At 43.2% G+C, this 65,413-nt stretch overlaps 4 protein-coding genes across 8 annotated transcripts; 3 read left to right on the top strand and 1 right to left on the bottom strand.

Annotated features, from left to right (window-relative positions):
- Positions 1-3,339: 3,339 nt before the first annotated feature.
- rnf8 (ring finger protein 8, E3 ubiquitin protein ligase) lies at positions 3,340-10,515 on the bottom strand. Of its 2 annotated transcripts, none has more exons than XM_048986182.1 (8): positions 10,381-10,515; positions 9,140-9,268; positions 8,526-9,056; positions 7,636-7,695; positions 7,489-7,569; positions 7,304-7,408; positions 6,860-7,064; positions 3,340-4,747 (listed from the first exon to the last, which is right to left on the bottom strand). In XM_048986182.1, the coding sequence occupies exons 2-8, from the start codon at positions 9,263-9,265 to the stop codon at positions 3,873-3,875; spliced, it is 1,983 nt and encodes a 660-aa protein (XP_048842139.1). In that variant the 5' UTR covers positions 9,266-9,268; positions 10,381-10,515; the 3' UTR covers positions 3,340-3,872. The 2 variants fall into 2 exon arrangements, with proteins under 2 accessions (XP_048842139.1, XP_048842138.1); XM_048986181.1 differs by having other exon boundaries at positions 10,268-10,497.
- Positions 10,516-35,717: 25,202 nt separating this feature from the next.
- Positions 35,718-38,508, top strand: thbd (thrombomodulin). The gene has a single exon (XM_048985925.1). It carries the CDS (start codon positions 36,375-36,377, stop codon positions 37,965-37,967), a length of 1,593 nt encoding a protein of 530 aa, XP_048841882.1. The 5' UTR covers positions 35,718-36,374; the 3' UTR covers positions 37,968-38,508.
- A 3,579-nt stretch (positions 38,509-42,087) lies between these two features.
- Positions 42,088-49,960, top strand: susd4 (sushi domain containing 4). Of its 4 annotated transcripts, XM_048985927.1 has the most exons (9): positions 42,088-42,768; positions 42,943-43,109; positions 43,518-43,721; positions 44,649-44,822; positions 45,270-45,458; positions 47,025-47,216; positions 47,303-47,444; positions 47,519-47,913; positions 48,077-49,960. In XM_048985927.1, the coding sequence occupies exons 2-9, from the start codon at positions 42,977-42,979 to the stop codon at positions 48,112-48,114; spliced, it is 1,467 nt and encodes a 488-aa protein (XP_048841884.1). In that variant the 5' UTR covers positions 42,088-42,768; positions 42,943-42,976; the 3' UTR covers positions 48,115-49,960. The 4 variants fall into 4 exon arrangements, with proteins under 4 accessions (XP_048841884.1, XP_048841883.1, XP_048841885.1 ...); XM_048985926.1 differs by having other exon boundaries at positions 42,088-43,109; XM_048985928.1 differs by lacking the exon at positions 42,943-43,109 and having other exon boundaries at positions 42,089-42,524.
- Positions 49,961-54,082: 4,122 nt separating this feature from the next.
- On the top strand, positions 54,083-60,347 carry LOC125714906 (toll-like receptor 5). The gene is made up of 2 exons (XM_048985981.1): positions 54,083-54,226; positions 56,713-60,347. The coding sequence occupies exon 2, from the start codon at positions 56,720-56,722 to the stop codon at positions 59,324-59,326; it is 2,607 nt and encodes an 868-aa protein (XP_048841938.1). The 5' UTR covers positions 54,083-54,226; positions 56,713-56,719; the 3' UTR covers positions 59,327-60,347.
- Positions 60,348-65,413: the final 5,066 nt, after the last annotated feature.

Genomic DNA, 65,413 nt, shown 5'->3' on the forward strand with positions numbered 1-65,413 from the left:
ATGTTTCACAGGACATTTCCACAAAATGAGAAGCATATATAAAACCTGCCTCTATTAACAACTCTAACGTAGGTATTGGGGTGTCAATCGACAGGTTGAAATTACGTGATGCTAAATATACTGGTCTTCGTTCAGTGGTTATACAAGCAAATGCAATTTAATTAGCTTTAATTGGAGCCGTGATAAATACAGAAGAGACTCTTGAGACCAGAGCAAAACGTGAACTGGTGGAGGCCAGCAGAATGGGTCTAGTGATACGATATTTTTTAATGATACGTCAAATCTAAGAGCATCCTGATTCAGGGCGGAGGCCCAGGGCGATGTGTCTCTGTCTCCCCCATGTGGCCATATCGGTCAACCCCACGTGGAATTGCCCTTCACGAGAGTACGGAATCCGCCGATGCAGTGTGGTTTTGCCTTCTGACCCTCCCTCTGTTCCAGCCCATCTGACCACATCTCACCATACCGAGAGACCAATCATTATGTTGATATCGAGTTTTCTTTTCTCTGTTTCTAGCACTGCTGCTCGCTCGGACTATGTTCATACAAGCGTTCTACGATTACCAGTGACGCCAAAGTATAAGAAAATGCCACTTCGTTTAAAATATATACCCTATCACGTAAATATATTGAAATATAGCCTGGTTGAATCATGACAGATGCATAAAAATCAGCTTTTTATTATATTTAGAGATTTCGTGTGTTTTACAGGACTCATTTTTCCGGCAGGTAGTAAAATTGTAATTATCTGATGTGGTCACAAAATTGTTAAATGTATACATAATGGAGGACAATGTATCTGAAGTGAGTTAATACTTCATCAATGTGGCATGCCAAGCGATTTGTTTAATTGTGCACGTCCGTTATCTACACTTTTTAATGCTGAAGGTTCCTATAATCTAAGCGAATTAACTGTCCCTCGGGTTATTTGGATCTGATCTAACTTTACTATTCCCTTTTATGCAATCTTCCTTTCATTTTCAGAAATGTACTGCCATCATATCAAAGTGGAAAAGTAGTGTTTTAGAAGTTATGAAAGTCTTCATTAATGTAGCCTATGTACTGAATGTTTACACTGCGCGGTGTTTTACTGCTTGTGGGACTCCGTGGAATCTACACACCAAACCTCTATATTTGTGCTTTCTTCAGCATGCTGTTCGATACAGAATAATTGGCTTCGCGGCTTCTGTTTTCTACATACAGCCTTCTCTAAGCAACACTTAAAGATCATGTCAATGTTTAATGAATCACCCCGAATGAATGCATCGGATACAAACTCTAGCCAGACAAACTGAATTCCAATTAGATCACATGGTACCTGGTAAATCTAATTAAGGGTCCTGTTAAGAATTTATTAGCCTTATATGCTGTTATAATGCTCACACAGAGCATTTAGAATAATTATGTTGCTTATAGCAATTTGTGACCAAATGCTATGAACCATATAGCCCGGTACTACCAATACGCTATTATTCAGCTGACCATTAGAGCCAATGACACCTGATCGTATTCTGTATGAACAGGGTAAATAAAAGTGACAGAAATCATATTGGTATAATCAATGGTCTCAGTGTTTTCTTAAGAAACACTGCTGGCCACTAGCACCCCCCTCTAAAAGAAAAGCAGCCAGAATTTCAGATCTGTGTATTTTATGAGAGCATTTTTGAGGTCAGACACCTTCAGTCTTGAATTTTAATGCATGAGTCATCTTGAGACTGGTGTACTGGTGGACTGCATTAATTCAAGGTGGGCTAATCCCCATAGCCTATGTTTCATATGGGGGGGGGGGGGAGGCTGATGGAATCAGCATAGAGAGAAGCCAAGGCCTCATGTTACAGCAATGTGTGTAAGTGGGGGAAACAATGTCAAACAAGCAATTTATTCAAATAAATTCATTATCCACCTCTAGCTGTTTATCCAGTATAGCATGGTTGGCGGTGGTGGGGATGGAGCCTGTTCCAGGCAGCAGAAGGTAAGAAAACATTTCTCCCCGGACATTATAGCATCCCATCACAGAGCACACGCATGTGTGCACACACACATACAAGACTGCAAGAGGAAACCCACACATGTAAACTCCATGTAAAGCCTCCATCCAGAAGGTGTGTGGAACGCGTCACCATTCTGTTATGTAATACTTGATTTTTAGAACAGTAAATAATCTTGGGGGCTTAGAGTCAAAACTTAAGATGGGAGTCAGGATGTAAACATTAGACTTGAGAGAACCAATAGACCTGGGAAAGGTATGGAGACAGTCAGACTGCGATCCTCAGCGCAATAAAGTGTTCTCAAGTAACAAGCTGTATTCACTCCGCAACTGCAGGCTACACATGCCTAAACAAACTAGGCAGATTAAACTCTTCGTTTTGCATGGCACAACATAAAAAAATCGACTAATTTTAAAAGTATTTTTTATTTAAATTAACGACCCAATAATCGCTGTGAACCTTCATGCTGTTCACAATGCAGCCTGAATGCAAAGTTAATAAGTAATGGGTTATATTTTTAGTTTCACGTGGGATTTTGAAAGAGCACAAATCGCATTTTATATTTACGATCTCGTGGCATAAAGCAGCAAAAAGCAGCAGATGAGCCTCAACGCAGGACCACTGGGCACGCGCCAAGACGAGCGAAACAGCCAAGGTTGCCTGGTAACCGATCTGGGCCGTGATCTGGCACGTGAACAAGACGACGCGCGCTTGTACGCTAAGGTTTATAAAAAGCACCATCTCTTTTCTTTGTGAAAACAAGAACACGCTGATATATCAGCATGTTTGAAATGCTAATGCAAAATATTGCCTGAAATCGTTGCATTTTTACTTAGAAATTATTTAATTATCCGCTCTGCAGCTTTTGAATAAAACAACTTAACCATAATCATATGAACAACGATTTTTGTAGTACACTTTGAACCTGGCCAGGACAATTTACATAAAAAAAAAATAATTTCCTTAAGCGCTGCATTCTTGCTGTGTGCTGACTAATCCGTCTCCTATAATCATGCATGTGTCACTAATGTTAATATATAACTGTTGGATGAGTTTTAATCACAGAAACAAACCAGTTAACGCATAGGAAGAACCGAACAATTTAGCCAAGAAGGAGCCTTTTCGTTTTAAAGCAGTTTGTAAAAGCTTAAGTAGCACAATGTCCCTCCTGACAAGGATTAACTGGTCATCCTATTTTAAACCACGAGGTATATCACACGGTCCCCTACTGCGTAGAAGATGAATACAGAGAAATTTGACTTATGGGATGGCAACTACGCACCTCAGAGGTTCCTACCTGATTCAGTCACATCGAGCCTCATAAAAATAAAAACCCTTTCAGAAACAAGACTGTTCAGTATAAAAATATTTATTGCATATTTGAATACTTCAAATACTTTTTACTAATACTTGAATACTTTCAATACTTCAAAGTTTCACAGATGTTAAAATGATCTAGTGTTGGAAATCTCTTACTCCTTAACACTGACACAATAGTACCACCTTGTGTCACGTAAAGGCACTAACTGTCCAGCGCTACGAAAATACTGTTTTCGGCTTCCTACACTTAGTTTCCAGTGAAACTTCCAACAATAATCACACAAACACAGCTTTGACATTAAGGTTTTATGAAATTTTCTAATTTTGCCCAAATTCTGTACCTACATTTTACATAAGAGCAATACAACTGCAATGCAGCACAAATAGTGCCTGAGGTAACATTTTAGTGCTTCAGAGGGAAGGTGATCAATGTAAATTGCATGACAGCACAGAATAAAGTAAAATTTTGGCTAAATTTGCAATACACCTAACCCCCCACGCCCCAGCACTCAAAAGGAGGAAAAAAAAAAATCAAAAGAATAACAGTCTAACGCAGGTGGTACCCTACATGATGTCACTGAAGGCAAGAGAGACGTCGCTCCAGCTGGAGCTTTCTGGGGAGGTCACAGGGGACACGAGGCTGCTCTCCAAAGACAGAACGGGGGACCCGCGGCTGCTCCCCGACGAGTGCACAGGGGACACTTGGCTGCTCCCCGACGACTGCACAGGGGACACGTGGCTGCTCCCCGAAGAGGGCACAGGGGACACGCGGCTGCTCCCCGAAGAGGGCACAGGGGACACGCGGCTGCTCCCCGACGAGGGCACAGGGGACACGCGGCTGCTCCCCGACGAGGGCACAGGGGACACGTGGCTGCTCCCCGACGAGGGCACAGGGGACACGTGGCTGCTCCCCGACGAGGGCACAGGGGACACGTGGCTGCTCCCCGAATAGGGCACAGGGGACACGTGGCTGCTCCCCGACGAGGGCACAGGGGACACGTGGCTGCTCCCCGACGAGGGCACAGGGGACACGTGGCTGCTCCCCAATGAGGGCACAGGGGACACGTGGCTGCTCCCCGATGAGGGCACAGGGGACAAGCGACTGCTCCCTGACGAGGGCACAGGGGACAAGCGGCTGCTCCCTGACGAGGGCACAGGGGACACATGGCTGCTCCCTGACGAGGGCACAGGGGAAACACGGTTGCTCCCTGACGAGGGGACCAATGATACAAGGCTGTCATCATCCACAGAGAGGACTGGGGACACTCGGCTGCTCTCTGGAGAGGCGATCAGGGACACAATGCTGTCATTGTCCAGAGAGGAGTCTGGGGACATGATGATGCTGTTGCTCTCTGAGGATGAGAGATCACTGCTGTTGACTATTAGGAAGCTGCTGCTGGGGCTGGTTTCAGGGGTAATGGGTGCTGCTACATCCAGGGCTAACAGTGAGGCAAGGACAGAAAGAGAAGGACGGACGGGGGAGACGGACAGACAGACACAGACGGACGGGGAGACATGGTTATTTTGGCCAATGTTCAATCTCTATCTTGCACAGGCTCTTTCAGAAATCTAAACTTGATGAATAGTCCTTAGACTGTCAGTTTAATTATAACTGAAGCCCTTTCAATACAAAACCAAAGATTTCCTAGATACCCAGTGTGTACTTGACACCAGACCAACGCGCACACAAGCACAAACACAGACACACACACACAAACAGTACGTCTAGTCAGGCTGCCCCCGTCATCCTACAGCAAACTTCACAGATGTCTATTCCAGATGGACAGTCAATGCTTCTCATGCAGAGCCCAGTCCCTTTTTCCTCGCTCACTATAATCTAAGGTACTGCTACACGATGTCACATCGCAAGTACATGGCATATGCACTATAATCACCAGGGCTTCAGATGACAGGTGTTAACATTTGTCCAGACTCTGGCTTTTCGGTACCATACAGACGTTTACTTACACCCACAATTTGGTAAGCAGATTACTAGTATGGATAAAATATTAATGAAACGCATATTGCGATGGCCAAAAGTTAGCAATCTGTATGTCTGTCGTGTCCCTAATTCTGTCGGACTTTAAATCGCAAAGAAGTACCTCCACACCTTTTTTCATAACAATATCTTCTTTTAAAAGATGCTGTGGCTGCTGATCTGTCCCTTTCTTCAGCGTCACTTCAGTGCTTATCGCTTCCACGATTTACCAAAACAGCCGCATGTAACGGGCTCCGCTAACCAGATTTAATAAGCATGTGCCGAATTAGGGCTGAACGATTTGGGGAAAATATCTAACTGATGTTTCTGACAGATATTGCGATTACGATTTGTGATATAATTTTTTATATGTAAAGCTTCAGTTCAATATTTAGTGTATAACAGATTTAAAACACGACAGAGCACTGCAACGAGATATTACTTTGATGGTAACTGGTCTATATTCTAATCCATTTTATTTTAAATGAAAAGTAAAATGCACTGTTTTTGACTGAAGCGTTTTGTGATTCCGTTTGCGTTGTTACTCCAGGTTAGGTCAGGTCAGGTTGGGGAGCATGCTCTGATGCAGCACGTCACCACACGCGCCATACAGCGAAACCCCTGGGGATCTTGGCTGGTGACCCCCAGGCAGACACACAGTCCAGTCCCACAGTCTGGAAATGGTCATCATCTGCCGCAGCCAGGTGTTACGTGGGCGTCCCCGTGTCCTGGTCCAGCTGCTTGGGTCCGATGGGCGGCCGCAGCAGAGCTACTCCGGAGGAGAGCAGAAGGCTATCGCTCCTGTTTATTCTGAGCTGTTTTACGGTGGCTTGAGTGCCAATCCCTCTGCATCCGGCCCTGCAAACAGTACTCCCACTTGCAGGGGAAAATTTTGGGGACTGGTGGCGGGATTCTCTACATAACTGCTGCTAAATCCCTCTATTCTCTACATAACTGCTGCTAAATCCCTCTATTTCCCTTTTATTGTGAATAGTTTTTTCCCTTTCCCCCCTCCCTACTCGTATCCTTATCTGTATGTTGGCTCTTACCTTAGTACGTGTATTTTAAATTCCTCCTCTTATATTGTATTTTTTTATTGTATTTTTATAACTTGTAATATGCTGGTGTACTGCTGCTGGAAACTAGAATTTCCCAGAGGAACCTTCCCGAGGGATTAATAAAGTTCTATCTATCTATCTATCTGACTGTTTCAAACTGCGATTTTGATTTCAAATCAATAAATTGTTCAGCCGCATGGTGAATTTATACAGATTATTAACTTTCAGGCATCACAATACACATCTCATTAATATTTGAGGTGTATTACTAATCTGCCTGCCATTATGGCCAATTGTGGGTGTAATTAAACATCCATATAGTACCGAAAAGCTGGTGTCCGGACAAATATTTACACCCATCATCTAAAGCCCTGGTTATTGTTGCGCATGCAGCCTATAATCGCAATTATATCACAATGTGAGACTGTGCAGCGCTACACTACAGGCATTCAGAAGTTCCGCCCCTCTCGGCACGAGTACAGGAGAAGAGCAGTGAGTCGGCACACACCTCTCACCTTCCCGCTGCCTGAGGAGGGCCTGCCGGTGCTGCCTCACTTCGGTGCCCAGCTTCTCCAACATGCGGTCAATGCAGTTGTCTAGCACCAGGGAGCGGGTCTGTGACACAATGGCCTGTCGGCAGATGGGACACTCATTCCGGCGCTTGCGCCACTCGCTGATGCAGTGGAGGCAGAAGCTATGGGCGCAGTTCAGCGTTACAGCCTGTTCCAAAAAAAAAAAAAACTGTCACGTCACAAAGCCTTCTTCAAAGTCAGCGACATGCCCCAGTTGGTTTTTCATGACTGGGACTTTACACAAACAGGTCAGATTACAGATCCTGCACAAAAGCAGAACAGCCAGACCCTCCAGGGTGTTAGTATTACCAGTAAGTTTGATGTGTCTGCCGATTGGATTCCCAAGAGGCCTGCTGCTGTAAGACCCTCATAGAAGTGAGGAGTTACCTCAATAAAAAGCTCAGAGCAGATGATACACTGAAGCTCGCTCTCCAGAACCTCCGTCATCTGAGATACCACTTCTTGTTTCTGAGCCCAGGCCTTCTCCTTCTCCTGCAAGACAAGGACGTCAGGGTTGCACCGTTTATGACATCTCATGGGAAACGCTGCGTACCGGGTATTCGCTGCTGTACCTCAAGCTCCTTATCTTTAGCCTGAAGGATCTCCTCAAAGCCCTGACGAGAGAGCTTCAGCTCCTCAATGAGCTTCCTGCGCTGTTAAAGTGACAAAGGGGTTTACATCAGCCTTGTCCGACCAAAGCCCCAGAGCCCTTTTCCTACCTCTAGCAGCGTGTTCTCCAATTGCTTCTTCAGACTCTCCCGTTGTTGTTTTTTCTCCATCTTAAAGAGAGATCAACACGTCATGAAGTAATGTATGTGCAATTCAACAGACCTAAGAATCTGACAGTTACACAATTATCAGGAAACATATTTAATTGCACAGATAACAGAAAACTGTCAGTCGGGGGTGTACTGTTTGCTTAGCGTGTTAATTTTCATTGCCTGTGATCAGAAGGTCGCTGGTTTGAGCCTCAATAATCACATCTTGTAGCTTCAAACTCAACTGTATATACAGTTCTGGAAAAAATGCCAGACCACCAACTGTCTGGGTTCTCATCAGCCGCCTTGATTTCCCTGCCTTCCCTCTGCCATTTTCCCCTTGATTAAATTGAACTTTCCCCTAGGCATCGCTATCTCCACTGCCCGTTAATAACAGACTGAAAATGCAAGGTCTGTAATACAGACTGTCCACGGGCTATGAAAACCCAACTTACAGCCAACTTGCACTTAGGAATGCACATCTAAAAAGGATATTCTACTAAAACTTAGGCTTAAATACAATGATTCGTAATAGCGAATGCACACACGACTTCGTGATGCTCAAGAAAACATGAGCGCAGTCGCACGCACATTCAGACACGCAAAAATCCGTAATTTGGAAATTCTTAATTCTTTAAACATTTTCTTTGACCGCCTAAGACTTTTTCACAATACTGTACATCCAGCACTGCTCCCATGGCATGACAGACCCACTTTACTGCTCTCACCGCCAAGCACTTCTCCTCCTCATAGAAGGACTTCTCCAGCATCTTTACCCTATGCACCTGTGCCTCCTGCAGGCTTTTCAGTTGCAAGCGCAGCGCGCTTTGTTGCTGCAGCAGCTTCCTTACCTCCTCCTGCTGGCCGGGGCTCTCCGCCTGCAAGCTGGCCACCTGTCGCTCCAGCTCCAGCAGTTGGTTCCTCATCATCTGCATGTTCTGGTTGTGCTGCTGTACACAGGCTATCCCCGAGCTTCCGTCAGAGAGCACACATGACACCCCGGTAGTGGGGGACATCCGGCTGGGCCCTGCAGCCTCCAGGGACCTGGGACTTGCTGGCAGGTCACTCGGTATGGGGCACGACCTGTCCAGGAATTTATCTGTGCTGGAGCACCGGTAGAGCTTGGATTGTGACTCGGCGGGAGCAGCGGTCTCCTCCACAGAAAACTTTCGTTTAGCCTTCCTAGATTTGGAGCCCACACTGTGCTCCTCGGTCAACAAGAAGGGCTCAAGAGTCCGCAAGAAGTCCCGCACCAGCACGTACTCAAACTCCACCCGCATGCCGTCAACAGGAACGCCAAGCTTGACTGAGTCCCCAACATTGAGGATCACTGCCTTCTCAGTTGGGATCCGTTCCTCATTCACCCACACACCATTGACGCTCTGAGATGAAAATTAAAGACGAAATCAAGTCATGATTTTTCACATAGCATTCACGCCATCATACAAAGCTAGCACAGACTTACCGTTTTATCAGTCACTGTCCACTGGCCACCACTGTTCTGCTTAAGCAGGCAGTGCTTCCTGGATATCATTAAAGGACATGTCGAGGAAAATATCTGGTAGGTGACGTTCAGACCACGTCCAAGCATAACCTGTAAACACAATAGATGACTTGAAGTAAACTTGACTGTGTCTAATCTGTCATGGTCCAGTCTAGACTTTAACAATGGGACAGATTCATTCATTCTTAGGTCCTCCCATGGATTTTCCTCCCATGCTGGGCAAGCAAAGGTTCAGCAGTAAATCGCAATTTTAATAAGCACCATGACAAACTTTGTTCAGAAACTTTCAGTGAATTTTAGTCTATAGTTGACATTACTAAAGATCCTCCAGTGACACTTGCCACAGCCACTTATCTGATTTTGATAACTGCTCACACAATGACCTGCAGATCATGCCAGGAAACACAGCTCATGGAGTTGGGTATTCCAGTCCAATACAGAGAGCTCATGCACACTGGCACCTTGGTACTGGAGTCCAGGGAAACATGTAAATTCCATCCACTACAATCCAAGAGGTGGGAATTGAACCAATGACTCAAGAGGTACCAGGCAGAATAGAATATTTCTTCAGAACTAAAATAAATTGCGACTCAAACCTAAAGAATCTGTACAGTTTTGTACATGAAGAATCTTTGCAATATTTGTTACCAAGGATTTCCATAAGCCAAATGGACACTTCACTGATCATTGTTTAATGTACAAGTCTCACCTATTATAGCAACAAAACCTGCTGAAATCATATGTGCGCACACACACATACATACATACATACATACATACATTACATACATACACGAACCAACCAGAGGCAATCTATCTGTACACAGAAGCAGGTAGAGCAGCATGCAGTCTTATGGCAGAGACATGTGGTACGTCAGGATAACATAAAACCGCAACACCAGTACTGAATTCACACTAAAGCAGATATCCAGCCACCGCGTCCCACATCAGTCACATTAGGTATACTAAAATGATAAAATGGGCTTATGCGTCTGCGTCTGAGTGGTGACTGCTAACCGGCTACACAACTTGGAAGAACAGCCAATTAAAGTACCCTTCACTAGATAAAGTTATCAAGTTAGCGGCTACCTCTGTATCTTCCGGCAGCCGGAGCCACTCGGTATTCTTTCCGACTCGCTTCAAACACCATATTTCTTTGTCTATGGAGCTACTGCTCTCGGCAGCAGGGGGCCTCGACACACCTTCCTGCTCCATTACGTCCACAACATGTTTCAACACACTGACAGAAAAAGACCAAACTCGGCGACGTCCATCTTCTACTTGTAGTTCGTTACAGCAACACAACGGAAATGACGCAGAGGAATGGCGTCACCACCTCCCATGATGCATCGCCCCTGAACGTTAATTCATTAATAACCGTAACGCATAATCCAAGGGAACGTTATGTGATAGTATATGTGAATGTATTCTCAAAGTTGTCAGAACGTTGTGTGACGTTAATGGAACGTTATTTCTACGTTTTACATTTTAACATAGAATCTGACTATGTCAGCCTGAACATACCGCAATTAATGTTGAAAATTGTTGTTTAATAGAACATTTTCTGGAAGTGCTACATATATACCTATATATTGCACAAAAAGCGCCAGTGTTACCCGCTGCTCTACCAAGTTATTTTATTAGTTTTAGTTGTGGTAGCAGTTGTAATGAGTAGTAGGCTCAGTGATGTCAACGGCATTAATAGTTGATCATTTGTTGTTTTAAAGACTCAGCATATTCTAGTACAGTAGGGAAATTTTATGACTGATTTCATTGTCACATGCTTGGCATTGGTGGAATTTTCTTTTGTTCAGCCTAGTTTCTATCTCTGATTGTGTGTTTTGTTTATTCACCAACTTTAATATTTATATTTGCCCTAAACTAGGGGCTCAACAGAGGCATCGTAGCAGATTCAGAGGGCTCTGATTCATAGTGCATACTTGTTGTGTAAAACTTTCACCGAAATTGGAAATTAATTAACTACCACTAGATGGCAATATTATAAAAGACATTTCTGTTTTCAGAATTCTGGGGAGTGTAGATGTAATTTAACTGTCTGAAAGTATAATGGGTTCAGGTTATTTTATCTCTACAATTATAATTACAGCAACAAAACTCTTTGAGTTATCTTAACAATAAAATCGTAATGTAAATAAACAGCCAATTTGGAAAGACTGTCCCACGGGAAATGTTCTCAATCCCTAGGTACCTATAAAGTTTAATAATAGTGTTATTTTTAATAGCTAATCTACCTTCTGGATCAGAATTCACATTAGTGGCTGTGTGGTCTTTATCCCACCACAATGATATAGGCTTACTTATACACTTTCAAAGCCAGCCTGACTTGTTGACTATTTTGATCAGAGTAATACTGTGAGAAAATGGAATTCAGGTACAGATGAAGAATCTAAAGAACTAATTACAAATTAGGTTTGTTGTGTATGTGTTTGTAAAATTCGACAATTTAAATGTTCATTTATAAATCGTAACATCCAAAACTGATTTAATGTCAGTGTGGGGGCTAAATTTCATACTCATTAAATTAACTTCTGTTTTCATTGGGTCTTCGTTAATAGTCATATTTAAAATTGCATGTGTTGTTATGCAGTTGTTTCTATAACACTGTGTGACAAACAATTAAATACAGATTAACTTTTACTTTACTTCCACCTCCGTAACATTTCTGTTCCGTTCTTTTATGAAATTGGTGGAAACGAGGGCTGGTTCTCAAAAGGCACCAAGCCAGGACCAGCACCAGGTCCGTGCTGGTGGAAACGACATAGCAGCGTATAATGGAAAACGTTATGTAGAGCAGGGCAGCACAAAATGTGTACACTTGGGTTATATGGGCTAATATAAAACCAAATCAAAGGACGCCACAGTTTTTACAACCCAAATATGCTATCAGTGCCCACAGCTATAGCCTACTTACTTCATTTCAACTTTACAGATGTTTTCAGAATTGGTTATATACCAATTACCACAACATTAATTTAAATGATAATTTTGATACAAGAACAAACATTCTGCCTTTCTGTTCAGAAAACTTGCCATTGCTTCATATATAACCTTAGCCACTATGTTTAATACACGCTTTATGAACATAGTATAACAGTTTCTTGTATCTTTTCTGTTGAATCAGAATTTAATCTAAATATTTCCTTTTACCTCAAGTTGACGCCAGATGTGTTGAAAACAAACCCATTTTTTTCTAAATAACAACTGTTCATTTTAAAAACGACGTTTGGGAAAACTGAAGCTAAAATGATTTCCTACCATGCCGTTTACTTTTTTTTGTGTTTTTTTGGAAGAGATCACTACCAGTTTGTGGGAAATAGGCTGCAAGGATCACAAGACAGGGGACTGATACGTTTCTGTATTAATCTGGGAAGCAGTTTACACATTTTTAACCCTAATTCAGCCTTTCCGCCTTTTCTTTCCTCTTCCGCACAGTGGCTGTCCCCAGATTATTCAATACCACTGACACCGGCCCAGAAGCCGCCCGCCACTGGGTTTGCCATGAAAATCCAGATGCATGTATCATATTCTCCTCATCTATAACATGTAAGATTCTGTGGCTAAATTAGGCCTATTTACTGAGTACTGTAAGTTGTGTGGTATACAGTAAATCTGTTCCGTTTTTCCAAGTCATCAATGAAAGCAATTTTTAAAAAAGTCGAACTTTTAATGGCATCAGGATACAGGATGTCAGATACATATTCATTGCCCTGTTTTCCCATAATCTGGAATGGGAGTAGTTATGCATTACAATTAACATCCCTCTCCATTAGAACAGGATGTTTGTGTCATCTCAGGAAGGGTGAAGGGGCGAAAACAAAATAGCTAACAACTGTTAGCTCACATCAATATTCAGTCCTGCTTTCCAGTAAGTAACGGAAGCGGTTTACCAAAAACTACAGCATGCTTCAGAGTTAAAAATAAATTAACAAAATGATATAATGAGCAACAGCTAGCATGTCTTTATTAAATTTTATCTGCAATCCATTTTCTGTCCTAAAGTGATGGTAGAGCTCTCTGTGAAGTCAGTATTTTCACAACAAACCTGTTTCACAAGTTTTTGGCAGGCAGTAAAATCCCACATAGACATTCTGGAAACATCTGATGGTCCTTGGATGTACCACAGGAAAAAATAGGATTTTGATCCACATTATTCATTTGAATCAGATATCTTTGCTAAACAAAAAAAAAACAAATTCCTAACTTTTGCTAAGAGTATGGCAGATCATTTTCAATAACAATTTGTAAATAGCAGCATTCATACATAATTAATTTGAACCCTTAGCTTTTTACCTATCTGTCTTCCCACTGCTTATCAGGCTGAGGAAACCTATATCCTTGGTAGGGTTAGGACTCAAGACTGGAGTATTCCCATCCATCACAGGTCAGGCACACACACATGTGCACACACACACACACACACACACACACACACATACACACATTAGGTATTATTATGACCCAACTTGAGGAACATTAATACTGAAATAAAATGCTTGCGGGAAAGGAAGATAAGCACAATTGCTGTGATCAATGAACTCTGCACAGCACTCACAGTAGCAGTGTACAGGCCAGCCATGATGTCCAGCAACTTTGGGGGATCCTGCAAAGTCTCAGGGTGTCCCACAGTGCAGCTCAATCAACTTGTGTCAAACACTTTATGAGAATCGACAAAGGCTGCAAAAAAAAACTCTGCCGATATTCGCGTTTGAGCTTGATGAGAATCATCAGTGCCAGGATGCGGGGATCGATGGTAGACTTCTTAGGCGCAAAACCAAACAACTCTGGTCGCTGGTAGGCAAGCAAGTGGTCATAGATCCTGTTAAAGATGCCCGTAGCAAGGACCTTACCTGGCACTCAGAGCAGTGTTATCCCCTGTAGTTGCCACAATCCAGGCAACTTCCCATCCCTTTTCAGGTAGGGACAAGAAGTCCAGTTTTCCAGTCCGTTGGGATGATGTCTGTCTCCAAAATGGAAGCAAAGATTGCTTGCAATGCCTGGAGGACAGCCTGACCACCAGCATGTGCACCTTCTATACCACAGATCCTTGCAGCCATACCTACCTCCAGCTGGTTTACCACTCATGCAGTCTCAGTGAGATTGGGTGGTTCAGAGCTAATTAAAGTAAGATAGAATTTGTTCATCCGCAGCCAGATCCACCCTTGTACATTGCTAGAAACTGGTTGTCTAGCCACACTAGGCTAGAGGTGGGTTACCTCCTCTGTATTTTGTATTGTATTAAATTAGTTGAATTAAACATTAAACTTTTTAACTTTTATTCTTTCATCCTGGGGACTTTATTATTACTGTGGAAAAAGCACTCCTGACAGATTTGGACAAAACATTCAGTTATGTATCCTCAGCATAGCAGTGATACCATGGCTCATGTCTCCTGATAATCTGTTCAAGCGAGAGCGGATAAATGCTAAACAATAACGGCCCTAAGACTGATCCTTGTGGAACGCCCTGCAAGACTGGAGCAGAACATAATTTAAAAAAGAACGTTTATGACCAAATTGGTCAGTAAACAAATCTGAAACCATGCCAGAGAAACCAAGGAGGTTGTTCATTCTGTGCATTAAAATCTACACTTATTGTATCTGTAGCCATTTTTAATGGCATTTAATTTCCTTGAATCATACCAGCAGAGGGTCAGTGTTAAGGCTAGAATTATGTCTCAGACTCCATAAACCAACATTTAAACTGGTGCAACCAGAAGGAGAATAAAGAACCTTAATAAATCTGGGCTTCTGGCAACAGCTCATGTAACCTTGGCCATGTTTCCTGAGTTTCTTCCAGGATTGTCCTCCTCCAAAGTAAATATAGCAGTGGTACATTCCTCTGCAGTCTTTCCAGGGGATCTCTCCAGTGCAGGGTTCCCTCATAACACGCGGGACAGTCAGGGACGGATTACGGACCGGGCCAGCGGGGCCGCTGCCCAGGGGCCCTTGGGGTGCAGGGGGCCCGTGGGGCCCCTAGCCCAAAACAATTTGCAATGCTTATCAACAATGTATTTTCGTTTGTCTATTTTAGAGGGCCTACATTGTTTGATCCTCTGTCTACAAGGGCCCCTGACCCTATAGGGAGGGTGTTTGGCTGCCAAGGGCCCTTGAATTGTGGTGGTTGTGGTGGTGGTGGTGGTGGGTGGAGGGGGGGGGGCCCTCACGAACGTTTTGCCCAGGGGCCCACACAACCCATAATCCGTCTGCCAGGTCCCTAAGTGAAGTCAGGGTTTTGTGGTCTGTCACCACCCCCCCCCCACCCCCCCATTTATATGTTCAGATTTATTTTTACGACGGGGGATTTAGTTCTCATTGCTGAGATTGTATTCCACTCTGGACGTTGGTAATGAGGTAAAACACTCACCGTGTTCTGGAGGCTATGCAGTCACTCTCCCCTGCAGTCAAGCAAGAGCAGATTCTCTGTGTGGCACTGAAATCTTTCTTTCACAGCGGCTGTTTGAAGTGCTTTGTGATGCAATCAATTCGAAGATAAGAAAAGTGAATAAAATAGTCAAATTCTGTCAAATATAGACAGAAAAGAAAAATAAAAGCTGCATAAAAGTAGTTTTATCATTGATTAATCTCTGGCAGGTAACAGGCACAATCAAAAGACAGTATAATATCTATGTAATGAGCATTAATATGGCGTCTTGGGTAGACTTGGCCATAGAAACACTTCTTTAAACTGGGGGGAATTAGAGATCTGATGATGCATGTATGAAGCATACGGGAGTTCTGAATGTGACCCCCAGTTGCAGTAACATGTGAACCTCCTGAGACCTCCTCCTATCCCAGAATTCCAGCTGGCTGCCGTACCTCCTTTGTTGGTAGGATAAATCACCTGCATGTGTCCTCACTGGCACAATTCTTGAAAGTTTGTTCTTTCTCATAAAACCCATTCGGTTATTCGGCACACAGAGTCTGAACCAAATTCTGTCTTTTTTTTCCCCCTTGAGGGTCAATGCAACATGCTGTTCTTAATAACAGCTGTTATTTATCAGAGCCTCAGAGGAGCTCTCTGCCTCGCGTCTCACGGCTGCGGAGTGAGGAGTTTCCCCTTTTCTCTCTGTACAGCCGTCTCTGTTTATACCAAGATTCACACAGTTTGTGTCAAGTAGGAGTAGATTAGCAGTTTCTGTTTGATCCAGTAAGAAAAATACTTTTATACTCGCAGATACTACCTTATGTTTCCTGTTCAAGTTGCCTTGCACTAAACATGTGCTTGGGGTTTGCTGGTTACATGTTCCTTCATGATATGACTTTTCATAACCATTCTGAAATAACATCCCATGCAGAGACCCCCTACCTTGTCCCCTACGCTGCCTGGGATGGGATCCAGACTCACCACGGTCCCGTACTGGATAAACTGTTAAGGACGATGGATGGATTGATGCCCCTTTTGGAGAAATCCTTGGCTGCGTTCCTGGGATTGCTAAGAGAAAATGCGATATGTCCCCCGCCCCGGTGAACCCAAACACAATCATGAGGCGTGTTAAACTGCTAAGGACATTCTTTTGAGTGTAAAGTCTCGGAATGAAACCACTGTGATTTATACAATAGTTTACTGTGCTGTTCTGACCACAGCTGAACTAGCGGATGAAATAGTATGTTCTGGTGGTTTTAATGGGTCACTTATTTTCCTGTACGAAGGTGTGTGCAGCAGGATTCAATGGTGTGCAGATGAAATAGCTGCAAATCACAGAAATGCGTTGAGAATCAACATCTGGGTCGAATTAGTCGGCTTTGCTGAGAATTAACACTTTCGACGTTTAGCGTTCCTGTGTAACTCTTTTTTAATCAAAGCCCAGAAAGCAACCCAGCAATGAAAATTCAATAAAGGAAATTGCGGAACAAAGAAGAATAAATTAAGAACAGAGGAAGACTTCCCTTCGAGAGAGAGAGAGTGTTTGGGGACATTCTCGAGGTTTTGGTTTTATTAGAGAGCTTAAACATTATCTGGTGCCCTGTACCCATTAGCTCCTCGAATATAAAAGACTCACACACTGTGGAAGCATCCCAATTATCACTCAACATCGATGTGTTCAATTATCACTTAACATACACTAGTGCCCTAACCACATAAAATACTCAGACCCTTAGCAGTAATAAAAACTAGCATAAACAGCATTAAAACTAACATAAACAGCATTTTGATACACAGTACTGTGCAGAAATCTCAGTCAGTCAAAGAAAATGATGTGTGAATGATGTTGATGTAAATCTATGCTATTATGTCTGTCAAAGTGTGTTAGCTTAGCCATTTCAAAACCTCTCATGAAATCACCCCAGTATTTGCAGCAACAAAGAATTACACTCACCCATGCATTTTTTGACTAGCACACCTTGTTCTGGCTAATCAATATCTCACGGAGTTATTTAACTAATTAAATGAAGTGAGCTGATGGTGTAATATAACGAAGAGATGGAATGACTGTGGTTCCCTGCAGAGAGGTTAGGGAACCAATGCAGTAGTCATCTAGCATGCTAGCAGGATATCAGTAACTTTTTGGAGAACAAAAGACATTTTTGTTAGTTTTTGGTGTATTACTCTTAATTTGCATATGTTATGATATTCAATTCTGTTATTTTTTTCTTTTCTACTCAGATAAAAAGCTTTCCTGTGGCTGCCTCATAGTTCTGCAAAGTACTGTATGTCGTTCTAGGTTTACCACAGCATAACACCAACAGGGCAGATAATTATAGCTGAAATAAATATTTTATGTGCTTTATGCACACAGGGAGCTGGGAGGAAGCAAAAACAGGGGCTGTCTGGGGGTCCCCGAGGTCCAGGATGGGAAGTACTGGCTTAACATAATGGTACGATCCATCTCTTTTTCCATAACGTGTTAGTCAAACATATTAAACCTCTGTATAATCTTGCCAGAATGCTTCAGGATAGTTAGTAAATATTTCACAAAGTGTTCCTTCTTTAAATTGTCAAAGAAAGGAAAGTAAAACTCAAGATGAATTTAATTTCCGCTCCACATGATCAATATTTCCGAAGGGCTTATTTATCCGAGTATTTAATGGAACTCTGTCGTAGCGACAGGATTATTCACGGCAGTTAGTAAATTCCAACTGTCGCAGTCTAAGTGTTTAAAATTGGGGAATATGAACTTAAATCTCGAGAATTATTTTTGAATCGCATTGTCAATATAAATACATTTCATGAAAAAAGAAGAGTTTGTTTGCCTGTGGATGATAATTATACACCCGCTATTCCAGTGCTAGGTTTTGGTGAGCATTGAACCTGGAGTCTCTGAGGAAGCGCCGGGCATTTGGCAGAGGACATCCTGCCCGGAATGCCAGCCCATCGCAGGCCTCATGCTGACATGCAATGCCACACTTTATGGAGATTCAGACATGCCAGTTCTTTGGGCGGTGGGAGGAAACTTGCAGGAAATTCATGCAAACTCAGATCCAGGGGTGGAAATTGACCCCAAAAGCATCTCGCATTTCCACAAACGCAGATCCTGGAGACCCAAGCGGTTTGCCCTCACGTTCAAGCTGTGACAATGTGTGGGTCTGTCAACACGTCAGTTTGAGTCCTGTCATCGCCGCCTGGTACAGGAATACCCACCTGGGCCTCCCCCGCAGTTTTTTTAGATTTCCTCAGCCGGGGTCTAATTCCTGAATTCTTGTTGAGGCATTTACAGGATCAGAGCACAGCCATTATTTTACAGGCCCTCCCATTCACTTCTGCGATGCATTTTCACATTGCCTTTGCAACAACCGGCATGGCCGTGTATGGAACCTTCATATACATGTAAGGCCGGGCGTTACATCTGACATCCTGCCATAGAAAAGAATCCTCAAGAGACTATTTAGTTAGTATTAGGCTACATGGATCATTTTCCATTCATCATCACCTTGCAGCTCCTTATCCATATTGAATTTCCATTAAAAGGGCCGGTACTATTTTCCTGGACCTATACAAATGAAAACTCTTCCTTCCTTTCACATTCTTGAAGTACTTATCGCCTATTATTAAGTGATGAATTGTAACCATAGCTATCCAATCGCTCATAGTTACTGTAAATGCTCTATTGTTACCGTTTAAATTTTTGTTAAGAGGATATGTAAGCAGTGATTAACATTTCCAGAAATCTATTGATAATATTTATAACTAAGAATACGCCTCTTAAAATTCCTGTAAGAAAGGAAGTTGTGGATTATAAGTATGTATCCCAAAATAACAAACAATAAATGGTTGTTTACGGTAAAAAAAAGCACATGACAGCTAATTTTAATCTAGTTTAATCATTTTGAATCATTGCTTCACCTGGCAGAGAAGAATAAAGATGCAGACCAGTGGGACATAGACAATTAATAATTTTGCTTCTTATATGTGAAGGTGGCTTCAGCGGCTGAATCTGAGGATGAAAATAACATGAAGAAAATTAACTTCCTTCAGTTTCAGCAGCTCTGCGTGTGATGATGATAAACTGCAGTCCTGACGTCAGCCAGACAGGCTTGAGCAGAAGCAGATGTTTGTGCCGTTGTGCAAGCATGTGCACCCGCCTCTTAAATCCTATTTGAGTGTGGTCCAGGGACATACGGGGAATACTGCGAGGCGGTAGTACCAAAAGCAAAAATGATTTTCTCCTGTTCGATCAAACATTTCCTTATTGGGTCAGAATAATCCAATTTCTAAAGTAGGAGAAGAGGATGTGTTCGTGTTGCAGTAACAGATTTTTGCCCTTCACACTCTGGTTAGTTGATTCGACAGTGAACAGCAAGACAAATCCATAGCTGCACAGGATGACATCATAGGGGATCCCTGCGCATTCCTCGGAGGAATCCCATATCCAGCAAGGAGCCTTCGGGTCATTTACCATGAGCCCATTGGCTCTGAGCTCTAATTGGCTCTGTTCGGATCGGCTTGTTTTGCTGTAGACCTTGACAAGGAAGTTATCTGTTCTGACGAGCATGTGTATTGTATACATGGTTATTAAATAAGGCCCTTTGCAGCTCTTAGTAACTGGTGAAGGATGTTTCTACCCTGGACTTGACTCAAATAATGAGAAATTCAAAGAAAAAAACAAGGTATTTTACAATCAGCCTTTATAAATAATATTTAGTTTTCCAGATTGAACCGAACATATTAAAATGTTTAAATAGAAAATGAGGAATTCAACGTTGTTCTGCATATTCTTTGAAGACTTTAAATATAAAAATAAATTAAAAACTCTATGTGAGAAGGGTTCTTTATTTAGAGACAGGTAAGAAAACAGGATGTGGAGTTTATCTCCAGGAAACAGGAGTCTGTAGTGTAGTGTCAGGATTTATAAGACACAAATCTGGCATCACTAGAAAGTGCTGCAAAAAGGCACTAGCAGCAGTAAAGTTCACGCATAACAGGGTCCACCGCCTTCCCTTTGTCTGGTTCCCTCTGCCTTATTTTTCTTTTACAGAGATGTGGTTTATGTCTCTGCATAACAAATGTCAGTAGCTTTAGCACAACTGGTCCAACACAGACTAAACATCTATGAAACTATGTACACAGAGTGTAAGGATGCATTTCATACACAATGAGGGCCTTAATAAGATCATGAAGATCCAACCGCTTTTCCTGATAAGGGACATGACTGGCTCACCTCATACTGGTGAGTGATTATTTTAGGGCACGACTCCAACCCTACTCACCAGCCAGACATTCTGTTGCAAGGCATACAGAAACCAGTGACACAGAGGGACTGGTCCAGATGACTGGTGTCTGGACACAAGCTGCTCATTGGTTTGTAATTCCTTCGATGCTCGTGTGTCACATGGTGTGTGAAATGTGGGAATCTCTGCATCACTTCTAAATGAAGAAAGACTCACACAGCACAGCAACATGAACTAAAGTCTCCTTAAAAAACATTTTATCGGTATCATTAGTTTAGGAAGCATTACATTTATTAATTTGGCGGGCACTTTTGTCCAAACTGAAGTACGTGTGAGGCCGATAGGACATCAAAAAGATGCAGCTGTAAAGAGATCGACTTACAAGTGCTGTCAGGCTGAGCTTCCAACAAGCGATCAGGACCAAGTCCAAGATAGCAAAGAGAACAAGAGCCTTATAAACACTGTTTCAGACCTACAGTAACATCAGAAGGGGGATCACAAATAAATATCATCCGAGTGAGAAGAACAGGGCGTCCATTAGTGCCAAGCTGAGGACTGGACAGAGAACGAGTCCATCACAGGAAGCACACGAGAGGCAGTGTGGCGACACCAGTTCACAAAGACTGTACGTCTTTGAAGAGCAGGTCCACAGAACATGGTGAGAACGTGCAAACTCCATACACACAGAGTGAAGGGGATATTCAACCCCCCAGCACTGGAGGGGTGAGGTGGCAACACTGCCCAGTGAGCCATCCTATAAATGCACATGACCATACAAATACTTACGGACAAAAACTGCATGTTTGCTACTTGGAACAAGAAGTGTAGCATCACATTCTGCCTGAAAACAGGCAGAAACAGTATTTTATTCACAAATGATTCAATTTTCTTATTTCATTCTAATTTTATTTACATACCTTTCGTGGATCTGTGTATAACTTGGCTTAAAGGTAAACTACATTTTTCATGAAAGCACAAATAACTAAAAACGTTGATCGCAAACAGCTGCTGAAGCATCAGATGTCTGCCTCGGCTGCGCAGGCGCCGTCAGTCTGCTGAAGCATCAGATGTCTGCCTCGGCTGCGCAGGCGCCGTCAGTCTGCTGAAGCATCAGATGTCTGCCTCGGCTGCGCAGGCGCCGTCAGTCTGCCATGCTCAGTAAAACTGTGTGTCATTTGCTGTGGCAATATTATCTCTAGGATTATGCTAGAACATGTTTGTTTTGTTTTGCCCTGCCAAGTGCATCGTTCTTTCGCAGTCATATTTCCCAAAATCAAAATACATCAAGAAGAAAGTTATGCACTGTCTTGATTTATGCCACGTGACTTCCCTGGCCGTGGATGGCAGCTAATTTATGAAAGAAAATAAGAACATTTCTTGATTATAATGGAAACACATATACAAGGATTCTATGTGCTATAAGCATCCCTGATGAAAAAAAGAGGTGATGCTGCTTTTAGCTGAGTTCAGTTGGTCTAAGGTGATCTAAGATGGACTTAGATGGTAATTTCCCAACCCTTAATGCTCTGGGTGGGTCACCACCTGGTCATGCTGGTGTGGCCAGCCTATTAAGCTTGTGATGCTGGTATGACCAGTTAAACCAGCTACAAGCCCATTTCCAAAAAAGTTGGGACAAAATGTAAATAAAAGCAGAATGCAATGATTTGCAAATCATATAAATCCATGATTAATTGAAAGCAGAACAAAAACAATGTATCAGGTGTTGAAATTGAGGAATGTAATTGTTTTATAACTGCAACGTTTCAAAACAATTGGGGCAGGGGCAACAAAAGGCTGGAAAATTTGTGCGATGCTAAAACAAAATACCTGGTTGAATATCTAACAACTAAATAGGTTAACTGGCAACAGGTCAGTAAGATGACTGGGGATAAAAAGGCAGGTTCTCTGTGCAGTGAAGATGGGGAGAGGTTCACCACTCTGTGCAGTGAAGATGGGGAGAGGTTCACCACTCTGTGCAGTGAAGATGGGGAGAGGTTCACCACTCTGTGCAGTGAAGATGGGGAGAGGTTCACCACTCTGTGAAAGACTGTGGTCAAATAGTGCAGCATTTTAAGAATAATGTTCCTCAACGTAATATTGCAAAGTATTTGGGAATTTCATTATCTACGGTACCAATGCCAAACCGCATATTGCGTGCATTACAACAGCATGGCTGCATAGTGGACGAGTCAGTGTGCTGGACTGGCCTGCCTGCAGTCCAGACTTGTCACCCACTGAAAACATCTGGTGCATCATGAAATGAAAAATATGACAAAGAAATCCCAGAACTGATGAGCAGCTGAAAACCTGCAATCTTGTGTGCAATAAAGGCACAACATTTCACTTTCAAAACTCCAACTTCACATAAATGTAAAAGAAGAGGTGATACAACACAGTCGTAACCATGCAACACAGCGGTAACCATACTACACAGTCGTAACCATGCAACACAGGGACGGATTACAGACCGGGCCAGCGGGGCCGCTGCCCCCGTGGGGCCCCTAGCCCAAAACAATTTGCAACGCTTATCAACAATGTATTTTTGTTTGTCTATTTTAGAGGGCCTACATTCTTTGATCCTCTGCCTACAAGGACCCTGACCCTATAGGGAGGGCGTTTGGCTGCCAAGGGCCCTTGAATTGTGGTGGTTGTGCTGGTGGTGAAGGGGGGGGGGGGGGGGGGGCCCTCGCAAACGTTTTGCCCAGGGGCCCACACAACCCATAATCCGTCCCTGATGTAACACAGTGGTAACCATGCAGCACAGTGGTAACCATGCAGCACAGTGGTAACCAGGCAGCACAGTGGTAACCATGCCCCTGTCCCAACTTTTTTGAAACATGCAAATGTTTGTCTTAAAACAATAACATTTTTCAGTTTCAACAATGGACTTGTTGTCTTAGTTCCATTTTCAGTTAAATATGGGTTTATATGGTTTGTAAGTCATTGCATTCTGTTTTTATTTACATTTTACATAACTTCCCAACTTTTGAAATCCTCTGCTATCGTCATGTTTTTTTTGACCTTTTTTGAGTTACATGAAAGTACTAAGCTTTACATATGAGTAAAATAGTGGAAAACCCCAGAGGGAATTGGAAGTGTTGTGAGTTATCATACCTTCATATTTAACCAGCAAAATAATTTTGTGTTATATTACTTGGTCTGAGAGGGATCAAGGACAATTTACATACATTTTCTTTGTTTCTTTGCATGCATCCAGCCTTCCAAAGATTCCCCTAAATCTGTACACCATGAACTACGCATCACAAAAAAAGCCTTCATTTGTTGTTTTTATTACAAGAATGATTTCGAATGCAGGTTATCAGTTCACTTTGCATTCAGTCTGCCAGGTTAAAAAAATAAGACACTTTTAACCCCGAAATTCCTGCACATAGAGTTGTTGTCAAATCCAGTCACTAATTTTCTGGACAGGAAGCATTTGTCGGCTCAGAAAGGAAGCAAGAAAAGAAAAAACAAACTTTCTATTGTTTTTCGGTGACATCCAGGTTTAAACTAGTCTCCAGAGTTTCCAATCCATATACTTCACAATCCCAAGAAGTTCCCCTTTCATTTCTGAGAGCTAATCTTCTCACCCCAAACCATGTTTTCCACCAGCTCAGGATTTTATGTCCTAAGGCTATTAACTATGTTCTGCCATCCCCACAAAAATCTGTGCAAATATTTAAGTGACCATTCAATGGAACTATGGTAAATAAATCAGCATAATCTCAGGAAATAAACACTCTGCAGTCATGCAGTGTGCGTTTAATTATGCCTGGAAACAAGACAAGAAACCTGATTTAATATTTTTGGTGGTTATGGGCTGAAAGAGTGAATAAGGAACTGAGGATGAACATAACAAGCAGCGTGTCTTTCTGATTATTCTTATTTTCATGCAAAATGAAAAATTAACTCCAGAAACTGCTTTTAAGAACATAGACGCTTCTGTAACCCTCCACACCTCGCTTTTCAAACTGGTGTTTGTTAAATGGCATCTCATTCTGTTTTTTGTAAAAATATAGGTGAAGAGTTGTAAACATTTTTAGTGTTATATATGTAAGGGGCCACAAGGCAGTACGCAGTGACTCCTTACCACTGTTTACACTTTACACTTCCACCAGTGTCCTGCTCTTGAAGAGTTTACAAATTCCCCTCAGTTGTGTGGGTTTTCACCCACAGCCCAAAGACATTTAATTTGGCTACTCGTCATCTCTAAGCTGCCCATGGGGTGTGACTGTGCATGTACTGAATATTCTGCAGATAGAATCCTTTCTTCCCTTAAATTACGCCCTTAAGTCTCATAGATTATCGGTTTGGCGGTGGTGGTATGAGCTGTAAATACGGTTAATACTCTGAATGATTCTAAATCCTGTTCATCACCGCCTTTCTTCCTCTCGTTATGTGAGTAGTAGTTTCAGCATCTTCCTTCATTATTTTCTTTATGTTACTCAAACATGGGGCAGTCTGAACCAGGGCTGGACCAGAGGGGTCACCCTGGGTCTGACTCGGGTGGTGTGATGCCGCACGCTTTCGTAGTTCGAGATGATGGCATGATTGTTCCCATTACTTGGTAGCTTGTTACATTTTCGCATTCTGAAACGTGTTCCGGGGATTTAACTCTGACGTGAACAGTTATGTGAGTGTTGGATGATAATGCTGGGATTTAACCAAATGACTCCATGACTCCTCCATCTGCCTCTTAAATTTGCATCTTGGTCACTTCATAACTGCACACTTAAGCATTAAATCACTATTACTCACTGAAATGGCAGTGAGTCAATGGAGTAGATGATGCGTAACAGATGTCAATGAATGTGTCAATACAATTGAACTACCCTTCCATATTTTAACCGCATATCCTGGGCATCACGTAGACATCACGTAGACATTACGTAGACATCACGTAGACATCACGTAGCCTCACTGCATGTCTATGGACCGGAGAATCAGGATTCCTCCCACTGCTTATGGGGGAGAGCATGGTCACGTCACATAGACACACAGAATGGAATCATGAAGCAGCAATTCTACTCACTGCACCACCCTAACAATAAAACCAGAATCACGTTAATTCAGTCATTAGGTACCTTAATGAATCTCTAGACATTGAATGAACGCTGGAGAGTGCACCGTATGAGGTACTGGGCTCACCACAAGATTTATTACCAGTGGATGGTTAATGGCACATAACAAGCTAGAACAATAATAGAAACTGTGTTTTAAATAGTCAGGTGAGCTACTCCCTAGCTAATATTTCCAAAGCTATAAATATTATTCAAATAATAACAAATTAAAAATCAAGTATTGTCCTCTTTTTTTCTGAGCTCTCATCAGCATGGCACACTCCAACAAAGAGTAATCAGCTTTTATTTGTGCAATATATGTTACTTAGCAACATAATGAATGACTGCATAAGATTTTCAGGCCGTCGAGATGTCATCTGTATTACATAGCAAAATACTCTAAGAATAAGATCTTCCCAGCCAAGGCATGTTTTCTATTAAAGAAAAAAAGACTGAAATTGGAAACATGTGGCACTGCATATTGCAGTTTTAATGATCAACAATTAAAAAAAAACCTCAACGGGAGGAAAACACCACTGAATTGGTGAGTGGGGCTGTGATTAGTAATGTACGATTTTTGGTTTATTTGCAAGTGACTAGAAGATAGGTAAACATACAATCAAAATCTCTCCCACCACAAAAATCCAATCCCATTACATTTTATTAACTGAAAATACTTAAAAGTTACCTAAAAATACCTAAAAAGTTGGACATATGAGGACAGATTTCTGTGTTTTTACCCCTGTGTTGTAAAATTTCTAGTTAATTGAATTAAACAAAATTCATTTTCTAAAGGTGTTAATATGCATTTAAATTTAAATGAGACTTTAAGTGTCTGTGTAACATAGCAAACAGTTACAGTTACAATGCCTGCCCCCCCCCCCCCCCAAAAAAGTGAAACTTATAATAAACAAATGTCAGTAAATTACTGGCCTTCTGCAAACCTTTTGGGGAAAGTCAGATTTGAAGTAACTTATATAAACGTGAGTTTCATTCATAAACTGCCTCCCTCTGCACCATCAAATCCACCCATGCTGCCATAATGAAGGGGTTGCATGAATTCATAATATTTGAGTATCTCCAGAACACATGAAGGAATATCCATCTGTACAAGTGGTCTGGGGCTTCCTCGGCATGAAGATGGCAGCTCGCCATTTCCCAAATGCCGGCCATTTTTTCTGAGAAATTCCAAAGCTGTTCCTTACGGAACAAGCCACAGTCCTCCAGCGCTGTCTCTCTCTAGGTTGTGTTTGCACAAAAACAAACAAATGGAAACCATCTCTATATAATAAACAATCACTAACAATCCATGCAGCCACTGCTAAAGGAGTGATAAGAAAATCTGTAACATATTTTACTGCATACATACTTTGTTTATGCTTGAGGAAAACTAACAGGTTTTTTTTTATCACATTGTGGGGGACATTTGGTCCCCACAAGGTAATATAAAGCTAATCCACACACACACACACACATGAAACCCCAGCCCTGGAGGTGTGAGACATCCGCACTGCCCCCAGGTCAGCATGACACCCTCTATTCATTGTCAGTTATATCATAAACATAATAAACAAAGTAATAATCACATTTTATATGTGAGGATGTGGCACCCAGGTGACGACCTTATTCCTTTCTTTTAAGTTAACTTTCATCACAGATTTCTCTCTCGTTTTCCTCCCAAGCGCAGAATAGGCCTGGTGCCCCTGCACTCCCGCCTGTGACGGCAGCCCATTTAATCTTTCTGAGTGTTTTCCATTTGCTCTCCTTTTGTTTTCAGTCTCCTGCACTGTTTTGTTACACCCATCTCCACTCTCACGGCCAAGCAAAGCCTCCATTCCCTCCCCTCATCCACCCCCGTCACGTGCCTCTGTCGCCGTTCGACTGAAGCTGTGCAATCGCTTGAAGCTGGATGCGGATGTCAGGGAGACCTTCAGGCAGATAAATGGCACCGTTTAGTCACCCTGCAGATGCACAGGGGCAGGTTTATTATTTTGGGGCCCTCCAGTGCCCCAAAAGTTTTTGAAAATACCGACAAGCAAGCAGAGTCAGAAGACTGTAGCTGGCTAGCTGGTTAGCGAAACATGCTGCTTCAGTATCTCCTCAATGCAGAATGCATTTGTTGAATATTTAGTGTAGTGATTGTGTCTGGCCAATAGAGGGCCCCAAAACCTGAGGGGCCCCATGCAAATGCGCGGTTTGAGTGGCGGTAAAAGCTGCTGCTGCACATCTCCCCCTGGCCCTCTTCATTCTGACCTGCACTGACATTGAGAGGACAGGCTCCCCGTATCATCAGGCTATTCTTAGCCTGAAAAGCCCCAACGGCTGCCCGCCATGTGCCGTCCCAGCATGACGTTGGAAAGTCTAGGATCTGCTTCTGCAAACTTAGCTATTGCGCCACTTGACTTTTCCTTTCGCGCCGGATTACCATAGTAAAACTGGAACGTATGATTGCATGGAATGACAGGAATGACAATTGAGAGCGCACAATAAACAATGCAAAGCTGCATACTGTCACACTAAGGGAAAGGCAGTCATACTACTGCCTACATCTGCAGCCAGATTGCTGGCCAGTTGGTAAACAAAGTAAAAACAAGAGTTCTTACATTTTTAGTTTTTTCATTGCAGATTTTTATTAAATAGAGTTTTCCCAGGAAATCGGTCCCCCATAAGGTAAAAAAAAACGGATATTTATCACGTTATGGGGACATTTGGTCCCTATAAGGTAAGGTATACTTGGACCACGCGCACACACACACACACACCGACTCACCTATTACATTTTTGCCTACCCACCGCATCAAGGTCGATGGGTATCAAGGTTGTAGCACCACCAAAAAGATTTCATGTTCGTAATACATTACATCTCGTCTCTCGTCTCCCATTTCTCACAGTCTGGAGTTTGCCAGCCATGCGTCTCACTGCACACTCTACTCAGCATAACTGAGTATGGAATAAACAAAACTTTGAAACTGTGAAAATAATAATACGGAAAGAAATACGGTGCTCAAGAATCATGATTCGCAGTTACGCTCCAGGCATACCGTGGCAGAAAAAGAAAATTGAAAACTAAAAAAGAAAACAGGTAACTTTAGGCAAATAATATAAAGTCTATGCAGTATGCCAAGGGTGGGCACAGTGTAAACAGCTATACAGCTGCAGGAATCCATGTTGTCGTCATCTCGACCTTGGTTGGATCGAACCAGTATTACATTGTACTGTTCGGGTTGTAGGGAGGTACGGACACTTTTCAGCAGATAAGGGAACCTGCATCCCCACACTGTTTATGCTACCCTGAGTGGTCCAGTCAGAAAGGTGGAGCTTCAGTGTCTGTGGTTCCTGTTAGAGATCGGACAGGTGCAACTGTGGATCAATGAAACCACAGCGATCACAGCCTTTACTACATCAGAATGGGCAGCAGCTGCCAGTTCTGGCTAATTTTTGCTGCCATTTTCTCCCATGTTTTCGTCGCCGCTTACCCTCTCACACAATGGACCATAGATATTGTACTCAATTCCAGGATAACTTCCTGGTTATGATGTAAGTGACCATTCTGTTTGTTTCCCCTCTCTAGCAACCCACTCGGCAGCGTCGGCGTGGGTCCTGGCTCCTGTAATCACTAGTTTCCAGGTTTTGTTAACCTTTTTTGTCCCCGTCCTGGACAACTTGGTTCAAAAGATTTATTCTGATAAATTTCTCCATGCATGAAAAGGAATGTTTGCGAGGAAGGAAAGAGCAGGGCTCTGTAAGCTATGTATTTATCATCTGTTGAAAATGTAGCCTCTCGTCTACTGGATTTTAAAAGGGCAGAAAACATTCATTCAGATTTTGTTACTAATGCAAGCTGTACAATGTTTTCTCTCCTGTGAATATTGTCTGGTACAGTTTTGCTTTGAATATGCCTGGTAACTTTTTTTTATTATTCATTACACAGAAAAATCACTGTGGAAGATGGATAGACAGTGCGGTTAATGTAAGGGGGAGGTGTTGATAGTATTTTTTCCTCAGGAGGAATGTTCCATAATTAGGTCTCAGTTCCGTTCAGCCTGCTCAAATGAAAGAGATAAATTCAGCAGGACGAAAGTTCACAGAACTAATGATTCAAATCAGGCATTTAGAGAAATCTGTCCAGTCAAACCACGAGTATGAATTTATGCCGACGATAAAGCAGAAACCTACTTGAACGGGACGATGTTCTGCTTTCCCTCCTTGCCCTGTTTATTTAACCTTGCACAGTGATTATGTTGGCCGTGATTCTTCACAATGCTTGCTGATGTTTGGACCATAGCTTGAGGGGAAGTCAGGGAGCATGGCTGAGGAACGTGTTTGAAGGCCATGTTCTTGTAAGAGCAGTTCAGCTGAGATCCATGTATAGCTTGGCTGGAGGCAATATTTCATGAAAAGGAGCGGAAATCTATACCATCAGTTCATTGTTCTTTCTTTCCTTCCAGTCTTTAGTCTTTATATCAAATGAGTTTTCTTTTGCCCTGAAAATTTGCCCGAATCCCTCGCCCACCCTAGTCCACAGCCGTTAAAATACTGTAGATTTACTGGTTTTATAACAAAAATCTTTACTTCATTTGTTTACATAAATTATATATCATATTACAACCAACAGTTTTCGGTAAAATATTCATTTCAAGTAGTAAGAAACTGAAACCAAAATTATAGTTAAAAACTTCATCAACAAGCAGCCTCATTGGGGGATTTTTAATTAGCATCACATTTACAATAATATAAAACATCAATCATTTCTGTTTAGTGTCCCTTTGGGAGCCAATGACTACAATTTTAATTAATAGCAAAATGGCAAGAACCGAACTGGATGATTATATGTGTTCTATATGGGAGATATATTATGTTGAGATACATTAAACATTGCTTGTAAATGGACATTTGTTATGAAACCAGCAAATATGCAACATTAATAAGAATTAATCAAGCATCCCAAGACTGTGAGCCCGGTGTGATTGAGAAAGCAGGGTGTCTCTAGAGCACTTGGGGGGGGGGGGGGGGGGTTAAGGGCCTGGCTCAAGTGCCCAGTCCTTCACTGTCCTGGGAACCAACTAGTTGCCCATGTTTCTCTAAGGATTACTCAGAGGGAGCCTTTGCCAAGGAAAAGACAGACCAGAAACCTAAACATTCTTTTTTCCTTTTACAATATCCGTTCTACATTTGAAAGCGCCCTTTGATAATTTTCGAGGGCGATAAATTCAAATTTGTACAAAATGTCTCCATTCTGTTTGACGTAATGGGATTTTCTACCAATATGGAAGATAGCATTTATGGAATGAGGTTAGGAAGATTTTAGCCTCTTCGTAAAAGCAGTACATTAATGAGATGGGACGGAGATGTCAGAGGCATGTTCTTTGGGGATATCAGAGGCATGTTCTTGGGGGATATCAGAGGCATGTTCTTGGGGGATATCAGAGGCATGTTCTTGGGGGATATCAGAGGCATGTTCTTTGGGGATATCAGAGGCATGTTCTTGGGGGATATCAGAGGCATGTTCTTGGGGGATATCAGAGGCATGTTCTTTGGGGATATCAGAGGCATGTTCTTGGGGGATATCAGAGGCATGTTCTTGGGGGATATCAGAGGCATGTTCTTTGGGGATATCAGAGGCATGTTCTTTGGGGATATCAGAGGCTTGTTCTAGGGGGATATCAGAGGCATGTTCTAGAGGGATATCAGAGGCATGTTCTTGGGGGATATCAGAGGCATGTTCCTGATCTCTTCTTTTTGCACACTCATGTGGGTTTGGGGTTTAACAAACGGGCTTGAGGGACAAAAATGAACTGTATTTAACAATATGAGTCTTTGAATGAAAGAATGAATGAATGAATGACCCCAAAAGAAACTTATTTCTGGCTTTGTGTGTTTCTGTTGGCTTCTAACCTCCCGATTCAGGTTAAATGTTGGGTATCACTGTAATCCTGCAAGGCTAGTTAGGGTTAAAGTACGTCTGGTCCATGGAGTTTGGGTCCTGATCCACCTCAAATCTTGCATTTTTGACTATAGTACATATTTCATCTAATCTATTAAAATGAACCGCCTTCAGTTATTAAACCTTAATTTCATATGAACACAAGTGACATGCACATTAATTGTATTAGTTTAACACAAATGATATATATTTTTCCTGTTCAACTGAAGCTTTGGTGAGTGTATTTTTCTAGGTTTTTGCATTGCATAAATAAACCTGACAGGCTCTTTCCCCTGAAAGCTATATAAAAACTTATTAATCTTTCACTGCCCCATGCGGAATTGGACGCTGGCCGAAAGTACATCACCGGCTTTTACTACTTGTAATTGTTACTCAATTCCGATTGGACAAAAGCTTGAGTCATATTTTTCCCATTTTCCATAATTCCTTGTGTAACATCGCCCGACTCTCTTGGCGGAAATACAACGCCTCAGGAAGAGGCAGCAGCCCCGCCTTCCTTCCTCTTCCTCGGCAGAGGTGTCGGTGAGTAACATCCCACCACAAACCATCGGCTGCTGTCCTTGGCTGCATTATCCTTTGAGTACCTTCAAAAAAATCATCAAACCAGAGCAACAATTAACATTATTTTAATATATTTATTAAATTTATGTCAGTCCCTCTGCACCAAAAGCATTGTATTTCGTTGTAACATTTTCGTTAAACCTCAAGTTAGTGCGAATGGCCCATATTTGAATATTTATTTAATGGTTTAAATTAAACTTGTGATGTACAGACTATTCATTTCCATCAAAGTACTACTTGCAAGCAAGTACAAGCTGAATTTCAACGCTTTCAAAAAGGCTAAACGAACTGATGATAAAAGAGAGGACATTGTATTATAATTATGGATGTTAAAGGACTAGATATCACATATTATAAAAATAAAACACATACTACAAATTATGATGTTTTCTTCTATGTATGCCTATGTCTAGCAATTTAAAAAAATGGGGCGGCATGGTGGTGCAGTGGTTAGCACTGTTGCCTTACACCTCTGGGACCCGGGTTCGAGTCTCCACCTGGGTCACATGGGTGTGGAGTTTGCATGTTCTCCCCATGTCGTCGTGGAGTTTCCTCCGGGTACTCCGGTTTCCCCCCACAGTCCAAAAACATGCTGAGGCTAATTGGAGTTGCTAAATTGCCCATAGGTGTGAGAGTGAATGGTGTGTGAGTGTGCCCTGCGATGGACTGGCCCCCCATCCTGGGTTATTCCCTGCCTCGTGCCCATTGCTTCTGGGATAGGCTCCGGACCCCCGCGACCCAGTAGGATAAGCGGTTTGGAAAATGGATGGATGGAAATTAAGCAGGTAATATCTGCCCCCAAAACTTCAAGCGAAAAGGGAGTTTTCTCCATTTACATCATGGTATGTTTCCAATCACCCGGGACTGCAGCATTTTACCAGGGTGACACCCACCAAAAGCTTTGCTAATGAAAGAGCCTTATCTTGTCCTCTGCTAGTAATAATATTTGCACTGTTAGCAAGTGATTAGTCATTTAGCTGTAGGGAAACATTATTCAGACAAAACATAATAATGGTCCAAACCCAGAGTTAGTTGCCCGATGACTGAAGCATCGATGTCTTTCGCGCCTGTTCTCGGTATTTTCACGTTGGATCTGCACGCCTTCTCCACTTCCACCTTCCCCAGCTCAGGCTGGCTTCCTGTCTCTGGGATCTGCCACTCAGAGTGGCATGGCACTTGTACCACGGCCAGAAAGCAATAAGAAGGGACCTTGGAAACACTGAAAAATGGTTTTGATTGCTATACGCATTAGGTTTATAAATAAATTAGCACCCAAGACATCCACGGCCTAAATGTTACACAATTTTCACCCAAATGGCCATACGATATACATTTATCTAGCAGGCACTTTTATCCAAAGTGACATACTTTTTTGTTTTTGAGAAAGCAGAGTCAGACACTCCCTAGAGCATTTAGGGGTTTAACCCAATTTATTGTACAGAGCACATTTTCACATTACATCGTCTCAAAGCGCTTTACATTATCCCTGCCCAAAGCCTCCAGAAAGAAAGCCAAGCAGTGACAGTGGCAAGGAAAAACTCCCTAGTGGGAAGAAACCAGACTCAAAGGGGTAGCTCGTCCACCTTGATCAGATCCCTAGCAGTGAAATCACTCAGCCAACAATGGGATTTGAACATGCAACCCTCTGGTCACAGGCACAGCCCATGTCTGAAACCACTGAGCCACACACCTCCCCTCGGGCCTCAGTCGTAGCCTGTTTAACACTCCTGTTTTTATAGGGACACATTTTAAAAGTTCATATACTTCCCTCTGTAGGTTCTCCTTGGGATGTGTTGAAAGATTCAGCAACATGACAAACGCAGAAAAAGGTCTCTCACCCGTCTCCAGTAACTCTACAGTAAAACTGTTATAGGTCTTCTCTGTCCTGGAAGAGGGAATACTAATAACCCCCCCCCCCCCCGCCATTCTTTATGTGTGTGGGGCCTGCATGCTCTCCTGTAGAACAGAAGCATGCAGTTAGGCCTGTCTGCAAATGTCTTTCAGTGCTGGCGCATGCGAATGTATCCTCTGGTGACCTGGCATCCTGTCCAGGGTGTTTCCCTATGTCTCCTTGGGCAGCCCTGACCCCCGATGAATATTCTCAGCAAATCACTTACCACCCCCTCCCTCCAATGACCATGACCTGGGTAAGTAGTTATAAGATGAATGAACCACAAAATTACATTGAAAATGTATCCAAAAGAAGATCACAGGCAGCCTATCCGAGGAAGCAGGGGAACATCCTGGATGGGACCCAAAGACCCACAAACCATGGGAAATCAGGAGACACCAATCAGCTTAACTGCACGCATGCAGACATCAAAGAGACAGCAGGGGCAGGATTCACGCCCCCAATCCTTAAGACATGAAGCACTGTGTTGCCCATGAAATGGGATCATGGAGCCAGCAAATGCTAGAAATGTCACATTCTTTATGGTCCTGAACCTTCTTACAAACGCAGAGAGAAGCTAACAGACTCCCTATGATATCATTTAATGCTTGGTTCCTGAGACTTGGCTCCTATTTATAGCACGAGAAGAAGGACCATGGAGTGACACCTGAGCTACAGAGAGGGAAAGTTCTAGGATAAGCAGCAGGAGTGGAATGACATGGACCTCCCAAAACTGCTTTTAACTGGAAAGCACAGTGCTGCCTTAAGCTCAACACACTGATCACACTCAGAAGCTGTATTTTCTTCATTAATGCTCACAGATTATTATCCATAATAATGAGGCTACGTGTTTTCATCCTGGTGCCTAATGTCCGCTCATTTTCCTGAAATCCTAATACATTTAAAAGTCCTTTTGTGTGTTTCACCTGTGGCTCCACAGCTTGCGGAAAAAAAATAAAACTACTCCATATTTTTCAAAAATCTATATCAGGTATAAAAAAGTATACAAGTCGTTTTTAAAATTCATTTGTTCATCAGAAACATTTACTGAAATGTCATAATGTTTGTTTTAAAGCAAAGAATAGGGGAAAACTATTGCTGATTAATCGGAAAACTACGAGGTCTATAAATCGTTTTAAAGAATTATGTCTATATAGTGCAAACTGTATATGCGTGCCTCTTTGAAGATGTTCAGGTGTTGTAATGATGTTGAAATGACAACATTGAATATTAGCTGTTAATTTACCATTATGGCAATGTTAAAACAAGACTGTCAACACGGCAGATTGAAACTTGCTACACTGGAATAATTGCGGATATACAGTGGATAATCCTGTGAACAGCAGGTTGAAATTCCCAGTTTATAAATGGGCAGAAGCTCTGCCGCCGAAATCCCGCGTGAAACACATGCGCACGGTGGTTGAGTCATCAATCAGATGTCATATGACATATCATTGAAGGGACGGTGTTGAATAACCCGGTGCTTTTATGGAGGATACTGGCAGCAATTAATATCCGAAATATTAAACTTATACTAAGACTTGATGAGGTGTCCCGTGTCTTCGGCGAGCACTGCGTGCGGCCGTAGGAAGATGGACGGTGGACTTTCTGGTAGGGAGAGAAGCATAGTTTCGCTGATGAATGTAAGCCGAATACAAGAAACATATAATTCTTTAACTCTCGGTTGTATTATTAACTTTTCTACCCTCAAAATGTAGTTACAGCTGCTGGAACTAAATTTGACGTGTTACGAATATCACAACTGGAAATGTGCGCACCAGTGTAACACGCTTACGTAGCCTATAATGCATACTTTATCCATGCAATCATTGTTTTTCTTTTAAAGCAAAGTACACTACAACAACGGGTGTCACAAAGGGGGTTTAAATATGAAGCATTATTCTCCACTGCAGCCTTAAAAAAACTTACGTTGAAGGTGATTAAGGGACTTCCTTCCTTTCTCAAATCTCTGTCTCTGGGCTGGGCGTTTATAAAAAACGGGCACACGGTCCCAGCAAAGGAGAACTTCCCAGACTGGGATCTCATACTTACTTGTTGATTAAAAACAAAGTCGTAACTATCGATCTGAATTAAATAAGCTTGAGAGAAGATCATGAAGACTTTCCTTGCACTGCTGATGGTCGCAGGCTGTGCGCGCCTGGTTGAAGCTGCCGGTTCCTATAACTGTTCCTGCGACGGGGACGTCTGTTTCTCCGCGATCGCCGAGTCCATCGACTACGAGGCGTCCCTGAAAGCCTGCCGACAGAGGAGCGGCTTCCTGGCCGCCGTGCGATCGCGGCAGTCCAGCCAAGTTATCGCTCATCTCTTGGAAAATGTTAAGGGTGAGTTTTGGATCGGCCTAAAATTAGACTCCGTGTGCTCAGACCCATCGTCCGAAATGAGGGGCTACAACTGGGCGACAGGGGGCAACAGCACGGACTTCACGAACTGGAAGGACAGCCACAGGACGTGCGAGCCGCGGTGCGTCTCCCTTTCCAGTGACCTTAAGTGGACGGAGAGACCATGCAGCGGGAGGATAGATGGGTATATATGCCAAGGCGGGCTGGGAAACACTTGCGGCCGTTTGGGGGATCAGCCTAATGGGGTCGTTCTGTATAACACCAGTTACCATGCAAGTAAAGCACTTTGTTCTGTTGAGGCGGGCAGCGAGGCAGTGAGCGTCCCATCGGGGTATAAATACATCTGCGACGGCAAGGATTGGGTTCAAGCACCCTGGAGCTGCGAAGTTAACAAGGGCGGCTGCGATTTTGACTGCGTTAGACATGATCACATTCTGCAGTGTGTCTGCCCCAGTGGAAAAGTGCTCGGAGGGAACGGTGTCAGCTGCGTGGATGACCCGCGAGACCCCTGCTTTTCCTTATCCTGTCAGCAGTACTGCATCCCAAAGTCCGGCTGCGGCTGCCGAGATGGATACGAGCTCGCCGAGGACGGGAGGCAATGCAGGGACATTGAGGAGTGCAGCGACAGCAGGTTTTGTGCTGACGGACTGTGCGTCAATACACCAGGCTCCTTTACCTGCACCTGCCCCTCCGGATTCGAGATGTCAGGTAATAAGTGCGTGGACATCGATGAATGTCTGTCAAACCCGTGCGATCACGAATGCCTCAATACGCATGGTAGCTTCAGCTGTTCGTGCTTTGAGGACTTTATAAAAGTTGATGAGCTTTTTTGTAAATACCACTGCCCGAAGGAGGAATGCCCTGCGAAATGCGATCCGAACAACGAGATGCACTGTTACTGTCCGGAGGGATACATCGCCGACTTCAGAGACACGGGCACCTTCTGTGTCGACATCAACGAGTGCCTGCAAAATGAGTGTGAGCAGAACTGCGTGAACACTTACGGAAGCTACATATGCTCCTGCGAGAATGGATATCTCCTGGAGGATGGATTTAAATGCAAGGAACAAGATGGAGGGGTGTACGACTTTACAACTCCAATTCCAACGCGTCCAGGACCTAAAACTTCGTCAGTTTCACCCGGCGGTTTGTTTGCCATCATAGTGTGCGTTGTAGTGATGGTCTTGCTGTCGGTATTACTCTTGCACCTTAAAATGAACTCCAAATGGATTTTCAGAGGCATCCGCAACAACAACAGCGAAGACATGAAGAACCTCCAGCATGTGACAGCTGAGAAGGACAATATGCCACTCCCTGACAGACATTTACCACTGAACACGTGCTAGCACCTGGGGCTTAACCTTATTTGTTTACTTCTTGCCAGATGAAAGAGCCTGTTTAAAAGGATCTGAATGTTTTGTAATATAAATGATAAAAAAAAAAGTATAAAATTATGTTTGCACTTTTGGTGTTTTTGGTCAAAATGACTGTTCGATGAGCATGACCTTGAGGTACTTAAGTTAACTGTCGTTTGAAATGAATGTAATTATTTGGTTGGTAGACGTGATCCCCGGGCATCTCCCACACACACCTGTGTGTGATCCTGACTCTGATGTGCGAGTTGGGAACTAGTGGGAGAGAAATGCATTTCCCTTTACGTCACCAACCAAACGTAGCCTATTTTAAAGTTTCAAGTCATTATATTCTGTATAACTACTGTGCTGCTGCTACACCTGAAAGTCACAAAACGGTTTGGTTGTCCAGTGTTCAGAGACATTGTGAAGAAGTATCATTTATGCTGTAAAATAACCATCTGATGGTCTTGTAGATGTCATCAGTTGTGCCTCACTATGCCTGTTTATAATTAAAACTGTTCTTTGGATTGTTGATTACTTGGATTTTTTTCCTGGTGATTTCAGTAGGTTTTATTTCGTACTTCAATTGTTTAAAGGTTTAGACCATAATAACACTCACTGCAGAGCCCGATCAATCCTATAATTCAGGGCATTTCAGATCTGGCCCTTGATCCCAAGTCCAGGCCTTGTTTTCAGTTCTCCTAGGTAGTTCGTTTAATAATTACTGATTCTGATTGGCCGCATGATACGAGACAGATACTGATTGGCCACAGAGGCTTCACACAGGCTTACGGGTAAAGGAAGGCTGGAAAATCAGCAGGGATCGGACCTTGAGGACTGTGATGTGAATAGTCCTGCCATAAGACATACAGGCTTGCCTAGGCTGCCACATTGGTCAGTTATTTTGTCAAAGCAAACTCTAGCTTATAGATATTTTGCACACATGGGGTGGGTAACAGGCACTTCTGTCTCCTGAAAACTATATTATCACTACAGCTAGTATTATTCAGCCACTGATTGGTTTAACCCAGTTCCCACTGATTACGTTATTGGATCCAAATAGATTAAACGAGGTAGTGACTGACAGTGAAATGATATTCCAAACAAAGCAGGGCTAAAACCTCATCACCCTTACTGCACCTAATTGAAAAGGCAAGAAAAGGTCAATGAAACATTAATAAAAATCACAACAAAGAAAGAATCTCCTTCAAAGAAGCATTCAATCCCGCTGTGATGACTTCTATAAGCTCATGTTATATGACCTGTCTGAAAGAGCTGTACCCTCAGTTTGTTTTTTTTATATATATATATATATATATATATATACACTCCTACTCTTTAAGGCTGTGCACTTTTACAGAGCATCAAGAACTGACTCAGAAACAGAAATCATTCCAAAAGCAATCCAGCGCATGAACAGTTCACACTTGCACGAGTTAGAGTCTGTAAAGATTTGAGAACATCGTGACCTCATCTAACTGACATTGAGGATCTGACTGGAAATGTGAGGCGCAGCATTTACCACAAAACCAACGGCACTGGAAGGCTCACCACCCTGCCCTCACATCTACAGGCTTCAGTCAGCAATCGTAAAAAAACACTGTTATTCAAGTATTGGCAAGGCTGTGCAAGCGAAGATGCTGGTAAAACGCCTGAATTCATCAGCAGTTTAGGGTTAGAGCGCAGCAGAAATGTGAAAACCAGTGAAGGTTTGTCAAGGACTGAACTAAAGGGCCCCGTATTCAGCTTATATTATTATTTTTTTCCTGCATCTTTGATGAATGCGTTTAAATTCTAAGTATTACATAAGTTCATTTATTTAATCATTTGCATGTCACTGAGATGTAAATTACATTTTTGTGTTATAAGGTCTACGTTAAAATTACATAATGTTAATTTCAAAAATCATATTAAGCTTGAATCATGTTAAAATTTGAAAATATGTGTAGGTTTATTCACTATATACAAAACAACTCCGCGGTGGTTGTTACCGTTGAGAGCCTTCTCTAACAACTATTCGTGAACTTACAGCGACCTCTGGTGGCCAGTACTTATATTTAACCCAGTTTATCACGGTGATTCCTTTGCGTAACAGGCGTAGTTAGAAATGCCCCCCCCCCCCCTGACAAAATGTCACCTTAACCATTAGCTTAACCATTAGTAGGGGGTGACCGGGGATGGTTGTAATGTGTGTGTTTTTTTTTACATTTTTGCTTGTACCTCGGAACTGTTTTATAGAATCACATTCAAAGTTCACAAATCACTTACATGTGTCTTTTATTAAACGGCACAGGTTTTTATCTCTGTATCGCAAACACACAATGAATGGTTTAGCCTCACACACATGGAGTGAAATGTTACAATTTAGCCCATAGTTCGAGATAGCTGTAACACTGCCCTGGGTGAAATGTAACATTGTAAATGATGTGGAGGGGTTGTGGTTGTTGTGATGTAGACTGGCTACGTGCCATCGATGGAGCTCCTCTGGGGGTGGTCTATGACAGTAGAGTAAGTCAGAGTAAGCTTTCTGAAACATGTAAAGTAATTCAGAGTAGAGCCTATAGATCATTGTATAGATCATTGTATAGATCATTGTATCGTTCATCCCCATATGTGCCTAGTAAGCAAACTGCAGAGAATCAGTGTGGTATCTGAGTAAGGGTCTGAGCTTTGGACGCTTTGCTTTGCGTTTCTCTAATATGATTGTTTCCATATTTAACTATACAATGTCACACACCACAGGGTAATAAGTATTTATCCAGTGCAGTCAGATTCAGCAACAGTTTCTTCCGTCTGGCTGTCAGGACACTCAGTAACCGCCTTACTGCCTGCCAGTTCCGAAAAATCCCCCCAGCACTGGTCACTTTACCTTATTACTATTCTTATATTTATTGTCAGTCATCGGACACCACATTTATTCCATCCTTTATCCTGCTGCATAATTTACTTTTATTTACATACACAATGCATTATGTACATAAACCCTTGTGTCCAGCCTCCCTTGTCGTGCAATTGTGCAACTTTAGCATATTGAAACCCTCCCTTGTCACATGCTGTATGTGTGTCACATTATTATACCAGTTCTTGGCTTTGCAGACCCCTGCAACTGCTCTATGGACCCTCAGTCATGATGACAAGCCTGGTCTTTACTAATCCGCATGTATTATACATTTTACTGCTGGAATCACAAACGAAAGCACAGTAGTAGGATTTGTGGCAGCTGCCTAAGTAGGACATAGTTTTCGTTTCACCCAGTTTTTCTTGCGGATGGTCACTTGTTCCTACTGTCGCATCGCTTCTTTTAGACCGAAAGGATTCAGGAATTGACCGGTAGGGGGTAATATTCCTCAACAATGAAGGTTCTTCAGGATAGCGATACGCATGCAGGGTTGCACTATAGCCCATCCTACGGGATCCATCCATCCATCCATTTTTCAAACCGCTTATCCTATTGGGTCACGGGGGTCCGGACCCTATCCCGGAAGCAATGGGCACGAGGCATCCTACGGGATCGTTTCTTGCAATTAATTTACACTGCATTGCAGGCTTCGCTAAACCTCTAAGGAATTCCTTAATCTACACTATTTTTAAGTAAATAAGTAGTAATTTAGCAGAATGTAATGAAAATGACAGTTTGGGAAAATCAAATTAAGTATGGCTAATTGCATGTTTTATTAATTAATCAATGCATAAGCTGCAGCTATCGGATACAAAGCGTAGATTTCGGTTCAAATATAATATAATTTTAGTGTTTTTGTAAAATGTATATATAGCCTGTAAAAGTAACAACGTCGCTGACGCCAAATACTACTTCCACAAGTAAGCGAGATACTGTCGGTACAAATTGCTTAATAACGACCACAGCAGAAAAAGGATATCCCGAATTAGCCTACTCATCTGGATTGGTTTAGTAATCGTTTCAGTTTCAGTGCCGTGAATTCTGCTGACAAGTCAAACCAGTATATAAATTTAAATTGCGTCAATTTCAATTAATAAACATATCCGGCGTGGAAAATTTCGGCAATTATGTCTCGTTAATTCTACGCTGTCAAACTACCTCCCCCCGTCAAAAAAAAATTAGGCCTAACACCAAACATTGCTCATGTACATCCCTGGTGCAGAAAAAAATTGGCAAGCACCTGCCTCTAGGTAAATAATGTTTCTTTATTGTCAGATGCTGTGAGATTGAAAAGTTTTAAAGTCTGGCCCCATCAACTTGTTTACTTACACGAATAATCACTTGACAAGAAACTCTAATTAGGCCTACCCAAACGTAACGTGAAAAAGATATTCCTGTCCTGGTGTATCACTGTATACTGGATTATGTTTCAAATAAGACCTAAAACCCAATGCATAAACCACAGATGCAACGGTACGATATTTATTTCATCCCCTCCACATCGACGCTTGTACAGCTTGGACACATTCATAGATCTCCATGCGCCTTTTATAAAGCTGGATAACGCTGAAGCCGCGGTGGCGGACACCTCCGATGCGCGCTCCACCCCATAGTCATGCCCGCGCCTACGCTCGTTCCCGTCGACGCCGGTGCGTTTCGCTGGATATCAGCCGGCGTGTGGAAGAGCGCAGCTCAAGGAGTAGAGCGGGTTTCACTATTATAATTTCGTATTCTCGCAAGACTTTCTGCAGGTGTGCGTAGATGCGCAACGTTGTCATTAGAAGCACTGTATTGTTTGGTAGGAGGCCACTGTGAAGCTGAACCTACATCCGATGTGACACGGCGGCGTATTTCGGGACGGGCACCTAATTTACCGTGGTAAAAGGATGAAACGTAAGATCACTCTGGTTCAGTAGGCCGTACATATTAACAGGAAGAGAGGAAATGCGTATCAGTCTGGCATCATTGTTTCGTGTCGGGGTACCCAGAAGAAAATAGGGGGACGCGCTTTGCGAAAATGGTCCTGGTTATTCATTTTAAAATACACCGTCCCGCATTTTCTTTCAGAGCGCCGTGCTTCCATGAATTGCGCCGGTAGAAGATGTATCACCATGTAATAAGATCTAGGTGTGGAGATCCGTTATCGTACAGATGCTTTACAGTCTGCCGCAAACTGCTGATGCTTTTAATCTTTAATCTACAGCCGCAGTCCGCTTTCTCAGACTTCACCGTAGGTACGATCTCCGCTCCTTCATCCGACGTAGATCTCAGTTATATAAATAGACGCCCGATTGCCCTGCATTTTGCCGTGTTTGAATTACTGCCGCTCAGATCGTGCAGCTTCTGGATATATGTTTGTTAATGTGATGTAAAATATGTGCTTGTACTATAAATGCACTTCAGTAAAAGTGCCTGTGAATGTTACCTTTGGTTATTGCATGCATATACTGGATCACATGAATGCAGCTCCTAACGACAGGAGCTTGGAAACAAAATTAGAAACCGGAGAATAGCATTTTAAAGTGTTCTGTGAGCTTGGCTGCCGAACATGTTTTAAAAAACTGTCAGTAGTTATTCTATCAGATAGCGCTGTTTCCCTGTTCTTACCTTGCCTACTTTCGCCTGATTTCTGTGGCTCTCAGATCAACAGTTCTGCGTGGATCCCGGTTACTCTGATCACGGCAGCCGACTCCCAGCCTCGGGGGTCTTTTTCGAGAATGACGTGGCCCGGTTCTCTTGCGAAGAGGGCTTTCGACTCAAGGGCCCGGCCAAGATGGCCTGTGCGCGGCTTTCTAATGGCTCCATTGGCTGGAAGCCAAACGTGAAGCCGGTGTGTCTCCCTGAAGGTACCCGTATTTATCTTCCTACGTACAAACCCGTGTAAAAATATTTCGGTTCCTCTGTGTTTAGAGCAGAGAACAGGCGATCATCCCTGTAAGTGTGATTTTCCGAATGTGTACCTAAAACGCCGATGAAACGTACGATATTATGCATCTTACAATTTTCTATACATTCATCTGGGGGCGGGGCAATCCCAGACAGCATAGGACGCAAGGCTTCCATGCACGCGAAATAAGATGCTCTCCCATCGTGCACATACAGGGCACATCCCTCCCAGCTCTGAGCAAAAACGTGGACTGTGGATCCCATAGGACCAGACTGGGAAATACTGGCGTTAAGCAACAGTAATACCTTCTGAGGCACTATATCATCCCTGCTTAGATTTTATAATTATATTTTCATATTTTCTCACCGTGTGATATGATAATTTTTATACACGATGTTTATAAACACTGTAAAAGGTTAAGGGAGATTTATGACAGTGACACCAACTTCATGACCCCACAAACACAAATAAATTATACTTATGCTTAATGGTAATGAGGAGAACATTAGGGTGTATAATCAACCAATAAGATCAAGTACTTTTCCTTACTGATGCCTGAAATGCAGACTACAAAAATACAGATGGCGGGTTTTCACTGAATAGTTTGTGGCTTCTTGTGGGGGTTTAGCCTGAGGTGCATCGGCCATCTTTCTTTACCAGACAGCTGACGACTCTAATCTTTGCCTTCGTGTTTTTGTAGATTTTCCTCTGGAAACATCCGTCTAACCGGATGTCCCTCAGCTGGGCAAATCTTTTCTCTCCCGAAATGAAGACTTTCTGAGATGAACTATTGCTCTTCTGCTCCCTTCTATCTTCTGTAGCATTCCATGCATTTTTCAGTTCTGGGAGAAGCAATTGGCCGCTGTTCTTCTTGTGTCCATTTCAGATTGTATGGTTCCATATGTGGATGATGCTGATGTTGTAAATAAGACCTACAGACCTGGGGACCAGCTGGTTGTTAGTTGCCATGGAGGATATCAGATCCGTTACCCGGATGCAGACACTGTACAGTCTGTCTGTCAGGATGATGGAAGCTGGGCTAACCTACCAGTCTGTCAAGGTACAGCTGTGCTATATGTCCCTAACCTACCAGTCTGTCGAGGTACAGCTGTGCTATATGTCCCTAACCTACCAGTCTGTCGAGGTACAGCTGTGCTATATGTCCCTAACCTACCAGTCTGTCGAGGTACAGCTGTGCTATATGTCCCTAACCTACCAGTCTGTCGAGGTACAGCTGTGCTATATGTCCCTAACCTACCAGTCTGTCGAGGTACAGCTGTGCTATATGTCCCTAACCTACCAGTCTGTCGAGGTACAGCTGTGCTATATGTCCCTAACCTACCAGTCTGTCGAGGTACAGCTGTGCTATATGTCCCTAACCTTCACAGACTTCCCACTCTGAGATTTTTATGTTCACTTTGTGCAGCCTACATGAGCAATCTCATATCTTCATCATCGACTTCATCATCGTTGTCGATGACCCTCGCTGCTTCTTCCTCACCCTCAGGCTGTCTGCGACCCATGATCCCTCCTCACAGCTACGTGAACCTCACCGAGACAGAGTTCTCCATCCCGGTGGGGAAGGTGGTTCACTACCAGTGTTTCCCAGGCTACAAGCTGGATGGTGCCGACCTGCTGGAGTGCATGTACAGCCTCATGTGGTCCAGTCCTCCACCCCGCTGCCTGGAGGTGGAAGGTGACGTAGCCACAGTCCTGCCTGCCTCTCAGGTCGTCCAGCATGTTTGCTGTAGGCATCAGGGCTGAGCTTTCAGGTCCTTCACAGCTACACAATTACAAACCTACATCTCTTCATATCTCATCTACAGACCTTGACTTTGACACACATGTAAACATTTGTCCAGACCCTGGCTTTTTGATACTATATGGACGTTTATGAATGCTGAGAATTTAAGTAGATTACTTACTTAAGCCCTGTCTTGTAGCCCTTAGACCCTAGTGTGTTTCCCTGCTCCCTGGGCTACCCAGTGGTTGGCTACCATTCCTAATTCCCCTTTCTCAGTCATAGCCAGAGGCCAGTCTCAACTAATCATAATTTGGTGGTTTTGTGTTCTCCGGGTTTATAGTTGTATAGGTATTTCAGTTACAGTTCCTTGTTTTTTTGCTCTATGTTCCCTGTTCATTCAGTTTTCCTAGTTTTGGTTTTCCGTAGCGTTCGGTCCTTTTCTGTGTCTGTCAATCGACTCCTCTCTTGTGCCTTTTGATTGCAAATGCTACCTATTTGTCCATTGTTGCCCCGAGTGCTGATTGATTATTTGCTATGGCTCTCACCTGCCCCTTGTTAGTCCTTGTTATCTGTTCATATGGTTTTCCTGCGTTTGTTCTGTTCTTCAGTTAGTCATCTTAGCGGCTACTTCATGTTTGTAGCTGTGGTTGATTCTCAGGCTCAGTTCCCTGTTTTGCTCTCTTCCCTAGTTGTGTGTGTTTGTGGTTACTTTTAGTTAGTTCTTATTATTCCTGTTTTGTTCGTGGCCCCGCTTTTGTGCCCTGTTTTGTTAATAAACCTTGTTTGTTGTGAGCCACTCTGTGGATCATCCCCCTTTTCACTCTGTCATCGTGCTCCTTTGTTACAATCCGTATGTTATTAAATTCGGGTAGTGGAGCATGCCACATAATTCTGTTTTAGTATGCCATGTGAGCAATAAGCACCGAAGTCACAGTGAAGAAGGGGACAGTTGAGCAGCCACAAACATCTTTTAAAAGAAGAGATTTTGTGGATAAACAAGAGGAAAGAAAAGACGTTGATGGTGTGGTGGTACTTTTTTTGCAGTTTGAAGTTGACATGTTTATTAAACACTAGATATGATACTGAAAAGATGATGGCTGGGTGTTGCTTGCGAGAATATCCAGCTACAGGAACATGTGACCACGAAAAGGACACCGTTCTAAAAATATGGAAGGATTTCTGCTTGCGTTGCACTCAGCTTGTTGCAAGTGTCCCCAAGGTGGTTTGGAAATCTAACAAACATATTGCAGGCGTGAATGTTGGGTGAGGCTTGCAAAAGCCACAAAATCAAAGATTGTGGGGCTCTGAAACATTTCAGGAAGCACTGAACAGCAAGCCAGGATGGGGGCTTATTTTTACAAAAAAAACGTCCTTCGAGCTAGAGATGTGTTACTCAGATGCGTTATTTGAAATGCCAGGTTGGATATTAAAATATCATAAATCAGGATGGCTTTTCCTTAACTTGGAATGCAGAAAGATTCTAAAGCCAGGGATCCTTTAACACGGTTTTGTTTGCAGTGTGCAGCCTGCCGCCCATGGTGGAACATGGAGACTACGTGTGCCACCCTCAGCCCTGTGATGGCTACATCCACGGGACCGTAGTCGAGTTCTTCTGCGACCCAGGCTACACCCTTGCGAATGACTACAGGTATATAACCTGCCAGTTTGGACAGTGGTTCCCTCACATTCAGGTCTACTGCGTCAAAACAGGTAGGTGTACGGGTATGGCCTCACTGCTGTGTTTGTGTTGTGACTGGGAAGGGCTGGTCACCCCCTCTGTTCCCCCCACACCGCAGAAACCTCCTGGCCAAACACACCAGAGACTCTGACGACGTGGAAGCTGATCTCCATCACAGCCTCCAGTGTGCTGCTGGCCCTGTTGCTGGTCGTCTTAGTGAAGGCGTTCCAGTTCAGGTGCAAGACGCACCGGCAGTTGAGGTATGACGGCCCACGTTTCCGCGAGTGGCTGGTAGCGATGGGCGGAGCTCAATGCTGCTGTTCTGCATCCTCAGGGATCAGCGTCGGAATTCTGGCTGCCCCGACTTCCTGGTGGTGGATGGCGTTCCTGTGCTGCTCCCCACGTATGACGAAGCGGTCGGCAGCGATGCCAGTCTGCCTCCTAACTTCGAGCCCCCTGCCCGTGCTGGTCACGTCCCCTTCTCGCACCCCCAGGAACAGGGACCACCAGCATATCCCGGCCATGCCCAGGGACACAGAGTGGCAGGCCGAGATGCCACTGAATATGAGACATGCGAGAGCCTTTCAGATTCCACAGAATATCTCCAAAGCGTCTGTCCCTCGTCCGTGTTCACAGGGGGACAGAGCAACCTGTCAGACAGGACCAACCCTGTGGTCTCACCTTCGGGGGACACGACCTCCACAAGCCCCAGTATCGATATAGCTGACGGTACATCGTGCAACTACAAATACATGCTGGTTATGATCATTTGAGAGAGACAGTACTTTTTTTTTAATATATAGCTCTAAATAACTAGTCCCCAGCTTGAGTCACACAGCATGGACTGTGTTTCCATTGTCCTGATAATGCTTATTTTGTTTTCACTTTTCAGGAATGCCTCTGGTAGAGGATGGATGTGAAGACTGCTGATGAAATCCGGCCCTTGGTAGAAGAACTACATATGAGGATTTTTACATATGGAAGATGAACTGAAGATACTGTTCCTTTGCATTACCGCTCATTAAAACCCCGGGAAATCTCTCTTTTTTTTAAAGCAGAGGTGGATCGCGTTCCTTTCAGTGTGCATGGCTGTGTATATCTCCAGTCAGCGTCTGTATGTTTTTTTTTTTTTTTTTTTTTGTTTCTGTTCTCGTCAAATCTAAAGTGACACCGGGAAAATCGGACCAAGCAGACAAAGACCCAGCTGACGTTTTCTGTGCTTGTCTCTAACTGGTCTCCAGTCCTCGGATCTCTGGTCATACGTCGTGAATCATTATCCAAATTAACTTAGGTGAGATAACTAGCCTGTTCAGCAGAGACTGAACAGGAATATGATCTTGATACCAGCGGGCTATTAACCGGTTACCTGCCAGTGGTTTGCCGGTGAGTGGCAGACATTGGGTGGGGGTTTAAGCAATAAGTAAATAAGGAGATGATAGAAGTTTACAGGAGTGAGGGTCATCCAAAAGAACTGGGAAAACAAGAGGAAAGGAAGCGGACGGTCCTGGGGATTCGGGACAGAATGTCCGTAGTGATCCTTGTTAATTACTCCCCTTGTGAGCTGTGTGCTAACTGAGAGTCGTCTTTCCTTTCTGTCGGTCCTTTGTAGACTCTTCAAACAACATCCAGAGTTTCTGACATAGCACCTTCCCCCACACAGGCGTTACACAACTGGAGAAACACCATTGGCAAACATTCTCGCAGTTCATCTGAATGGCTGATCTTAAAACTCGGGGGGGGAAACGATGTCCTGAATTGGGTGTATGAGGGAAAAATGCTGGGTGTCCAAGACTAACTGGAAGCCGGTTCCCACCCCCACAGGTATGCTGGTAAGTCAAACAGCTGTGTGCATGTTAAAGGGGGTGAACATTCACTTTATATGCCAAGTCTCAGTTGTTTTACTGGAGGTTTCCAGTGTCTGAATGGGCTAATCTCACCGATCGCGGTTGCAGTGTTTTTTTTATGCTCTGTATATATGTAGCTAGGCCTGTATTCGCTGAATTACAACGATCTGACGGATTAAGGTGACGGAGAGGCAGGAGAATCTTATGGATCGCCAGGCTGCTTCCAGTGCCACTCCAAATAGCACTGGGAATGTGATTGGGATGCACACAGGTGCAGTAAGGCATCACCAAAAGCATCTCCAGCGATTCGCAGTTAAGTTAAATGTTATCTCAGACAAAGCTCTCTGTACATGTATCTGTTGTACATCAGTTTAGGGCAGAATTAAGGGGCTTGTGTTTAATTTGGGGGTTAATTCTGTGTGTATGTGACCCAGTAAATATGATTTAGTGTTTTGAATTGGATTTTTTTTAATCACATTGTGGACAAGAATGTTGAATGCTGAACAGGTGGGAAGGGGGCCTCATGACCAATGTTATATGACCTTCTATAATCCTTCCCGGCTCAGGATGTCACTGCAACAGCTTCCTGTTTTTGGACACCAAGTAAGTCTTTTGAAAACTGCAGCTAAGATGTAGGACACTGATTCTTGCAAAATCTTCACTTACTAATGAAAAACAATATAATATTACTAAGAAGGGATTGAGAAAAAAAAACTATTATGTATTATTGTACTATACATGGATTGATGGACTGAGATCCTGGTATAAGAAAGAAAGTATCTAGAGAAAAAGAAGTTTGTGAATGTTAAAAAAATCTAAGCTGTGCAAGTCACCTCATTTCCAGTTAGAAATGGAGAGAAAGTTAAGAGAGAAAAAAACCAAAATTATCAGTGGTCATCTTTGCTGTTTAATAAAAGCAATATTAAAGTGAATTCGGGGAAATGCCACGCTGTGATTCTTTGGCCCCGTTTCAGAGACACTGCGATCCATCGGTCTGACTCAAGCTATCTCTGAGGACACTGCCCCATGTTACACTGCACAACCCCAGAAGAATTAATGCTTGCATTCTGGAAGTTTTTCAAGAGGAAGGAAGTCACTGCTCATCCAGTGTCAGAGGCGACCCTGCTGACAGTTACACACATGGAAGATCTCTGCATGCTTGTCCTTCTGCTGACTTCTCTGACTGGTCGTTTTCCACTTAAGACTCAGCTATTGGTTCCTCAGAGGTGAACAGGCTGCTCCCTTGTCCCTGCCATGCTGTGGGACTTGTCAGTACTACTTTCCAAATGACTACAGAAAACAGGTTAATTCAATGTAGTGTAATATATAACGTGTTTTTTCCATCAGTGCTTGTCCACTCGGGCATAGCCCGTCCCATAATGCACTTCGACAGGGGGCCAGCAAACAACACAGGATGTGTACACTTGTACTCTCTGGGAGAAAATCATTTAGAGAAAAATGAATAACCTGTAGATGAAGCTGAATCAACCCTAATAACCCGAGCTAGTCCGAGTGGCCATGCTGCCCATTTATTTAGAATAGAATAGAATAGAATAGAATAAACCTTTATTATCCCACGAATGAGAAATTTAGGTGTTACAGAGCTCTTGCACAAAAACGTAATATAGAACAATAGGAGCAGGTAGATACACAAAGATATAAATACAAATGTACAAAAGTTTTGGAAATAAATAAAGATGTACAGAGATATGTACAAAATGTACAGAGATATGTACACAAGTGCGGGGGTGGGGTGGGGTGTGAATGATCCTGGTTACAGCATGTGATATGTCAGTTAAACATATATGAGTAAAAAATACTCACGCTAAACTGTTATAATGTCTGACAGCCGCTGGTAAGAATGACCTGCGGTAGCGCTCCTTCCTACACTGTGGGTGTAGAAGTCTATTGCTGAATGAGCTGCTCAGAGCTCGTACAGTCTCATGCAGGGGGTGGGAGGTGTTGTCCATAATGGATGTTAGCTTAGACCGCATCCTCTCATCCCCAACCTGCTCGATGGATTTCAGTGGGCAGCCCAGGACAGAGCTGGCCCTCTTCACCAGTTTGTCCAATTTCCCCCTGTTCCTCTCTGCAATTCCACCACACCAGCAGACCACAGCATAAAAGATAGCAGATGCTACCACAGTGTCATAGAAGGACCTTAAGAGAGTCCTGTTCACCCCAAAGGATCTTAGCCGCCTAAGCAGGTGAAGACGACTTAGACCCTTTTTGTAAACTGCCTCAGTGTTTGTAGACCAGTCCAGTTTGTTGTTTAGGTGAACACCCAGGAATTTGTACTCCTTCACCGTTTCAATGTCCAGACCCTGGATGTTCACCGGTGTAGTAGGAGAAGACTTCTTGCTGAAGTCAATCACCAGTTCCTTCGTCTTGCTGGCATTAATATGAAGATGGTTCAGTTCACACCAGCTGACAAAGCGATCGATGACCCCCCTGTATTCCAGCTCGTTCCCCTCTGACACCCGACCAACAATGGCAGTGTCGTCTGAAAACTTCTGTAGATGGCAAGTGTCCGTGTTGTAATTGAAGTCCGCAGTGTATAGGGTGAAGAGAAAAGGGGCGAGTACTGTTCCTTGTGGGGCCCCCGTGCTACAGACTACCACCTCAGACACACAGTCCCGGAGTCTCACATACTGGGGTCTCCTGGTGAGGTAGTCCGTAATCCACGCAGACAACTGATGGTCCACTCCCGCTCCCTCTAACTTCCCCCTCAGCACTGAGGGCCGGATTGTATTGAAGGCACTTGAGAAGTCAAAGAACATGACTCTCACAGTGCTCCTAGCCGTCTCTAGGTGAGAGAAGGCCCGATGCAGCAGGTAGATGACAGCGTCATCCACCCCGATGTTCGGCTGGTAGGCAAATTGCAGCGGGTCCAGATCCCTCCTGACTAGCGGGCGAAGGTGGTGAAGTACAATCCTCTCCATGGTCTTCATCAGGTGTGAAGTCAGGGCAACAGGTCTGAAGTGGTTCAGCTCCTTGGGGTGCGTTGTCTTTGGGACCGGCACCACGCAGGACGTCTTCCACAGAACGGGGACCCTCTCCAGACTGAGACTGAGGTTAAAGATGTATGTGATGACCTGGCACAGTTGACCTGCGCAGTCCCTCAACAGTCTGGAGCTGATTCCATCTGGACCTGCGGCCTTCCTGGTTTTCATCTTCATCAGCTGACTCCGCACCTGGTCAGTTGTGATGGAGAGGCCACAGTGTAGGTTGTGGGTGGGTGACTCCTGCTGAACGGCATGGGGGGGAGGGGCAGTAAGGCCGTTGGGGGACAAAGGGGGCAGATGGGGTGCCGCCAATATCCCCGGTGCTGTGACTACTGTGGGGGGTTGCAGGGAGGTGTGAAGGAGGTGTGATAAGCTCTGGTGGATAGGGGGGGGTTGGGCTACTGAGTCAAACCTGTTAAAGAACTGGTTCAATCTATTAGCCCAATCCTGGTCGCCAGACTCCGGATCCCCTCCACTCGCCTTGCTCCGTCCGGTGATGATATTAAGTCCCTTCCACACCCCTCTTGTGTTGCTCTGCTGGAGCTGCTCCTCCAGCTTCCTCTTGTATCTGTTCTTTCCCCGCCTTATCTCTCTCCTTAGCTCCTTCTGGACTCTCCTAATTTCCTCTCGATCTCCGGATCTGAAAGCCCTCCTTTTTTGCTCCAGCAGAGTCCTCAGGTCTGGAGTCAGCCATGGTTTGTTGTTGGAGTAACACCGTACTTTCCTAGTCGGTACAGTGTTATCCATGCAGAAGGTGATATAATCTTTAAGTTATTAATCAGAAATAGTACGATAGTGTGTTCATGTGTATTTGTACCTTGTGCGTGTGTATTTGTACCTTGTGCGTGTGTATTTGTACCTTGCAGTGAAGCTGCAGACTGTGTGTTAGGCCTGCTCCTCTTATCAAAAATCTAGGAGTACCACCTGACCCCTCATTAAATTCTGATCAGCATACCAAGTCCCTCAGCCACACTGGATTCTAACACCTCTGTAATATTGCTGACCTTTAGTCATTTCTCACTTGAATGCGCAAACTCTGGTTCACACTTTCATCATGTCCTGTATTGACTATTGCAATTCCCTTCTCATTGGCCTTCCTGCTGCATCTTTACAAAAGCTATTTATTCAGAACTCTGCTGCTAGAGTTCTCACCCTTAACAATTGCTTCGCTCACATCGCCCCCATTCTCTCACAGTTACACTGGTTACCAGTTCTGTTCCATATCAATTTCAAAATCTTGCTGCTCACCTTCAAAACACTACACGACCTCACACCCCCTTACCTCAGGGTTCTCCGGACCGCTTACTCTCCCCCTTGCTCACTCCTGTTGTCTAGCTGTAATCTGCTCCTTGTCAGCAGCATGCCTCTCACTGTGGGTGGCCGGCAGAGATGGGAAATGCAGGTACAGTGAGTAAAAGTCCAGACCAAGATTTTATTTCAACCAACCAGCTGAGTATAAAGAGTCACAGTCAAGGAGTACAACTGGTTGGTTGAAACAAAATCTTGGTGTGAATTTTTCCTCTTCTGGACCTGAACTATACACCTTTTGTGGTAGGTTATTCAATGCCATTACTCCCAAATTCTGGAATTCTCTACTCGACCTCTCAGTTACTATTCTTCATTCTCTACTTTTAAATCTGACTTAAATATCTTCCTGTTTAATTAACATTTCTTTATTAAACTGCTTAGTTGCTTTTTTCCCTCTTCCTTATAAAGTGACCTTGGGTTTGCGAAATGCACTATAGAAATGTAAATCTATAGCATGCGCAGTGCCTGGCCCTGCGCATGATACATACAATTTAAAATGATTTAAAGGTGAAAAAATAAAATGCACGTAATTATAAGTACTTAAATGAAAACTTGATATTTATCTAGTATCTAAAGTAATTCTTGGGCTTGTAAGGTGGGGTAGCTCAGATGGAGACGCAGACCTATAACCTTAAATCCTTCTACAAAACTGTGAACCGCAGTTTTGCGACACAGCTGAGGGATGCGGAAGCTTAGACGCGTAATGGGCCGCTGACTGTGGTAACTTCGGGGAGGGAGGAGCCCCCTCCAGTGAATAAAGGCAGAGGCGGACAGTCCGGTGGGGGTGCGGAGCCTCGTAACTCGCTGAAAAATAACTTTAAAAGACTTTAGTTGGAATGGAAATGAACGAATCTGATTTTTAATCTTTATTTTTTTTAACCGTCGGTAAGTAAACTTCATATCAGCCTATGAGCAACATGATGTTGTGCAATATGCGTCTCTGTGTTTATTTTATATTTACGATTTTAACAAACGTGACAGTGCAGGATTTGCCATTTATTCCGTGTCTTTCCGCCGCAGGTCACTGCCCTCCCCCCGACTCCGTACCGTCACCTGTGTGAGATTAGCTGTCGGTTTGTAGGTGAATGTTTTACTGCGCGATTAGGAGGAATAGAAAAACAGTTTGCTGGCGATGTAACGAATTAATGCGAGACAGAGAATCAGCGCGGATAGTTTCAGGAGAACCGACGCTGTGCAGGATCCAAGCCCCCGTGCCCCCCCCGATTAAAACCGCCCCAGGGTTGCTAAATGAGTTTGACATGTAACCGTAAATGTTAATGTCCATTGTGGTAGATTATACCGTGTATGTGTGTTTTATTTAAATACACGCACACGCGCACACATACATCCGCAGGAGATATTTTTGAAGTGAGGGACCAAGGTGACCAAGTTTACCCAGCCATGCTTGATGAGGCATTTGGCGTGATTTGGGATAGTGGTTTTATACACAAAACATTTTGATTGACACTAGCCAACATACATGCACTGTTATCTTGTTGTCTGGTATGGAGTTAGCAACCAACCATAAATGGCTTATTGGACATTAGCCTAAACAACAGCCGTCTCCATAATGTGTTGCAGGTTTAAATGTACTGAGCCCCAGTGTACTGTGATATTACACATTATGTGAGCACACTTTCATAGATTAATTGCTTTAACAGGCATAATGTCATATTAGGTCAAATTTAGACGATGTCGTTAGCTTTGTTGCAGTAACATAAAATGGCCTACTTGATATATCGGAAAAATTACTTTGATGATCACGTCAGTTAAATTAAATTTGCCTACTTGCATTGCTTGTTATTTGGGGAAAAACAAAACTGTGATAGACATTTATTCTTTTCAGTATTACAAACTGCTTTGTGACCACAACTTGGGATATTGTTCAGGCCCTAAAACCTGCAATGGTGAAACACAAGCAGAAGTCAGCACAACTGGGGCAAATATAGATGTTTTTGAATAAGATAGAAATCATTAAGTTACTTATCCTTCGTTAAATGGGTAGGTTGTCGTGGAAGTGGAAAATTATACAAGCAGCCTGATACATGGACATTACTGTGTCCAGCTACAAATGGAGTTCAAGGGAGACAGAGAGAACGCATGTGTACAGGCATTGGTGTGTGTGTGTGTGTGTGTGTGTGTGGACACCCTGCAGGAACCACATCCTGTGTCTAGCGCATGATAGTCAACCCTCGTTGATTTAAAACATTTAAATATCCAACTCTGTTCATTAAGCATAATTTTCATTGTCAATGTTTTGATATTTTTTCATTCAAAAGTAGGGCAGGTGGTGGATCGGGGGGGGGCATGTATAACTGGGGTGTGTCCCCAGCTCCTCACCATCTGCACCCTACAGGGGGTGGTCAAATAACAGATATGAGGAACACTGCATGCAAAGGGATAGTATTGTTGAAGTAACTGAATCACAATTACAAATGCAGTCAGAAATGCGAGTCATTTGGCTGAATGCCAATTAGCAGCTTGTCTGTCATCTCTGAAAGAGGCCAGACACTCAGTACTGCGATATGTGAGTTTTCAAAGCAACACAAGGCAGTCATGAGCTCCAAAGAGGCCAAGGAGTCAGTCTCCAAACTGCAGGTTCACCTATTATAAAAACACACAATTATTTACAGGGTTATGAGGAAGGTTATAAAAGCTCATGAGTGCTGATACCGAACAGAAATAAGTGCATTAGACCAAAGACACCCAAAGTACAGCCTCCGAATTGGGCACAGGGCTGAATCAGCACCTCAGTGACCCAGCCGAGGCACAAAGACTCCCGAGCTTTAGTAAGGGCCACAGAACTCGGGGCCCCTGAGCGATGGCTGGGATTTATATCTGGGGAATCCTCAATATTAATTAGCTACTCATATTGTGGATTAAAATTATCAAAGGGGGGGGGGGTCTGTAATGGGAGGGACAGCCATCATCAGGTCAGAGGATTGCTCTACATGGTTGTATAACAGCTGATAAATATAAGGCCATTTCCACCTTATGCTACAATATTCCACTATGCTCAGCTCAGGACTTGTATGGCGATATTCCAGGAACAGAAGCTGTTATGAAGGCAAAGGATGGCGTTCTTTATTAAGACGTGGGTGTTAATGTATTATCAGTCGAGTGCTTTACTTTGTCCACTCGTCTACTTATATATGCCAGATATCTTCAGCACCATTTTCTTTGGGGAAGCAAAAGATGTAAGAAGTTTCTTTAAAACCAAATTAAGCAGAAGTCCAGTGACACTACACTTACTGCATGTAGTAAGACAATAATGGGATGGCTTTTTAAAAACTGTCACTACATTTGGGGTATTTTTAATATCTATTGTGCTTGGATACAACGTGATGGATTTTTTGTTTGTTACTTTTCAGGAACACAATGTGGAGCCACTGGGTTCTTGCTCTTGTAATCTGTCTCATGGAAAAGGAGTGTGTTTGGGGCTGTTTGATTAATGGACGGTGGGCATTCTGTGTCGGCGAATCACTGTATCACATTCCACTGTTGCCCGCCACCGTTACTGCAGTCGATCTGAGTGTGAATTATATAAGCGAACTCAATGAAACATCCCTGCTTGGATTGGAAGGGCTTGAAAGACTGCACATTGGGTCACAGAAGACAAACATACTTAAAGTTAGGGCAGGTACTTTTAGAAGATTGTCCAGTTTGAAATTTCTCGATTTAGGAGACAACAAGCTGCTTGTTCTTGAACCTCATGCTTTTATGGGATTGTCGCAACTCCAGTACTTGGATTTAATGCACAATGGTCTAAATGAGTCCATTTTAGAAGATGAGTACCTTCAGCCATTGCTATCCTTAGAATCACTCAACCTCTTTGGAAATGAAATACATAAAATCCAACCCGGTCTGTTTTTCCAAAATATGAGGAAACTGAAAATAGTAGATCTATCTTTGAACAGGGTCGGTAGCATCTGTGAACAGGATTTACGTGGATTTCAAGACAAACACTTTCAGTTGCTTAAACTGTCAAGCCTGCAGCTGAATGACGTGAGTCTGCCCAATTTTGATTGGAGGAGATGTGGGAACCCATTGCGAAGCATGTCTTTCACTGAGTTGGACTTCTCATCAAATGGAATGGCTGTTGAAAATGCACGTTTATTTTTTAGCGCTATTGCAGGCACTAAAATTGATAATCTCATTCTTTCCTCAAATACCATGGGCAGGTCTTTCGGATATCAGAATTTCAATGATCCAAACAATGAAACATTTTCAGGACTTAATGAAAGCTCTGTTAAGAGCTTGGATTTATCTAGAAATTCAATTTTTTCCCTGGAATTTTCAGTATTTCATGCTTTTGGAGAGGCTGAGAGGATCACGTTTGCCAATAATAAAATTAACCAGATTCAAAGAGATGCATTTCTTGGACTTGAAAATTTACAGCACCTCAACCTCTCTTACAACCTGATGGGTGAGATCTACGACTATACATTTGACAATCTGCCTGGTCTTATTCAATTGGATTTATCATACAACCATATTGGTGCATTTGCATACAAATCGTTTAAAGGGCTGGTCAGCTTGCGTATCTTAAATCTCACGGGAAACATGGTTGATACTCTCTTCATACTTGCACCAATCTCTAGCCTGCAGTTCATTAGTTTAGCCGATAATAAATTAACATCCTTATATGGTCTTTCTGATTTCTCCAAAAATTCCTTAGTAATAGACTTGGAACAAAACCGACTGAGGAGACTGAGTGATTTGTATTCCATCCTTAACACAATTCCTTATGTTCAGATTGTCCTGTTGGGTTCCAACATGCTGTCATCATGTAACCCCGAGCAGCCGATGCAGACGGAAAATAATTTGCTGTTCCTTGACCTTCAGAACAATGCATTACAGACTATTTGGGAACAAGGTACCTGCATAGATGTCTTTCACACTTTTGATAAGCTTTTATATCTCTACTTAAACCACAATTTACTCCGATCTCTCCCAAGCAGAGTTTTCGAAGGACTGACCTCCTTGCGGGTGATGAACCTGTCTTTCAACCTCTTAACATACCTCCCGCAGAACGCGTTTCCAAAAAACCTAAAGTCCCTCGATCTCTCCCACAATATCCTGAGCTCTCCTGACCCACGCAGCTTCCAGTCCGTCATTTTTCTCGACCTCGGTATGAATCGGTTTATCTGTGACTGCAATTTGGTGGACTTCTTAATGTGGATAAATCACACAAATGTGACATTTCTGAGTCCTAAGGAAAAACTGATATGTGAATATCCCAAAGAATTATTGGGATATAGCATCGTTGACTTAAACGCAGATTCATGTGAGGATGATGAGGAAGAGAGGATGTCAGAAATAAGGTTTTGCTTATTTGTGGGATTCTGTACAGTTCTGATATCCTCCATCATGTCAACTATCATATACACTCATTGCCGTGGCGAGCTCTTCGCTGTCTTCAAGAAGGTGACAACCAGGGTTCTGGAGGGCCGTCAGAAGACCCCAGCACAGGATGGGTCCAAGTACGACGTCTATCTATGCTTCAGCAACAATGACTTCAAGTGGGTGGAGACTGCGCTACTGAAGACGCTCGATTCTCAGTTTTCAGATCGCAATCCCTTTCGCTGTTGTTTTGAAGCCCGAGATTTTATTCCGGGAGAAGATTACATATCGAGCATACGAGACGCGATCTGGTACAGCAAGAAGACAGTCTGCGTTGTGTCTAAGGAATTCCTGAAGGACGGCTGGTGCATAGAGGCTTTTAAACTGGCTGAAAGCCGAATGCTGCAGGAGCTGAGGGACGTTCTAATAATGATCATCGTTGGAAGCATCCCGCCATTCAAGTTAATGAAACACGAGACCATTAGGACGTTTATCCAAAAAAAGGTGTATTTAGAATGGCCTGAAGATATCCAAGACATCGAATGGTTTTACGATAAGCTAATAGCAAGGATTTTAAAAGAGGAAAAGGTGAAGAGGACCAACACTGCTGAATTTCAGAATATCAGCTTTATTCGAGTGTGATTTGTTTGTAGATTGAGATTTGATGCTGTCAGACCTTTATTTTGCTTTTACACACTCATGTCCCCTCTGCCTACATGCTTTTTTGTGTTTCCTGAATGACAGCTGTACAGTGAAATTTCCATCACTGACATTTTTCTGCACAGTGTCTCTCCCTAAAATTAAATTTCAAGTCTTTGGCTCAGATTAAGTTAGTTACAGCAGCAGCGTTTTTGTACAGACTGTTATACATAACATGTTTTCAAGACTTGTACACCGATCAGCCATAACAATAAAACCACTGGGTGCCATTATACGTTAGTCAAGTGAACATTCAGTTCTTGAAGATTATGTGTTGAAAAGCAGGGAAAATGGGCAAGTATAAGGATCTGAGCTTTTACAAGAAATTGTGATGGATAGATGACTGGGTCAAGGCATCTCCACGTGGATGTTACATGGTACATGGTACGTGTCAGAGTACCTTAACACTGCTGCAGACCAAGTACAGCCCTTCATGGCAATGGTATTCCCCAATGGAAGTGGCCTCTATCAGCAGGGTAATGCACCCTGCCACGCTGAAAATGCTGTGCAGTAATGGTTTGAGGATCATGGAAAAGACTTCAAGGTGTTGACCTGGCCATCAAATTCTCCAGATCTTAGTCCAAACAAACATCTGTGGGATGTGCTGGACAAACAAGTCCGATCCATGGAGGCCCCACCTCACAACAGGACCAAAGGATCTGCTGGTAACGTCTTGGTGCCAGATTCCACAGGACACCTTCAGAGGTCTGCTGGAGTCCATGGCCAGATGGATCAGAGCTGTTTTGGCATCAGCCAACCAACACAATGTTAGGCAGGTAGTTTTAATATTAGGGCTGATTGATGTGTATTTTATAATGTGTAGCACGGCAGACTATCCCGAAAGCCGGCGGTCGGACTGTGAAGGAACCGGCGGCTTTGGAACAATGTTGCATCACACACAAATGTTAAATGATATCTACAAGCCATGTTATTACTTATGATGGGTGCATCTATTATTAAATATTTTAAAATAGCCATTTTAGTAATTCTGTTGACTCTGAGCAGGATAAACAGTTTGGATGTTGGATGGATGGATGGATGATAGGCAGACCTGACACACTTTGTATAATAGCTGTGATGCGGGAAAATGGTGCTGGAGCTGATCACAGATGGCAGTGAGTCAGCTCACAGAGACGAAGGCCACAGGCTGTTGACATGGTGCTCAGAGAACAACCTGGCACTAAACAGGGACAAGACCAAAGAGCTATTTATCCATTTTGACTTTGCACATGTGGAACAATATGTACAAAATAGCCAAGTATTACACGCAGTGTGTCGTTGGCTCCGTTTGTGGAGATGTCAGCCCAATCTCGTTGTTACTGTACACAACAGCACAAAGTCATTGTGATAAGATTTTATTTCATGAAAGCAGTCATATGTCCTTCTTACACTTACGCAAATCAGCCTAACTGATGGGTACCAACCACCGATGGTGAAAGCAAACGTGCAACGTTTCCACCGCCGCCTGCAGCATCATTATCAGACACGAAAATATTACTTCGTAAAGATTTTACAACACACCATAAAACAGTTTTAAACTTTATAGGTCCGATCATTTCACAACAAATGTGAGGAGAAAAAAAATACTTTAAGGACATGAGAGACGCATGTCTTGTTTTACAGTTTCGCTTAATCGGCAATTTCAAGTTCTAGTACTTTTAGCCACCAGGAGGCAGACTTGTCATTCCAAGTTTTTTTTCAAGCAGCACTAAACTTTAGGGTTAGGCTACGTCAAGTATTTTACCACGAACGTTGTAACATTAGCTGCTACCTGCTTGACTGTAACGCACAATGGCGAGTTTTATACGTTTTTTGTTCACCGCGAACTGCAGGGTAAATCCACTCTAATAGTTTAAAAAGTGCAGGAAATTTGAAACGACACGAAAGCATTTTATTGCTCAGATACACGGCAGGTCGCGGAGGTTTTGGGTAGAATGTAAAGTCGTTACGGAAAATAGTCAGTAGGGTATCTGTTTGGGTCCCTCATCATCCTCATATCCTCTGCCTCTCATCTTTTTATAAATCATGCTGGCATCGTTAAATGCTACGGAACTGAAGCGATCGCATTTACCTTCCTTTCGGTGGTTATATGACCATGATCTGTCCCCCAGATCCACGATCAAGTCATTTTCATATAGTTTTCTGTATTTAACTAACTGCATTAGTCATTTACACAGATGGCAGCCACGACGTAATAACAGTACGACACGACAACCCTCTTTAAATGGGGCTCGAAAGCATTTAATATTTTCCCCTAAAGTTGAAATTTTGGTCTTCATACACACACACACACAGGTTTGTAATTATACCTTTGTGGGGACTCTCCATTCATTTCTTTGGGCAAAACTCTAATCCCAACATGACAACCTAACCCATAAGTAACCAAACCGAATACAAGTCTTTTGGCATTTTTAGTTTTTTTTTTATTTTTATTATTGCATTCACAGGTCTTTATGGGGACCTGATAATTGGTCCGCATAACGTCAAAGTGACTGGTTCTTATCACATTGTGGGGGACATTTGGTCTTCACAATGTAATATAAACCTAATCCACACACACACACGTGCACACACACACGGGGCTTTGTGTAGGCCTATTTGGCAAACGACTTCATGTCAGGACAGGGCAATGTAGCCCTGTGGACTGTCTGAGGGGAAAAAAAAAGTCAAATATTGATGATCGAGCATAAACGCTAATCCGAGCCAAATTTGCAGAAAGTATATAAAAGGAAATAGGGGTAAACTAGGGGAGTAGTAGCAGATGGCACTTCACACTTCCAGGATATACATATGAGAGACAGGCCTACAGTTTCAGATTCATTGTCAAGTTAACAGGCTGCTGCCACTATTCGACCAACAGGGTATAACTAGATTAAATGAACTGCCATGTTAACCTGTACTACTCATTTATTTGAATGACATAACAGGGACCATCTTTTTCAACTGATGAATTATTTAAAACGTAGATCTGTAATGAATAGATTGGCTGGGATGATTTACACATATGGAGGGTCAATCAGAATGCAAAAACCGAATGATGAGGCGAGGAAAATTTACAAAGAGTAAAATGAGAAGATTGTTCCCCAACGTATGATGCTGTTTCTATAAGCCTGCCTCTAATTCTACACATTTCTACAGCAAATACAGCTGTGGTCTCTGTCGTGAAACCAGGGACTGAGAGATGTAATATTTTTGGAGCGAAAGCAAACAGCAGCAGCTGGAGTTTGCTTTGCAGGAGGTATAATAAATGATGTGTCAGAACCTGTACCTAATATTTGTCCCATATTAAAACCCACGTCATTATTCACAGGCTGTGGTGAAGGTTCTCTTAGGCAGAGAGTACACTGGGATGGCCTATTTTAGGAACCGCATTGGGGGATAACAGCCCGAACCAGGGAAGCGAAACCAGCTCAAATAGCAGGATGTTTGGGTAAAGAAAACTTAAGTACAAACCCAGAGCTCCTGTGTGAAACCACTTATATAGTGTAGTGGGTGTTAGATTAACCTGTACACTTCATTACAAATGTGTCATTTGGAATGTATGAGCTTAGCATGTAAGCAAACACCCACAATAAACGTTTTAATGTAGCTGTCTTACAGTTCTGACATGCAGGGCTTTCTCTCCCCTGACCTGATTTGACGGTCTTCTTGGAGGAAACCACAAGTTTGTCCTAGACAGGTGAAGTTACAGAAACCCCCAGTGAAGACCCAGATCAGGATCACCCCTTTGCTTTTCTCATCATTCAGACCCCACAGTTCATCCTCCATCCTTTGCAGAGTGAACATAATTAATGTAGTCTGGGAAGCGGAACTTCTACCGTTTCACGCAAACTCCCGCTAAGGGGGTGACACCGGAGTAGTCTTTGGGGAGGAGGTGCTTTCTGCACTCGGACATATCTGATGGCTTTGCCAGGACAAGGCGAACAGATCGGCCACATGGGAATCTAACATACCTGGCTCCGTGGTTATGGGACGTCCGGTGAGGTATTCTTCAGTGTCCGGGCGAAACACACAGAAAAGCCGATGCCTTCATCAGTCAGCGCCGACGGACACTTAGATTTACTACAGAAATGCCAGAAGATAAAGGAACAAGCAGCCTTTTCTTGACCCATAAAGGTAGCTTGTGTTCAACACTGTACTAAGTTGTAGACGCATTACTGAGAGGCCATCAAGAGGTTCAGTTGAGAATTTTGTATATATTACGTCTATCACTCATGCTCTAGGTTGGATGAAGAATAACTTGGTTAGAATTAACCATCATCTGCTGTTTAAATATGACGAACACAGCTGATGTGGCTTGTGGGAGTATTAATATGCAACTTTGTGTTACAGTCAATAATATATTACTTCACTGACGACAGTTTTAATTAACAGGAAATGGAAAAACAAAGTACTCCCATGACCTACATTTAAAAAAAAAAATCATCTTAACTCATAACATATTTAATTCAAGAAAACATTACATTTAATTATGGGGGAAAATGAGCGCGCGCTGCACTGTGAATTACATGCACGGCACAGAGTAATATTCCTGCACAGTGAAGTGCTTCCTGGCGGGATACAGGCCGGATATTTGGAGGCCTCTCCTTGGCTTTGGCTCTCACTCCGAGGAGTGAGGTGATCCTCCCAGTGAAACTCACCCATTTTTCAGTTGATAAATGGTTAGGTGAATAGGGAAGGTTGCAGGGGGCTCCAGCATGATGTTTGGTGGAGTTCAGAGGTTCTGCTGGCCTGCCTTACGGGAAATTCAATGCACTAGAAGTGCCTGGTGAAGAGAGGGGCCTCTTCATCGGGGTCCAGAATCAGTCCATGCCTGTGGATGCGGTATGAGCTATGCTGGAGACACACGTGCTACATTGTTCCTGGGGTCATATGGACCCCACCCAAACTGCAGACCAGCAGAGTGCGCTCTGTAAACTTCAGTGTACATTTCCATCCCTCCATCCATCTCTCAGCTTATCATGGACAGAAGGGGAAACCCAGAGCCTATTCCGGAAAACAAAGGGCAGAAGACTGAGTGCATTCTGGACAGGATTGCCAGTCCATCTCAGGACACACATAAGCACATTCACTCACAATCAAACACAGGGGGTAAATAGGTCATTAAGCTGCTGATAAACATGTGACTATTACTCTTAGTAGTTTCCCTATCCAGGATAAGCTCCTTATACCCTCAACCCCAACAATCGTCAATTGTTTCATATTGTAAACAGACATTTTCTTGAAATCGCCCAGTCATACACTGATGAGGCAGTAAGTAAATCTTGAATAAAAATGTAAAAGCAGGAGCCAAAAAACAGAGAGTAACAAAGAAAGACACAAACGTGTTGGTTTACAGGGCTGCCCTTTCTGTGGCAGCACAATGAAGTCTAGATATTGCTGGAAGGCAGATTAGATTACAGAAGAAATCCGCAGGAAATATCCGAGAGCAGGACTGCAGGAACTCAACGATGGCCTTGTGAAGTGGCTCTGCGACACAATCTCCTGAAATGGTGAGAACTGACAAGAACACTGATGTGGAAAGAAGGTTTTACAAAATGTGGGCACTTCCTGACACTATCGGCCTGCGCGGCACAGGCAGAGGAACACAACCCATTTCACGACAGCAGTGAAACTGCTCCCACCGGACCCAGCCAGTCTCGTCTTCTGTTCTGAACAAAGATGCACTCTCTGCAAAAATGACCCTCAAGTTGAGAGAGAAAAAAATGCTCCAAGTTCCATTCAGACACTTACGGCTACAGCCTTTGAATAATTCAGGGGAGTCTAAGTTTTATTTTTTGTACACAGAATGAAGCAATTACCTGCTCAGTTTAGCATTACTGATTAGCTGATACCGGTCAGCAAGAATGAAATGAGTACTGTGGGTGAACAAGGTGCATCCGGATCCACAGGTTTGGTCACGGTGAGAATGAGATCTGTGACCAGACTTGCAAAGTTCAAGCCAAACTCTTTGAGCTCCTATAAAACTAAGTTTGGAACAGAAGTTCTTTACCAGAGCATCATAAATCCATCGTCAGACACGGAGACAGC

Source organism: Brienomyrus brachyistius, chromosome 19 (genome assembly GCF_023856365.1).
Source record: "Brienomyrus brachyistius isolate T26 chromosome 19, BBRACH_0.4, whole genome shotgun sequence".
In the NCBI taxonomy this organism is placed as follows: domain Eukaryota; kingdom Metazoa; phylum Chordata; class Actinopteri; order Osteoglossiformes; family Mormyridae; genus Brienomyrus; species Brienomyrus brachyistius.

What these genes read in the sequence shown, in the direction of transcription:
- susd4 (XM_048985926.1), top strand. Translation starts at nt 42,977, where the DNA reads ATGTATCACCATGTAATAAGATCTAGGTGTGGAGATCCGTTATCGTAC. An exon ending in TTTCTCAGACTTCACCGTAG is followed by an intron (nt 43,110 to 43,517) that starts GTACGATCTCCG and finishes TGTGGCTCTCAG; the next exon opens with ATCAACAGTTCTGCGTGGAT. An exon ending in GGTCTACTGCGTCAAAACAG is followed by an intron (nt 47,217 to 47,302) that starts GTAGGTGTACGG and finishes CCCACACCGCAG; the next exon opens with AAACCTCCTGGCCAAACACA.
- thbd (XM_048985925.1), top strand. Translation starts at nt 36,375, where the DNA reads ATGAAGACTTTCCTTGCACTGCTGATGGTCGCAGGCTGTGCGCGCCTG.
- rnf8 (XM_048986181.1), bottom strand. Translation starts at nt 10,393, where the DNA reads ATGGAGCAGGAAGGTGTGTCGAGGCCCCCTGCTGCCGAGAGCAGTAGC. An exon ending in GGCTGCCGGAAGATACAGAG is followed by an intron (nt 9,269 to 10,267) that starts GTAGCCGCTAAC and finishes TTGTGTTTACAG; the next exon opens with GTTATGCTTGGACGTGGTCT. An exon ending in CCTCCTCAGGCAGCGGGAAG is followed by an intron (nt 4,748 to 6,859) that starts GTGAGAGGTGTG and finishes CCTCACTGTTAG; the next exon opens with CCCTGGATGTAGCAGCACCC.
- LOC125714906 (XM_048985981.1), top strand. Translation starts at nt 56,720, where the DNA reads ATGTGGAGCCACTGGGTTCTTGCTCTTGTAATCTGTCTCATGGAAAAG.